This window comes from Pezoporus wallicus, unplaced genomic scaffold (genome assembly GCF_028554395.1).
Source record: "Pezoporus wallicus isolate ANWC-B61680 ecotype Strahan unplaced genomic scaffold, APGP_CSIRO_Pwel_v1 contig_708, whole genome shotgun sequence".
Lineage (NCBI taxonomy): Eukaryota > Metazoa > Chordata > Aves > Psittaciformes > Psittacidae > Pezoporus > Pezoporus wallicus.
This window is the reverse complement of record NW_026642310.1, coordinates 275,594-347,682: the sequence shown is the minus strand read 5'-3', so window position 1 is coordinate 347,682 and position 72,089 is coordinate 275,594. Positions and strand designations below refer to the sequence as shown.

At 39.7% G+C, this 72,089-nt stretch overlaps 2 protein-coding genes across 2 annotated transcripts; both read right to left on the bottom strand.

The window, feature by feature from the left end:
- Window positions 1-19,777: 19,777 nt before the first annotated feature.
- On the bottom strand, window positions 19,778-26,615 carry ISCA1 (iron-sulfur cluster assembly 1). The gene is made up of 4 exons (XM_057428745.1): window positions 26,521-26,615; window positions 24,964-25,017; window positions 23,020-23,125; window positions 19,778-20,203 (listed from the first exon to the last, which is right to left on the bottom strand). Exons 1-4 carry the CDS (start codon window positions 26,608-26,610, stop codon window positions 20,055-20,057), a joined length of 399 nt encoding a protein of 132 aa, XP_057284728.1. The 5' UTR covers window positions 26,611-26,615; the 3' UTR covers window positions 19,778-20,054.
- A 3,439-nt stretch (window positions 26,616-30,054) lies between these two features.
- TUT7 (terminal uridylyl transferase 7) lies at window positions 30,055-65,265 on the bottom strand. Its single transcript, XM_057428732.1, has 29 exons — window positions 65,198-65,265; window positions 62,666-63,189; window positions 56,462-56,637; window positions 55,215-55,331; window positions 54,099-54,276; window positions 53,320-53,408; window positions 51,640-51,691; window positions 49,844-49,913; window positions 48,869-48,995; window positions 48,000-48,119; window positions 46,908-47,039; window positions 46,062-46,242; window positions 44,546-45,678; window positions 44,288-44,438; window positions 43,502-43,588; window positions 42,535-42,635; window positions 42,078-42,135; window positions 41,305-41,408; window positions 40,204-40,293; window positions 40,001-40,114; window positions 39,818-39,895; window positions 39,036-39,213; window positions 38,270-38,317; window positions 38,067-38,158; window positions 37,465-37,580; window positions 36,197-36,522; window positions 32,383-32,459; window positions 32,148-32,211; window positions 30,055-31,101 (listed from the first exon to the last, which is right to left on the bottom strand). Exons 2-29 carry the CDS (start codon window positions 63,156-63,158, stop codon window positions 31,034-31,036), a joined length of 4,620 nt encoding a protein of 1,539 aa, XP_057284715.1. The 5' UTR covers window positions 63,159-63,189; window positions 65,198-65,265; the 3' UTR covers window positions 30,055-31,033.
- Window positions 65,266-72,089: the final 6,824 nt, after the last annotated feature.

Sequence of the window (72,089 nt, the reverse complement as noted above, 5' to 3'; positions counted from 1 at the left end):
GTCTTCAGTTAACTGGTTCTCACACTGTCAAATTTGATTCTCAATCTAATGTCAAGAATTCTCTGGTGCTTACTAAACTCTTTTTCCTAATAGTTTCTGCATAAAGGTTGTAAAAATGATAGTGTGCAATGGAAGAACCTTTTTCAAGATACTCATCCACTTCTCCATGACAATATCTGCTCACCAAAGCTATAGTGAGACCCTGGCTTCTAGACTGTTCTAGGCAAACATAAAAGTCCACATAGAGAAGTAAGTACAGAACTCTGTATATCGCACCTGTCTTCTTCTCTTCACCAGTGACTACAGAGAAGAGATATTGCTTAGCATTATGTTCCATCTTTCCCGCAAATTATTGAAATATTTTGCGGGGACTACTGATACAGACAGAAGCAGTGGTGGAAAGTATAATAATGCTGGCAGTGCTAATCCTATCATTGAGTTTGTATAGGAAACAGCCTATACAAACTTCTCCCTATTTGGGAGCAGCAGTGATGAGATTATTATGCATGGCACAGACGTGAACCTGCTGCTGTTACCTTGGAAAAGGAAGCTGTGCAACAGTTGGGGGTCTGCTACCTTTTGCCAGCTTTTGGCATGCTAAGGCTAACTCCTGAGGTCAGTTCAGCACTCCTTTGCAAAACCTTAGTTCCAGCAATAAACTGCACATAAGCACCTTTCATGAGCTAACTTGCCCTGCAGGACAGAAAAGCACAGCTGCCCCAAAATAGTCCAGGACCTCATTAGATCTGCATGTCATCTAGTGCACTACCCTGAATAGCAATTTGTGGCCACCACTTTTATAAGTGCAGTCAAAGCTGGCCCTGATCCAGTATCTATGGGCCTTCACAGCTTTGAAGGCTCTAAAAATAATGCACTTGAAATAATATACTCAAAGCAAGAATGTGACAGCCCACTGAAGCACAGCTCACCCCATACTTCACCCCATACTCATCCTCTCCTGGTGCCTGAGGAGCAGTAAGCAGGGAGTAATTGTATTGATCTTTTCCCTCACTGTATGGACATGATTTTTAAGAACCTGGGATCAGCTGCAAGTACAAGCAATTACAGACTGGAGAACCAATTCCCAAGGTGGTGCTGCTGCCAGCAGATTTGTGCCTGCCCCAGAATGTTCCAGGGCATTTTGTAATGCAAAATGCAAACACATCCTACTATTTTTGCAATGGCTGCTCAGCAGGGCTCCAAGTGTCCAGACCTACCTTTGGGCATGACCTGTGTGCCACTCACCCTGTCACCATTATTATTCTCCCATCCCAGAAGGAAGGAACTTCTCAATTTCTTTGCTTACACAAAACAACCGTAGCAGGAAAAAAAAAAAATATCCTAAAATCCCCAAACAATACAGAAAACAGTGATTTCCTAGCTAGGTCTGTGACACTTTCCTATGTCTGCTTTCTGAGTGATTGCCATTCCAGGTGGGAAAGAGTGTTCAGGCTGACTTGAGGTGTCTCCATTCAAATTTAATCATCCCCCTTTTCTATACAGAAGGCAATGCCATGAAGCAATTGGGGGAAGAGCCTAGCAGCTGTCCTGTTGTGAATCGCAGTGTGTCTGCTGTGATTTGAGCCACATTTCTGACTCTTGCCATGCTTCAGGCCCTAGCATTTTATTTTATTTTTTTTAATTTTTCAAAACCCTGCAGCCTCTTCCTCTATTGTTTGCAGTCCCTCAAGAAACCACAGACAGGGTCTTGCACCTGTGCTACAAACAATTTATAACTGTCATTTACAAATTCTGTGAATTGTTTACATTTTCATGCTACTCTGGCAATGCACAGGGACATCTGCAATCAAGAGAAACATAATTTACATTTGCTTTGGGGCAGTACATGATTTGCAAGGCATAATGAAAGAGGCTAAAGAGAATAGCTCTTCAATATTATTTCCAGATGTGATACTTTGTGTGACCTTGGGAGAGCAGGCTTTGTGTTTTCCATTCATGTGTGTGCTCCTAAGAGTGGCTCTAATGCTTTTTAGCTGGTGAGTTCAGCAGTTGTCCAGTGTGTGTATGTGCATACAACACAACAGAAATGTTAAACTATAACAACATACAAAACAAGTATATTACCAAGCTGCAACTTAGAAGACAGGAATATTTACTTGTACACGGGGAAAACAAAACAGAACAAAACAAAACCCAACAAAAAAAGCGTATTACCTTGAAAAGGTTTTTGAGACTTCCTTTCGAACTGCCCTGTTCATACTCACAGCTTGACTCACCAAATGCCTGTTTCTGAGTGCCAGAGAAATCCCCACTGAGATTGCTAAGTAGGTGCATGAATTCAGGAGAACACTCTCAGTGTCAAGCATTACTAAAAAAAACCAAAACAATCACACAAGTAAAACTTGTTACCTGTTAGAACAAATTGTTGCATATTCTAATTTGATTAATACTACAGCAGACCTGCACAAAGCAAATAATTATTCCACTGTATAACAGAGGGAAACTTCTGCTGTATCATGCCACCACTGGATGTTACTCTTGACACATAATGATAAAGAAAAATTTCTGTGAGGATTATGAAATTCTGATGAAGTTTGAGCACTTCTTTCCAATGTAAAGAATGTCCCTGGTTCTTAGTGTTTTACATATAATTCACAAAACAGCCTGGAATTCTGTTCCCTCTAAAGTATAATTGTATGGCGAACCTGTACTGTAGATCTGAGAAAAAACAACTCACTGTGACGTTGCCATTCCTAAGTGTGCAAGCTGTTACAGTACTGATCACAGAGCAAACGAAACTGGTGTTGCAGCATTGTTAGATCAGAGACAAAGGCAGCCTTAAAATGACAAGAATACCCTTTTATGTATACTATTTATTGCATGGGAGCCCACACCAGGTTTGTAAGCCAGAGAGCTAAAGAAAACTTGACTTGAGCAACTTATGGGGAAAGAGGGAAGAGAGGGGAGAGTTTTAAAATCAGCTTTAAAGATGTCATTTCTAAACTTGCTGCACAGCAGAATTCAAAGACCCACATTAGACAGCAAGGTTTCCCCTGCAGTGTGTAGGCAGAGAGCGGTGAGCCAGCTCCAGCACCCTGCATGGAATACAACACTTCAGAACTAAACATCCAATGTCACAACCATCATTTTGCTGAGGAAAATTCAAATGAAAAAAGAGGCTTATAAAAAGTGGAAGCAAGGACAGGTGGCCTGGGAAGAATACAGGGATGTTGTCCGGGAAGCTAGGGACCAGGTTAGGAAAGCTAAGGCCCGATTAGAATTAAACTTGGCTAGGGATATTAAGGATAACAGGAAGGGATTCTACAGGTACATAGCAAATAAAAAACAGACTAGGGGGACTGTAGGCCCCGTCAGGAAGCTCTCAGGAGAACTGGCTGCACAGGATTTGGAGAAGGCTGAGGTTCTGAATGACTTCTTTGCCTCGGTCTTCACTGGCAAAGGCTCTGACTGCACCACCCAAGTCTTGGAAGGCAGACGCAGGGACTGTGAGAATGAAGACCTTAGGACCACTGTAGGAGAGGATCTGGTTCGAGACAATCTTAAAAATCTGAATGTGCACAAGTCCATGAGACCTGGTGAGATCCATCCGCGGATCCTGAAGGAGCTGGCGAATGAAGTTGCTAAGCCACTCTCCATCATATTTGAGAAATCATGGCATTCAGGTGAAGTTCCCGACAACTGGGAAAAAGGGAAATATAACCCCCATTTTCAAGAAGGGGAAAAGGGATCACCCGGGGAATTACAGACCAGTCAGTCTCACCACTGTGCCTGGCAAAATCTTGGAGCAGATTCTCCAGGAAGGCATGCTAAGGCACATGAAAAACAACAAGGTGCTTGGTGACAGCCAGCATGGCTTCACTAAGGGGAAATCCTGCCTGACCAATTTGGTGGCCTTCTATGATGGGGCTACAGAACTGATGGACAGGGGTAGAGCAGTTGATGTCATCTACCTGGACCTGTGTAAAGCGTTCGACACTGTCCCACATGACATCCTCGTCTCCAAATTGGAGAGACATCAGTTTGATGGATGGACCACTCGGTGGATAAAGAACTGGCTGGATGGCCGCACGCACAGAGTTGTGGTCAATGACTCAATGTCCAGCTGGAGACCAGTAACGAGTGGTGTCCCTCAGGGATCCATGCTGGGACCGGTCTTGTTCAACATCTTCATTGGTGACATGGACAGTGGGATTGAGTGCGCCCTCAGCAAGTTTGCCGATGACACCAAGCTGTGTGGTTCGGTTGATAAGCTGGAGGGAAGGAATGCCACCCAGAGGGACCTTGACACACTTGTGAGGTGGGCTGATGCCAACCTCATGAAGTTTAACCATGCCAAGTGCAAGGTCCTACACCTGTGTTGAGTCAATCCCAGGCACAGCTACAGGTTGGGCAGAGAAGAGATTCAGATCAGCCCTGCAGAGAAGGACTTGGGGGTGTTGGTTGATGAGAAAATGAACATGAGGTGGGTTCAGTGTGCGCTTGCAGCCCAGAAAGCCAACCGTATCCTGGGTTGCATCAAAAGGAGCGTGACCAGCAGGTTGAAGGAGGTGATCCTTCCCCTCTACTCTGCTCTCGTGAGACCTCACCTGGAGTATTGTGTGCAGTTCTGGTGTCCTCAACATAAAAAGGACAGGGAACTGTTGGAACAGGTCCAGAGAAGGGCCACGAGGATGATCAGGGGACTGGAGTACCTCCTGTATGAAGACAGGCTGACAAAGTTGGGGCTGTTCCGCCTGGAGAAGAGAAGGCTGTGTGGAGACCTCATAGCAGCCTCCCAGTAGGAAGTTTAGATTGGATATAAGGAGGAAGTTCTTTAGTGTGAGGGTGGTGAGGCACTGGAATGGGTTGCCCAGGGATGTTGTGACTGCTCCATCCCTGGCAGTGTTCAAGACCAGGTTGGACAAAGCCTTGGGTGAGATGGTTTAGTGTGAGGTGTCCCTGCCCATGGCAGGGGGTTGGAACTATATGATCTTAAGGTCCTTTCCAACCCTAACTGTTCTATGATTCTATGATTGAAAGTTAGCCTCTCACATCTTTTAATAAAGATAACTACAGATGAGGGGTAATAGCTCCAATTACTCCCTAAAAGGCTCAGCAGATACTGAAAGCTTAGAAAAATAGACTATTTCTCCTACATAGCTTTTGGTTACTCAGTTTCAGCAATGATGTTAGAATAATTTGTATTAAATTCCTCCCTGTCAATACTACTACATCAATAAAACCTTTGATATAAATGCACAGATTAGGGTGCCTTCTGCCTCCTACTTGCTTTCCCTGCATTGACCAAAGGGCTCTTAAGCAACTTTACTTGGTTTAACTTGTCTGTGAATTTTAAACATCGTAAGTAAAGAAAGCCTAAGCTAACCTCTTGGAAATCTGTTTTTCCTGCAAATTACAGGCAGCAGGTTGTTATGATAGTGCTACAACTGAAACACAAGCACTAGTTTTGTTTTGTAGGCACTTGTTCTAAGAATTACCCAAGTTTTAATTTATGTTACATGTTGTACTCCAGCAGTATGAATTTGTCTACACAGAGGTGAGATTCACATTTTGAGTGTGTTTTTATGCGCAGAAGTTATTAGAGGTATAGAGTCTGCTTCATTATTCTGTAGGTCAGTTTGCAAAGGAAGGACACTCTCCAGTGTGACACAACCATCATGCTGTGATGCAGGAGTCTCCAGGAGCTAAAGCACAGTCTTGCCTTTATGCAGTATTAAAACACCTTTTTTTTTTAAGGAATTTTTTTTTTTACAGCAAATTTATATCATTCTCCTCCAGCTAGAGGAGGCAGTGTTTTTCAGAGGCAGAGCTTCCTTTCAGCAGTATATGCCTGGGGAATAAAGCTACGTGTCCTTTCGAACTGAAATTCTAAAGTGGGGACAGCCATTATCAGAAAATGGCCAGGATACTCAGTGAATACTTATCTTTCTTATGTCAGAAGAAACCCATTTCATGCCTTATGGTCCTAATCCAAACTTCACTGAAGCCTGCAGGTTTTCATTAACATTGATGTGTTTCAGACCAGATAATTTGGTAAAGAAAAAAAGAAAAACCCACAAAAAACTCAAACCAAACCAAAAACCAATCCACAAAGTAGTACTTCACTACCTACCTTTCAGCCTCTGTGGGGGGATGCAATTAAAGCTGAGCAAAGTAGAACCTTGCTGAGGTTTTCACTCAGCTCTTTCCCACACCCTTTATACATCTGAAAAAATACAGATTTAGAGTAAATCTGAAATTCTTACATAGTTCTCACCCAATGTGATTTCTGAGAGGATGACTAGTGATGGGTAGCTAAGGCAGCTTCGGCACTCTTTCCTCAAGTATCTTCATAAACACCATCTGGTGCAGCAGGACTGCACCCATGCTTGGTGAAACGGCTGTTTCCATCTGCTGTGTTCAAGAGTTACGTGTGCCTCCAGAGAATAACATATTTGCGTGCTGAAGACAGAAGAAAAGCACAGTTACCAGGCAGCTATCAGCAATGGAAACCTCTGAGTAGCTTGAAGAGAATGGTTGTGGCTCCTCTGGGCACCTGGGAAGAAGGGAGTCTTTTTGGCGAGGCAACACCACTGAACTACCTGATTAGCAGTGACAACCAGGCAAGCAAAAGATATTGCTATCACTTGGAAGCAGGGTTGTGGGTCTGGCAGAGATATCTGCTTTGTAACCAGGACTGAGGGAAACCTGTCATAAAATAGGAGAGTCTGGTGGTCAAAGGGGAGTGGAAGAGCAGGGATGAATACAACTGGGAGATCTGTCCCCAGAGCAAAGCAGACTGAAAGAACAGATTTTCCCATGGCATTTGGAAGCAAAGACTGCTTTGTAACTGACAAGAGTAGACACTGAGAGAAAAGGCAATTAAAAAAAACCCACGGCATTGTTTGGAAAGAGGGTAGAAGACAATGGAGAAAACGGATGTGCAAAAATAAGGAGAATGAGAAATAAAATGATGAAAGAAGGACAGTCTTCAGTTCTTTAGTGTGGGAGGGCACAACCTGTTTAGATAAGTGGCCTGATTAATCTAGAACATGCCTATTCTCAGGATCCCATCTGACCCATGTCTTCAGCAGTTAATTGAACCAATTAGACTGGGAATTACGAAGAACAGAAAAAGACATACTGCCTATTATACAAACAGCAGCTCACTGCACTCCTGCAGAGACAAAGAAATACATGTACTTTGTCTGTCTGAACACTTAGTTTCCCTCCAGCTGCTCTGCATCTGAGGAACAGTAAAGCATTTGGGAGAAAAAGTAATTTTGTTCTGCTGTGTTTGTACAGCATGAGGAGGTCATGCTCTAGGCTCAATTTCAAGCTACTACTACAGTATGAAAAATAATTAAAACCAATGATAACTCTTTAATTACCTACAGCATGTACACTTAGCTTTCCCTGCTGAAATGCAGCGATTCCTATTTAAATTTGTGACGCAGAACAGGATATGCAGGATAAACAGAGAAAATTGTTGAATCCTTAAAAATAAAAGGGAGAACATAGAGTGCTTTCTGAATTGTTCCCTCTAGTGTCTTGAAACGTCTGTAATGTGTTTCTCTCAAAAAATTTCAGAACATCTCTTTTCACAGTGGCTTTATACAATTCCCATTGCAGTCCCCTCAGACTGTGGAAGATCACATATGGTATTTCTGACACTGCCAAAAAAGTATGTGTGATTTTAACAGATATGTAATGCAGCTTCTCTAATGTAAGCAGAGTACACTCTAACAAGGGAGAACCTTCTTATAAGGTTCTCTTATAAGAGATAACCTTATAAGAGGTCTTCTTATAAGACCTCTGCATGCTATAATTTTAGCTGATGTTCAAGGCCCAACTCTTGCAGTGAGGTATTCACATCGATAAACACCTACGTTGGTTGTTCCTGTTATTCAAATAAATAAATAAATAAATAAATGGAAATGGGCCTTATACTGCTCTGCAGAAAGGAGTAGAGAGATCTTTACTGAATACAAAGGGGAAAAACAATTCACATGTCATCATCACTGTTTGGCACTCATACTGCCAGTCTCAGTCACTGTGCCAAGAAATTACTAGATGTCAACATTAACAACTGTGCGTTCTTACACATGTGGGCTGCTGGCAGACCAGAGAAGACAGGCTTGTGCCAATGTTGTCTGTGTTGTATATGCTATTTGAAGTAAAAAAAAAACAGATCTCATTTCATCTCTTTTCATTCCATCACCATGTTAAAGCCTCCTTGGTCATCTAGGCATGGGTTTTGTCACTGTTGGTCTGAGGAACCTCTTGGAAGAGACAGTATGAGAACTAGTTGAAACTAGCTGCCTACACAGCTTTCTGCTTCTTGAGGGGCATAAGGAAGTAAATGCTATGGCAGTCTTCAGGTGTCGACTTACCTACCCAGAAATATTGTAATGGTGAAAAAGATACAGCCTCCACCAAATTGTTCCTTGGAGACTTTAGGTTATATGTAAGAATCCAGAAGCTATAAAAATTGGTTTATTTTTTCCCCCAGTTATGCAGGAAGGCTATTCAGAGCCATTAAATGGTGTTTTCCTTAGATGTGTGTGTGTACACACACACAAACACACATACAGAGTAATATATGAAAAATTGATAAGAAGCCATAAAGTACTTTGAAGTCATGAAGATGGGGAGGAGAGGAGAAATACAGAAAGCGTTGCTTTGGCACAGATTCTCCCCTCTGTTTTTCAAGTGGGATCAAAGATGCTCTGGTGTGCTAGGTTCTCCACAAAGAATGCTTATAATATATGTGAGCCATTAGCTGAAGTAGGTCTGAAAAACAGGCTGTTAATACACTTCGGAGCACATGTAGGGTTAAAAACCAAAGCATCATTCATTTGTGAATCCAGTGCTTTGCTCAAATAAGGAGATAATAGTTTATATGAATCCAACTCCCACCAAAATCCAAGCAAAGTTTCCTAATGAATTAAATGTCAGCAGCAACTAACAAGCTTGCATGAGTTAACTACCTCTGTGCACATGGATTTGAGAGAGTTCCTAATTGCCTGTCATAATTTTCTATATTTTTTTAATCTTTCTTATAGGCTTTTGTCAAAAAATAAGCATTTGGTATAAAAACTTATAGCAACCTGTTGACTTATTTTTGCTTTGGCAAACTTTGATATTGGGCCCGGTGCTGTTTAATACTTTCATAAGTGATCTGGAAGATAGGATCAAGTGTGCCCTGATAAACTTTGCTGATGATACCAAACTGAGTCAGGAAATGGACACTTTGGAAGGGGGGACTGATCTGCAGGAGGATGTGGATAGGCTGGAAGAGTGGGCAAACAAGATCCATATGAAGGTCAACAAGTAAAAGTGGAAGGTCTTGCACCTGGCTAAACACAGTCTAAGAGTGCAGCACAGGCTGGGATCTACTCAGCTGTGGAACAGCTCTGTGCAGAGAGACTGGGGGTCCTGCTGGACAACAAGCTCAAAATGAGGGGACAGTGTACAGCTGCAGCAAAGAAAGCCAACAAGAGCTGAGTTACATCAACAAGGACATTCTCAGCGGAGATAAGGAGGTCATTATCCCACTATACTTGGCTTTTGTTTAGCCGCACCTGCAATACTGTGTTCAGTTTTGGTCCTTGCTATACAAAAATGATGTGGACAGGCCCAGAGAAGGGCTACAAGGATTACCAGGGGACTGGGGAGCCTCCTGTGTGAGGAAGGACTGAGAGAGCTTCTCTCAGCCTTGAGAAAAGAAGGCTTAGGGGAGACTTCATCACCATGTTCCAGTATTTAAAGGGTGGCTACTAAGAAGACGAAGACTCTCTCTTTTATAAGCAGTCATATGGAAAAGACAAAGGGTAACGAGTACAAGTTATTCCTGGGAAGATTTTGACTGGACACAGGATGAAAATATTTCACAGTGAGAACAATCAGAAGTGATGGATTCCCCTGTGTTGGACACTTTTAAGATTTCGCTGGACAGGGTGCAGTGTTCTAGTCTACATCATGCTTTGCCAAGAAAGTTTGGACCAGATGATCCCTGAGGTATTCTATGATTGTATGATCTTTCTCCATGTCCCACATATTCATGCTTCTATTATTTGGAAGTTATTTCATAAAATCACAGAATCATAGAACAGTTAGGGTTGGAAAGGACCTTAAGATCATCAAGTTCCAACCGCCCCCCACCATGGGCAGGGACACCTCACACTAAACCATGTCATCCAAGATAAGATATCCATTTCAGAATATAATACCTGAGATCTTTTACTGAGGAGCTGTCTCTTGAAATCTGGGATTATTTTTTTTCTGTTGTTCCTGGCTTGTCTGTTTATGCTACTCTGAGACGTTCATAAATAATTATCAGTGCAGACAGCTCACCATCAGAAATGTGCAATGTAGAGAGGGAGGAACACTCAAAAGTTGGCTGGAACCTCTCCTCTTTCCTGAAATGTTGTGTCTTGCATAGTAACTCCTCACTGAAATATTTGTCTTGGATCAAAGAAACTGGCATAGGAAGGCAGTATTTTATCAAAACCACATAAGGGAGTACAGGTTTTTGTAGTAGGTCACAAACATCAGCTTTTTTGTGCCCTCCAGCAACAGATATTTTTGACTTTGATTTAGACCGCTGTTTGACATCTTTCGATATAAAACTGTCTGGGGTTCTTGTTCCTGTTCTTGGTGAGTCAGTGTTTCCAGCTTCTCTTTGTGAACAACTGCTACTAATAGTCTGATTAGAAAGAAAGCAGTGTTTGTTACATGCTGCAGCATCCAAACTGTTAGATCTAACTGCTGACTCTGTAGTACAGAAGAGGGAGATGTGTCCTTGCTCTTACAATGATGCATACTTTTGCTATTTGCTTTTAATATTTGTGAAGGATGACAACAGTTCTGATACCTGAAATGAATATAGAAATTTTTCACTTTAATGGCACACGACTGTAAAAATAAATTTTATCGATTATTATGAAGTTTTCTTTTATCAGTATTACTATTATTTAAATTTTTTAAACACAAGAAGTTTTGACTAGAGTCAATGTTTGGTAGCCATTGGTCTTCCTATAATACAAAAAAATCATCTTTGCTGGGAAAATTTTACAATCTACACAAAGTAAAAAAAGTAATCATGGTCTAGGTATGAAGATAAAAGCGAGATGACTGCACAAGAGATCACACAATCATAGAATCGTTAGGGTTGGAAAGATCATATAGTTCCAACCCCCCTGGGCAGGGACACCTCACACTAAACCATCTCACCCAAGGCTTTGTCCAACCTGGTCTTGAACACTGCCAGGGATGGAGCAGTCACAACCTCCCTGGGCAACCCATTCCAGTGCCTCACCACCCTCACACTAAAGAACTTCCTCCTTATATCCAATCTAAACTTCCTACTGGAAGGCTGCTGTGAGGTCTCCACACAGCCTTCTCTTCTCCAGGCGGAACAGCCCCAACTTTCTCAGCCTGTCTTCATACAGGAGGTGCTCCAGTTCGCTGATCATCCTCGTGGCCCTCCTCTGGACTTGTTCCAACAGTTCCATGTCCTTTTTATGTTGAGGACATCAGAACTGCACACAATACTCCAAGTGAGGTCTCCCAGGAGTAGAGCAAAGGGGCAGAATCACCTCCTTTGACCTGCTGGTCACGCAGATGATGAACCATCTTTCCAGCACTTCACAATAATGACTGAATATGTTCCCTTTTGATTGATTTGTATCATTATGCATATACTTTCTAGTATTTATAACAGACTGTAGATGTCAACTGCTCCATGAAAAAAAATCCACGTCATGCCTTGATTTGTCCAAAAATTTGTCCATGCCTTGAATTGTCCAAATCTATTTTAAAAATGTAATTTATCTGGAACAATGCGTAAGGGTATAAAACAGGTCACTAGGAGGGAGAAAGTGAACCTGAGGAAGCTATACAATTGTGTACACCTCTGCTTACCTTATATCCAGCACCCCGTGCCAGCCAATCTCTAACTAGGTGCAAAGACAATGTGCCAAAACACCATAAGGATGCACAATTTGCTGTCCTATAATATTAAGTATTCAAATATCATGCATTTAAAATACTTTTATTTTACTAAAACTCATGAGAAACTGAGCATTTCTATATAGACATTATCAGTATTGCTTAGACTAGAAACTAGTCCAGGGAGAATGTCTGTTGTTAGGTTTGAAGTGGCTCTTTGCTTCATTCAAAGAGTACTCAAGGTTTATAAAAAAAGTCAAGTGAGCTGTTTTCATGAAGATAAATGACTATTTAAGGCCACACAATTGAAGGGACAAAGGAGTAACAGATAGATACCTTCCTCTTACTGATCTTCTGACCAAGTGTACTGATACATACACCAGCATTGAGAAATAAAATCATCTTTCTATTTGTGCCATGAAGGCAAGTCAAGTACTTTTCTTTTTTTTTCAGAATAGGGGAAAACTATAGTGGCTGAAATTCTATGCTCATAAATACCAAACTTGAAATGTTCAACTGCTGTAAATTCTGATATAAATTCTTTTTTCCAGTACAAACATACTGGTGGCTCTTAGCCCAGAATATCCTATATAGTAGAACTCTGACAGTTCTGCTATACATACCAAAGAGGTTTTTGAACAAATAAGAATTTGGCACTGTAGCATTACCTAACCAATTGGTCCTTTAAAAAAAAAAAGGGTAAAAGAAAGCAGATGACACCAAAACCTGTGAATGCTTTTATACTGTTAAAATACCCACTTTCAAACCAAGAGAAAATGACCGCTTCTTCTGCTTTATAATTTCCAGCAGTAAATCTTCCCCATTTCAATCCACTGTGCCTTCACTGTGCTGAAAAAAGAAAAGCAATTTTAACTAGCAATTTAAAGCCATGAAAATGATAGAGAAGCAGGACTGACTGAAAGCAGAAAAGATTAACAGAAAAAAATAGAAGTGCTCATGCAGAAGTCAATACCTTCTTCCCCAGTGTCTGGTCAGTTAACCATTGTGCATCTGTGTTACACATCACAGCCCTTTGACCACTGCAGTTTAAAACATTCTCAAAGATGGCAGGATTTGTCACTTTCCTGCTGAGAGGATTCTCAGACCAAGAGATTTCAGCAGCAAGCTCATCCAAAATACTATATTTTCCTTAGTTAGTGTCATTCTTTTTCCCCCTAGCTTCCCTTTTTCTACGTTGAGAAATTCCCTGCTTGCTTGAAAATGATCATCAGTAAATGGCAGCTCAGGCTGGCACAAGGACATGTACAGCACTTGATGATCTCAGCAGAAATTTCATCTTTATTTGACTAAATATTTAACTACATACTTTTACCCTTGGTGAAAAACTCCGGGTTTTCTGCCTACTTTCACTCTTCTGTCACCTCCTGCCCAAAGAACAAGAATTTCTTGAATTAAAAGTACCATGGTCTGTGGCAGACTTGCTTTATACAGTGAGTGACTATGAGGGAAGCTACTTGAGCTGGCAAAGCCAGAGGTATCAAGCAGAGCAGAAACAAAGCCACAGCCTTTGCTGCACACCAATGCACTTCTGATGTAAAACTCAGTGCTGGTGGGTTCCCACCAGAGAGTTGTTTTCCAGGAAATATTTTTACAATTCGTAACAAACCAAGGATTCCATTTTTAGACGTGTGCACATGCAAAAGCTTCCTTAGTGGAACATATGGGCCTAATTATAATGCAGGGCTGTTTTAACCAGTTTAAGTACAGCCTTGGCAGCATGAATTTCACCAAGATGCAGGATGGCAAACATGTAGATCTAACATGAATAGTTTTCTTTGAAAGCATCAAAACCTGAAGTTCAAAACCATCTTCCTAAGGCTTTTTAAACTGCTTCACAGTTCCACAGTGGGCCATGTCCATCAAATGGGAATGGCAAAGATCCATGTCCTGTGTTTAACAACCTTTGGGCTTAAGGATTACAAGAGCATTTTAAAGTTCTAAATTATATGTAGAAACCAGAGCTTCTTCATGAAAACAATATTCTGGGAGACAGCTTACAATATCCTTGCAGCAGGTATTTCAGGCTCCCTAACACAATGGCAGATGATCTCTGGATCCTCTTGATAGGGAAGTTTAAGTAAGCTTCACTCACTACATGACTACTGCTCACTTTGCTGGGGTTTTCCCACATTTCAGCAAGACCAAACAAGTTTCTTTCTTGGAGCATCTAAGTGCTCAGAGCAACACACTAATGTAAACTCACCCTCAACAGGTCCTTCACTAATCTGCCATAGGAGTAGCAGCCTCAGACAGAGGGTGCAAGTACAGGGGAACTTCCTAAAACCTCTTCAGCAAGATTTGCCAGTGTCTGGTTGAATTTCAGTTTATAGATCAGCTGGTAAAGCCAGAATTTCAGATTATCTCAAGGAGAAGCAATATTATTTCTCATCAAGGTTTCCAAATGGTGGTTTTACAACATCACTTTTTATGCCCAAGTATTGCATTTTCTGATTATTTTGGGAGAGAATCCATTAAATATTCACAAGAAATGAACATTGACTATACGCTTCAGCTACATCTCATTTACAAATGGGAGGGCCACATTCTGCATATGTCTTGTGAAAACGCAGGTTGACAGGAGGGACTGGTCCTGTTCCTTAACACCTACGTGCTTCATAAGAGACCACAACATTCATTAGTATGTTGCCTTTTCTCTTATTGAGAGAGAAAAGCTTTCTTCCATTTAGGCTTTTATGTGGAACAAATGCAAGGAAAAAATATCATTAACAGCAAAGCAATCTAATTTAAACACAGTTTTGCTATGCTTCATACCACTATTTAGTATTTAATCAGGACTACTGTGATTAAGAATGAAAGGTCAATGTGAATGATTCACTGTGAACAAATTGAAGACTAAAACACACAGTTGCAAAAGGAAATGCCTGACTGCAAACCCTCTGTATGAATAGAATTGTGCTACTTAGGTTATTTCAAGTGTTTGGATGCTGTCTTGTTTCATTAGCTAGTAAGGGGAATTTACGCCTGCTGTCTGGACCTAACTTCAGAAAGCTACAGAAGGAATTTGTCACTAAAATCACATGCAATAAAATCATCATGCAAGCAGTAAAAAAGCCCCAATTACACAATCAGTAAAAAAACCCAATAAGTAAGGTGTAGGGGGTAAGAGTATTTCTGTTGATAGAGACTATACTGTTTCATGAGATTCTTTGTCCTGCTGGAACTTCTGTTACCGTAGAGGTTAAAGATAACTGATGGAAACAAATCTGCAATAATTTGGAGCTGGACACAACAATAATGAAGTACACTAGCACACTACTAACAAGGGGAGGATTGGTGAAAAGAGCAATGCTTCAGTAGCAGCAGCTGGTCAGAAGGCTACGCTCTGCTCCTCTGCTTCAATTTGCATCAGGAGCTCTGAGGTGTTTTGGAATTTCGCATTTCTGCAGCCATCGGCATCATTTAGGAGCAGTTAAAAAACACAGAAGTACAAGAAGGACGAAGAGCAGAGCTGAAAGTGTTTAAACCAGTATAAGTAAAAATACTCCGGCATTCAGGATTATTTTTACTTGCTCAGGAGTTTAGAATACGGAGTTTTGAAACGCATAGACTGGAGATTTGCTGCCACCCGGTGGCAGCGGATACCCGCTCGCACCCGAGCATCCCAGGAGGTGAAAGCAGTATTCGGATCCTACCTGACAGCAGGCAGGCATGGCTCACAGTGGGGATCCCGGGCTGCGCCGTGTGAGGAGCTCAGGGGCCACTGCTGCCAGCGACAGCACGCACGGCCCGAAAAACAGCCCGCTGAAAGGGACCGTAAAGGCGAGGACGAAGATCTTGCTTATACTCAGCCATTTACCTTACCTTGCTGTCTCCCAAAGCAAAATGCCAGTGCTGCGTGTCAAAACAGCCATTCAAATGCTGCTGAAACCCAAATGCATATCGAAGTGTGCTGAGCACTTCTGCTTTTGCTCACTATGTTGAATCAGTATATCTCAGTACAGGAAAGATACAGACCTGCTGGAGAGGTTCCAGAGGAGGGCCGTGGAAATCAGGGGGCTGAAGCACTTCTCCTGCGGAGTTAGCCTGAGAAAGTTTGGGTTGTTCAACCTAGAGAAAAGTAATTGGGGAGACCTTATAGTGACCTTTCAGTGCTTAAAAGGGGCCTATAAGATGGGAAAAGGCTTCTTAGCAGGGGCTGTTGCAGTAGGAGGAGGGGTGATGGTTTTAAACTAAAGAGATGAGATTCAGGCTGGGTGTGAGGAAAACATTCGTAACAGTGAAGGTGGTAAAACACTGGCACAGGTTGCCCAGAGAGGTAGTGGATGTGCCATCCATGGAGACATTCAAGGCCAGGCTAAATGTGGTTCTGGGCAACCTGAACTATTTGAAGATGTCCCTGCTCATTGCATGGCAGGAGGACTAGATGACTTTTGACGTTCCCTTCCAACCCAAACTATTCTATGATGTCATATACACTAAAAATGGCAATAAAGACCGAAGTTGGCTGAACTGCTCACTATCTGGCAGATCACTTTGTAGAAAAAATGCTGTACTGGTCATGACAAAAGTAATTTTTCAAGTACTCTTTTGAGGGCTCATTTTGGGATGAACACAGAAGTGCACACTCTGCCCCATCTAGCAACGATGGAACTCTTCTGTCAGAAAAGACTGCAGCATTGTAGTGTCATAAACATTTTATCTAATAAATGGCCATGCAGCTAGTGTAAGCACAATAGTGGCATACCTGAAGAATTTTTCCACTAGTGAAGGTGTTGATTTAGCTAAATGAGAAGAAAATAATTATCAGATTTTAACTGTAAAAGAAACCCTAAAACCCAAACAAACCAATAAATCCAAAATAAAACAAAGAAAAAAAAACCCCAGAACTTCTAAAAGTATGCTTCCTTAACATTAAATTTCACAGTCTTATTACTTGCATCTAATTTTTTATTTTGGAGTTCAAATTCATTTTGTCCCATCAGGGTGACTTGCATATTGATCTGTTTAATGTTTTTCTAAACATTTGTTCTTAAGCCTTTCCAAGTGAGCTATAAAAAGTGGTGGATCAGGAATGCTGACTTGCTTGTGCAAGTGTTTCCACAAAGTTCCATAAGAACTCCCACAGAAAGGTAACGTTGCTCTTCCAGGCTCCTGGCTGCATGAAGGGTTTGGTTCTCTCTCCCCAGCATCATGAATGTGCAACTGTATCACAATCTCTAGCATTCTTCCAAAATGTATTACTTCTTCCCCTAGCGTTCAAAAACTTCACCTAACAGAAAAAGGAAATTTCTCAGCTTCAGAGGTGGAAAGACTTGCACCTAGGAGAAAACCCCAAACGTGTTATAAACCTAATACACTATGGCATATTAGCGCCATTATACAGCATCACAGTGGACTGGCCACGAATGCTCTTTGACTCTCACTCTCAAATTGCCTAGCCAATTAAAAACCTTTGTGCCAACAGTTACTTGGGACCAAAATCATCCTCCTGGCTTTAAACATACCACAGTGACTTACTGACAAGTAGAAACCTTCACAGTAAGCATCTTGCCTGTCAGAATTTCTACCAAGCAGAGTGTGCCACAGAATTTAATAGAAGTTTGACCATTAGCAGCCTACCTTTCTGGTACGTATAAATACCTTTCTGTGCACAGCTGGGGGTTTTGCATGTTTCTATGCTATTCCAAACCTGTTAATATTCTGAAATACTTGATATTCCTGAGGAATATGAAGTCAGGTTTGTAACCCCAGCATACAAACCTACTCTCTCCCTCTAGTGCTTGTTACTGTAAATAGAATCATTCAAGATAGGAATATTTCATGGTTACCAGCAGGCAATATTTATTATTACAACTGAGAACTCTACATACAGTATTGCACAAAATTATAACAGACCAATCATCAAAACCATGTTCCTATGCAACTGAAAATAGGACTTTAACAGAAGTTGAACACATTGTGCGTTAGGTGTCTTAGTAAAGTGACAATTTAGAGGATTATTTCACTGGAGTACGAAAGTGCAAACTTTCAGTCAAGGCATATACACAAAACGTGAAAAGATTGCTATACATGCCACAGGTCTTAAAAAATCCCCAAGCCAATCCCCGGTACTCCAAAACACACCAAAACAAGTTAAATGACTAAGGAGCAGCATGCACAGCAAGCCCTACCAGTGCTACCACATTTCAAGTCTTATACCCTAGCAAGAGGCAGAGGAACACGATCTGAAGAAATGCCCTTTGCTTGGAGTTTTAGACATATTAATGCAGCTGTACCACATTAACTGCATTTTTTGTTTGGCAAGACAAAGACCTGTGGCACTAAAAATGCACGTAGACAGTGTACTACCAGTAATTCCTGAATTGCTATATAAAGTAACCGTGTACAGCAGCTGACTGTTGAAGGAAATAGCATTTTTACATCAAAAGGTGACAGAGCATACAACCAAAATTCAAGTATTTAATATTGAACTGTAATTGTGGGAATTTTGACCTTCTGTTCTTGTGCACTACATAAAAATGAAAAAATAATTCTTGATCTGTTTTATTCTTCCTTCTACACCTTTTCGCAGGTGGCTGTAATCCTGAGTCTTCAACATGTTACTATTCCAATGTGATTGCAAGGTATGTGGGTGCAACTGTGCAGATCAATGTTACCTCTGGATTCTCCATATGCAGCCTTAAAGCTTTCCCTCCACTCCCACCTCAATCACCACCCTGTCTTTGACTGCAAGATCCCAGTCCTTGTTGTCCCCTACTTTTGATTTGCACCCTTTTCACTAGCTGTTCCCATCAGCTGCCCAGGAAGACATTATCTTCTCTTCAGCACAACTGAGCAGTTCAGCTGCACAGTGTCATCTTCAGACAACCAGGGAAACATGGAAATAAAAGGATGGAAGAGTACTTCTATGGAATCAGCTTTTGGGAGGGCCTGGAGAGACATATATATTTCTGCCTTAGCACCAGTGCATAAGTGCTGAAGACTTTGTAGGCTTGAAGAACACTGGTGTAAAAAACATAAATTCTGATTAGGAGAAAGTCTGAATTCCAAAGAAACAATGGCTTCCTATAAACATACTATTTTAATTACTGCTTAGATTCATTTAATAATTACAAAATACTAGTTTTTTTTTTTTTTAAATTATAAATGCCTTTTCCCCTGTCACCAAGTTAACTTTAAGAGAGTTAAACAGAAGCTATGATAAGCTTTAGAGAAAAAACCTTGTACCTGCACAGTTGCAAGAGTTCGAACTGTAACAAAATTAGTAGCAGACATAACTACAAAAAAGTAATGAGAAGTGTAAGAGCCCTCTCAAAAAAAAAAATCTTCAGGCAGCTTTACCAACTTTTCAATTTAAGTCAAGAAGGACAAATGACAGAAACATGAGAAACCATGCTCATGTGTATCTGCTTTAGTACTCCACTGTCCAAATGTATTTCGTGTTCTGCAAAATTACTTTCTAAGTACAGCAGAGACGGTGCCTTCAACAAGGAAAGAAACAGAATTAAAACTGGGTTAGTCCATTCTGAAGTATTTCTACAAGCAGTTCTATAGTAACCTACCACTATACTAATACATGAACACTTTCTTGGACCTCCCCAGATTTATAGAAAAATAAACCACCAGAAAACCATGTAAAAAGATTAAAGCATCAAAAAACTACAAAACCAAAGCAAGCATACACATAATCATAGCGAACGCTGAAGCTGAGGTCTTCATATATAAATTTTTATGAACAAGCTCATATAAGTGATTGGGGGTTTTATTTTGGTGGTGGTTTTTTTCCTCCCCACATCAAAGCAGAACACATAGGTAATATTCTTTCAAATAGGTTTTGGATGGGGAAGTCTGAGTAGAGTGAACAAAGAAAATAACAAACGAAAAGAACAGATAGATTTTATTTCCTTGGCATGTGGAAGTACAGAGATGTTACTATAGCACTTACTGTTCTTACCTTTTGAATCCCAAATCATCACAAATTAAAGAATAACTACATCAGTGGTGGAATCTAACAAACAATTTACTTTTTCAAAAGGGTTTATTTTTCTTAATGGTATCCACACTTCACGCAGCCTACAAACCTGAAGAAAATGCATTTGCTTCTGAAAGTCGTAGCAGTGTTTCGGGGTGTTCAAAGTCAAAGAAGTAGTCCTGAGATTTCAGATGTTAAAGCTTTCTCCACAGCCACATGTTCCTTTGATGTTTGGATTATTGAAGACAAATTCACTGGATAGTTTGTCTTCTACATAGTCCATTTCAGTTCCTAGAAGTGTCAGCTGTGCCTTCTTCTCAATAAACACTCTAACCCCTGGAGAACATCAAAGAAAAAAAGAAAATATTTACGCACAGCAAAATCATCACTCACTTTGGAACTCTCTTTAAACCAGTGATAAAAAAAATGGAAGCTAAATATGAAGGCTATCAGTATAAGATAGTTTCCCTGGCCTAACATGGGACACTTTCATCATTGTTTTTACTGTACTATACAAGTCCAGCAACAGTTTAGAAGTATTATTTATGTGTCACATATTTATTTTTTGAGGGGAGATTTAAAAATATGACACCTAGGGAAAGACACTGTAGAACTTGAGAACGGATCTTAGCTTCAATACTTAATTCCCATACATTACAGCCAGCAACCCATTTCCTACCATTCTTAAAGTCTGTTCATCTAACAAGATGCACAAAGACCTTGAAAACCTGAATGTTTCACTCTCAAAATTATTATCTGCTCTGCCAGAAATATTACCTCTACATTAACTATTAGCAATACTGAATCTTATAATGAGGCAAATGTATGAACAAGATTCAAATATACCACAACCTTTAAAATTAAAAACTAGCAGTTCATCTTGGTAAGTAGAAAGAGCTTTCTTTCCTGAAGTATACAAAGCCTGTATCTCTCTGGAATAAAGTTACTGAACTTTAAAGCTGCAAATATGACACAAAGGTGCAAGTGGACTGCTTTAGCTATCCACAGACTATGAAATGATAAAAATAAACATGTAGAATAGTACCAGTACACAGCAACAACACCTCATTAAGGTACAGGAAAGATTGCTGGAAAGCTGCTTCATCACAGCAGACACTGAGACAAAACATATTATTATCACAACTCAAGCCTCAAGATTCAACCGAGTTGAATCTATACTTTTTTGGGGGTCAGTTTGGACAGTAACTGATAGTGAAGGCTAAACCTAATCAAAGAGTTTATGGACCTGATTCCTGAAACTTTCACTTACTACCTAAAAGCAGGCAAACCTGTTCTGGGATTCAAAGCCACCGAGCAGAAACCTGTATAAAAGAGCCTTTACTGGAAGTCTGTCTAGAAGCAAGTGAAGCAAAACAGAAATGACACAAGCACACATGAACTGCTGGTTTTGGAATGTAAGGTCTCTGACCTGACTGAGGGAAACTGCTTTCCAGTTTCCTTAAGATCCAAATCAGGAAATGCTTTCTGAAAAATGTGTTTTCAGGCCTGTAAAGCTAGAACAGCTTTGAATCAAGCAGGACAGGTTAACTCCAGAAGCCAGCTGAATATGAAATCAAGAGACAACTGCAGAATCAGGTGGCAGTCCCTACCTCACATTCTCATGCTCATATTCTGTTTCAATTTAACCATTTACTGAAGTTCTAACTAATTCTCTGTTTAAGAGAATAAAAACTGTATGTGTTGGTCACAGGTTTTCTAAAGACAGCTGGAAGGTGGCCTCTGACCAGCAGCACAGCTTCTGTAAGAAAACAACAGTGATAGCCTCTTAATCTCTGACTTTGCCCCCAAATTAAAAATATTTCTGAACATAATGTAGTTCAGTAATGCCTAAAAGAACCAAAAACCACCTCCACAAAAGGAATTCTATGAACCTTTAGAAAACGAACAGAAACCAAAACAAACTCTATTATCAATCTGTATTTTGACAAAAAGACCACTGACATAAACTTTTATGAAAACTGAAAAAACATACGGCACTGTGCTGGTTTTGACTGGGACAAATTTTCTGCAGAATATCTAGTATGGGGCTAAGTTTTGGATTTGTGCTGGAAAAAGTCTGACAATTCAGGGATGTTTTAGTTACTGCTGAGCAGATGCTTACACAGCATCAAGGCCTTTTCTGCTTTTCATCCAACCCCACCAGCAAGCAGGCTGGGGGTGCACAAGGAGCTGGGAGGGGACACAGCCAGAACAGCTCATCCCAATTGAACCAAGGGATATCCCATACCATATGACATCATGCTCAGCAATAAAAGCTGTGGGAAGCAGAATGAAGACAGAACATTTGCAGTGATGGTGTTTGTTTTCCCAAGTCACCATCATGTGAGATGGAGCCCTGCTGTCCTGGAGATGCTTGAAAACATGCCTGCTGATGGGACATGGTGAATTAATACCTTGTTTTGCTTCATTTGCATGTGTGGCTTTTGCTTTACCTATTAAACTGTCTTTATATCAAGCCATGAGTTTTCTCACTTTTACCATTCTGAAAAAGTCAGTGGGAGAGTGAGTGAGCAGCTGTGAGGGGCTTCACTGCTGGCTGGGGTTAAACCACAATAGGAACTTTAACAACAGACCTATCATGCGATGCTTACTGTAATTATGAGGCAGAAAGCATAAATATCAGCGTAGGAAAACAATTTTTAAAGTATTCTTCAGTAAAAATTGTAAAACCCGTTGTTACAAAGCAATGCAAAAGTCAAAAGCACAAAGAAATTAAAACCAAATCAAGCATCAGGGAAGAATAAGACTAGTTAGAGAAAGTAGTTGGGAAAATCCCTTGCAAATAAAATCTTTACTTTCCCAAGCCTTGGTTTAGGTATGCTGATCAAATATTTCATGATATATGCATTGTTCTGTATTATTCTCTAAATATCTGCTATTAGCCACCTCTGAAGACATGAACGAGGGACTAAACTATCCAGGTGGAGTAGCCTCTGATGCAGAAAAGCTCCGACGCAAAGCTGCTTATTTTAACTAACTGGTTACTCCAAACCAGAAACTAAGGTGACAACAATTCCCATACAGAGGGACCTCTTACTGTAACTCGTTATTTCAAGTTCTAGCCTGTACCTTGGCAAACCTGCAAAGGCTTATTCTTCACCACCACCACAGAAGTTTGTTCAGAAACTCACCATCTTGAACTACCTCTTCATCAGAATCTCCTTTTGATTTCGTATATTCTAATGTGTAGGAAAGCCCATTGCATCCTCTTGTACGAACACCTACTTTCACACCCACCTAAAAACACCATAACCAAACAACAGAACATGAGTTTTTCTTAAACTTACTCTCGGACACCAAGATAAAAAGTATGCAGAACAACAAAACAATAACATTTATTATGTTGTTGTTTATGTTATGTTTATTATGAAGCTGTGGATGCCCCATCCCTGGCAGTGCTCAACGCCAGATTGGATGGGGCCTGGAGCAACCTGATCTAGTGGAAGGCACCCTTGCCCATGGGAGGGGGTTGGAACTGGACGATCTTTAAGGTCCTTTCCAACTCCAACGATTCTATGATTATCCTCCACTGCCTCAAACCAGAAGTGAATAACTTTCAGATTAACAGGTAACATTTTTTTTTCCTTTTACAAAGTTGACTGCCAAGGTGAAAGCAAACATCAGATGTTTGCTACTGTGGCTCAAGCCCTAAACTATGTTAAGGTTTAGAAGTAATAAGCTGTTAGAACTCTTATAGGTGCCTGGTCTAAAGAAACTTGCATTTCAATGACAGGAATTTTTGTGACTTAAAATTAATAGAATACTTAAATGCCAGTTCTGTACTGACAGCAATAGGAGGCCAAGACAAGGGCAGTTACTGAATTTGCACAGAATTCTTGTAATAACACCATCAGAAAACTTACTTCAAACACAAGTTGTGAAAAGCATACTTTGATTTCTTCATTACTTCTATTGTGAGTCTCACTTAAACAGCAATGCCCCCTTAAATCAATTATTTTTACTGCCTTGCTGTTTTAAATCAACCTGATAAGCCAACCTAGTCAATGTTTGTAATATTCACAGTATCCAACAACTCTGACAAAAAGCACACTGTATAAGAAAATATTTTAAAGAAACAGAACTATTTGTGCACAACAATCTTTCAGAAGTATCTACACACCAATGCTTCATAACTGAACAGGAAAATTATACTGCCTATCTCCATAATCAATCTTGTGATAAAAATATATCGAAACATAGCACATGTCATCAAGTGGGATCTCAGACAAACATGTTTTATCTTTTCAGACTAAATACCTTTCTCTACAAGAACTGCTACAAATAATGGAATGGAAAATGTAAACAACACTTATAGCAAGGGGATGACTGACCGCCTAAGCTGTAGGCTTAAGGCATCCTTAAGCTGGTTTGAAACATTAACAAAGAGTCCACTCAGTTGCAGATGTGCAGGAAGCAGAAGAAACAATGGAAACTTATAAGAGAAATACTCTCCTTGAAATAATATTTACTGTAAAGAAGAAAATCTAATGCTTGTTTTTTATAATGGTTAGACAGCAAGACTCTTGTGTTTTTCCCCAAAAGGAAAAGATGACAAGCTCAGTTACTTAGAGAAATGCTGATTACTAAAACAGAAAGTTTCCTTTCTGGCAATTTTCCCAAGAATTAGATTTTTCCAATGTGCATAAGTCTAACTTTATTTTACTTCAACATGAGAATTCCTATAAGAACTTAATTAACAACATCTTACTATCAACAGCTGAAGATCTCTTTCCATACCAGAACTCACCACTATGCCATATTAAAAGGCTTCATTAAAATATATATCAAAAACATTTTAAGCTTAAGTTTTTTCAACTTTTTCCACCTCAAAAGTAGCTGTAAAGCGAAATGTTATTACCATCAGTTATTTTCTGCATTTCATTTGACAAAGAAATGAAGCTTGATACATCAAAGAAGCACATATATTCCCCTAAAAAACAACAAAAAAAAACCAAAGCCATTATCTCTAATAAACACATTGGTGCTTATTTCAAACTTCTAAGTTAGCAACAAATGTTTCATGAGTTGTGCTGATCCTTTAGCACCATCTACAGGTTTGCACTGTTTATACTTACATGTTCAGGTTTATCTTTCAGAAGCTGCTTTATCTTTTGAACAGCTGATGGGGTCTGAAAAACAAAACCAGGCATTAATTTGAAAGGGATTTTTGTTTATTTGGAGTTAGTGCTTGCACATATTAAGTGTGCAACATACTTAGCTGCACTATAAAAATTCCTATTCCAACCCTTAAGTGTACTTAAGTTTTCTTAGTTCGCATTTCTTTCCTGTGTGTGAAGCCCACCTCCAGCATCAGCCACCTGTCAGTATTGACTTGCCTGAGTTCTACTCAAAACTGGACTCTTATCTGAAGATACACATTCTGCTGCGAAACAGATGATTGCTGAATCTAACCCATACAGAAAACAATGCCTCTTACTCCCCTTCATATCCACACTGACAGCAAACAGGCAGCTCAAGAACTGCCATCCTTTTAGAGTGTCTGGTTGGGTATTTTCCCCTCCAGAATCACTACCACAATGCAATTAAGTAGTTCTTAACACACAGACATCATACAAAAATCAATTACGCACAGAAGTGCTTATGGCCTACTTCTCTCACCCCTCTAACCTAAAGGGGAACTGGGATTTTACAGAGGGTAAATTCACTGTTCATGCAGAATTGCTTGTTGCATAAATGTAAGAACACATTAAACACACAGAAATTTCCATTACATGCTTTTAGGTTTCTAAGACAGTGAGAAAAGGAAAGCCGTTAGCAATGTTTAGCTCTTACCACAACCAAAGAAAACCACAAGCAGACTTACAGGTGAAACCCTTTTCTAAATACCGCTATTAATCTTCATTTGTAGAATGAAGTAAACTCACTACATAACAGAAAATCAACCTGCTCTGACAAACGACTGAACTCTATGCACTTTGCCCCTGTTCCTGCAGGGAACTGACTGTATTTTCCTCTGCAATAATTCCTCTCAAAAGCACAGCTTCCAAAACACCGCCGCTAGTAGCAAACGCATTTCCTCGACTGACAAAAGGATAGAAAGCCTCACTGTGAACAACTCGTCAGCGGCTCTAGGTAATGCTTAACGTTTATTTAAGGAAGAAATGCAATTCTTCGAGTGACTGTGCAAAAAGGACCCCGCGTGAAGGGGCCCGCACCGCTGTCCCTGCTGCCTGCCCTTCGCGGCGCTGCCCTCTGCAAAGCTGCCTGCACAGGAGCAGGGACGCGGAGCCCGCTGCCGGCGGCATCAGCCAGGAGTAGCGGCTCCCCCACCGCAACTCACGGAGTGGGGTGTGGCTGTCAGAGACCCCGCAGCCTCCCCGCAGCCCTCTCCTACCGAGCCCAGCGCAGAGCCGACACAGCACGGAATAACGGGGCTGGCCCATGACCGCGACGCTGCCGTGGCCGAGTCCCGTGCTCGTCCCGCCCCGCTGTCACCGGCAGCCAAGGGCTGGCCACGCGCCACCAGCCGCAGGACGGGCGGCAGGCCGGGGAATTAGGAAGGCGGCGGCGCGGCCCGGCCCGGCCCTGCCCGTGGCGCAGCTCCTGCAGCCTTGAAGGCAGCACAGGAGCACGGGCCGCCGGGAGCCCTCCCGCAGCGGCGCGGCACTGACCAGGGTGAGAGCGGCGCGCGTAGCCTGGATCTTCCGCTTGCTAACAGCGCGCACCGTGGCCCGCACCACCGACGAGGCCATCACCCTCATCCGCTGCCCTCTGCCATGGGCACCACCGACGTCACAATGTGACGCCACGGCGCACGCCGTGTTTACGACGCCCGTCCCGATTGGTCAACGGGCTGTGATCGGCAGCGCCGGGCGGGGCGGAGGCTGCGCCGCAGCCTGAGGCGCGGGCCAGGCCTGCCCGCCTGTTTGGCCGAGATAAGCGCGGTCTCGGCCAGGGCAGCTGCGGTAGGAGGCTTTTACCTAGCTCTATCTGCCGACACCAGCGCTGACGGCAAGGTGGCAACTGTTGAGGGGGAGCACGGAGTCCCCGTCCACCAGAGGCACGAGCGGGAACACTAGTGTGTAGCGGCAATCACGCACACAAGCACTGCAGTACAGCAGGAGTTTTGCAAGGGCAAGCCCGCCCGGTGTCAGTGACTGGGGGTCCGTAACGGAGGGCGCACCATGAGGGGCCGGGTGCGGGCTGCTTGGCCCGGCTGCTCCACTCGACACCCTCCTGCTGCCGCGGGACCACGGCGCGGGGCCGTACGGCTGCCCCGAACTGCTCCCGCAGGCCGGGGGTGGAGGGGAGGGGGGAAGAAGGGGACTGCCTGCGGGCACCCGCAGAGAAACCCGGCAAGGTCAATCCCATCACTTTGAACTGAATGACGGCTAGGCCAGAGGGAAAGCAGAGCGCCGTTGTTCATTATCTCTGCCTGACAACAGTGCTTTAAACTTACATTCACGAAGTCCAAGCACAAGCAACAAGTCTGCATCATAGAATCACAGAACGGTTAAGGTCAGAAAGGACCTTAAGATCACCTGGTTCCAACCCCCCTGACATAGGCAGGGACAGCTCCTACCAAAGTATGTTGCTCAAAGCCACCTCTAAGCTGGCCTTGAATACTGCCAAGGATGGGGCAGCCACAGCTTCTCTGGGCAACCGGTGCCAGTGCCCCACCACCCTCACAGTAAAGAACTTCTCCTGTTTAAGTTTTAACCCATTACTCCTTGTCCTATCACTACAGTCCCTAATGAAGAGTCCCTCCCCAGCATTCTTATAGGCCCCCTTCAGATACTGGAAGGCTGCTATGAAGTCTCCACACAGCCTTCTCTTCTCCAGGCTGAAGAGCCCCAACTTTCTCAGCCTATCTTTATATGGGAGGTGCTCCAGTCCCCTGATCATCACAACACCTGCTTTGGGTACCTGGGGTTAGCTGTTTTGAAGAGCATGGTAGTAAACATGCAGATGTTTTTTACATACATATGCCACTGTTTAATAAGGCACAGAATTTCTCCCTCACAGAAAAAGATAGCAAGTGTATAAAGAAGTTGTATATTCTTCACCTACACAAAACATGTCTTCCACACACCATTACATACAACTTGGGCAAACATCCTCAACTAAAGCGCAACCACTGAGAAGTATGGGGCTTAAATGCCCCAGCACCCTGAACCTGAAGTAAGCAATATATATGCTTGGAGGGGGGAGGCTTGTATACGAATGCAACTGATACCTTCTTCATCAGTCATGGTCTACCATGCAGGCACAAAGACCTTTACCCTCCTGTACTTCTTTAGGATGCTTCCAATCATCACTCCTTAGTCACCTGTCTGTAGATTGAATCTCGGCACTAAAGACTGAGCATGGGCTTGGAACAGCAGCCTTGTTCTAAGGTGTTTTTCATGTTCAGTACATTACCAAAGTAACTTAAAAGCAAAATTCAGTATTAAAATCTATATACTTCAAGTAAATAACAAGAAAATTTTTTGATAACTTTTATCAGTATAGGAAAAATTTTAAAATAGTTTCTTTGCTAGTACCCATTCTAAGCAACTGTTTCAGGCCCCAAAAGGTTACCAGCAACTTCACTTTTTACATGGCTTCTGCAGTTCTTATAAAAATGTGATAAAGTTTATAAATCAATGGGTATTTAAATACATTTACATAAAATTTTGAATGGATGAAAACCTGTTTTTATTCATAGCTATGAAACAAATTCCACCAGAACAATTAAATTAGGGGAGATGACATGTTAATCATTCTCTGTTTTTCAACACTGATAACTAACTATTCACAGGAAATTTTCCAACTTTGGAAATAGTGTCTGAAATTCCTGTGAAATAAGGCAGCAGCAATTTTTATTTTTTAATTTTTTTTTTAAATAAAAACCCAGCAGCACAAATAAAATACAGCAGCAGTGCAACCAGCTCAGTGTTCCCCCATGTCATTACAGGGACCGAGAATACAGGTGGTTCAGAACAGGTCTTTTAATTTATTAGGATTTATTGCTACTTTTTATTAGGATGAATTTAGTTGTAAACTATTATTTTAGTTAATTGCTATTACTTCCAATACTGTTCTTTTTCTAGAAGCTTTTTATTAATGCTGTGTGTCGAGTTTTCCTTTGTATGTGGGAAGTTGCTCTCTTGAGGAAATACTCCCATAAGGCAAACACGATCTTGGATATCAAAAATTGTTGTGAAGAACATACTTTTCTTCAGTGTTAGCTTTCAATTCATTCCCTGAATTTTACAACTTAATGTAGTAGGTATGTATGCCTCCTCAACTATGTTTCTTCTGAGTCACATATCATTCTGTAAATTTTGGCTCTGCTCTTTTACTACTCCTTAAGCAAACAAAGGATTTATTGCTTACTGGCTTAATGCTTGTAATATATATCCCATTTTAGGGCTATGAGATTTGTGGCAAAAGAGAATGTGTAGTTGCAGCAGCTTCAAAGTGAGAAGATGGGTGGAAGCAGAGTGAGTTTTCACTCTGATGCAAGTGTAGACATTTCATTGCTAAACTACAAGTATCACAAATGGAAAGGGTAAGTATGTATAAATCTGTTTGTTCCTGTCTCCCGCTTAAAATAACTTCTGTTCTTGGGATTATGACATTGTCCCTTAGAAGCTTACATACTGCATTCCCATCAGCAAAACTGAAAGTAAGTCTGAACAGAGGGCTGAATAAGGCATACATAATCATGTCAGTCTGCTCTGGTTATTTTTTGGTGGTTGGTTGGTTTGTTTTTTTTTTGTTTGTTTTGTTTTTGTTTTGTGGTTTTGTTTGTGTGTGTTTTTCTTTTGTTTGGGGCGTTATGAATTAAAATCTACAAGAATTTTCTTATTTTTGAGGGAAAACTGACTTTATTTCATATGAAATATGCAAAAGATGACAGTTGGAAGTATTTTCTGGGTTTTTTGCTAGCTAATATTTTGCTTGAAAATATGTTGAAGAAGTATACAAAAACTATTTGAGAAAGCTGCACATCTAGAAGTTTACAGATAGCTGGCTACAGATGCATTAAAAACAAAAGAGAAGTTAGAGTCCCAGTTCCCTAAGACCACTTTAGGTCAATTCTAGTTTCAACTTTAATAAAAACAGATGAATATGGAAAAAAAGAAACATGACATTTCTAAACTCACATAATTCTAGTAAGTTGTCATTAATTCTATGTTTAAGTCAGGAATACTAAAAAATACAACCTAAGAAGAAATACAGAAACTTAAGTCTGATTTTAATTTTTTTTTTTTAATTTATTTCAAAGTCATAAATAACAGTGGTTTCAATTTCACAATGTAACTAATTCTTTCCTGAACAAGAAAAGACAGTACGTTGCCAGCTCTGGAAGCACTTCAAGTAAAGCTCAAGTTCATACTCCTAATTAAGTTTGTGGCTAGCATAAGGATCTTCTTCACATTTTATGAAAATGGACGTGTTTTCCCCTGTTGCCAAATATAATGCCTCTATTCTTTAAAGCATTTTTATCTGTATCCTCAAGGGCTTGAAAAAGATTCTTAGCAGCATCAAACAGGACTGACCTGCTTCTTAGTTTTTCTTGTTGTACACAGCAGCTAATGAACTCCTATAAGAATCATGGAACAGAACCCCCCCCAAGAAATCTTAATGGCAATGCTTGTCCAGAGATTGTTTTATGTTATGTTTACTAACTTCTATGTTTTCAGTTCTCCATAGGGAAAAAAAAACCCACAACCCAACAAACCAAAAATGTAGCAGTCTACAAACATTTAGAACACTTTTAAACAAGGATTCAGTATACAATCAACATTAATAAATATTATTTGCTGCTTCAAAAAATCAATTTTTGAATATAATGTATTTGGCTTGCACACAATTTTAAAATGTGCATTTTAAAATCATCAGATGAAACGACAAAACCTTGAAAACAGTCCATTTTTAGTACCTGCCCTTTTTTATATGATTTACAAAAAAAAGAAATAAAAAAAATTATGGCTTTCTATTTAAATACTCCAACAACCTATTTCAGAGCAGGGGTCAGTATTGCTTGTATTAGCAATCTAAAATAAACCACCCATATTTCATTAAAATTAAGTTGAAGGTTGTCTGTTCTGCTGTCCTGCGAGTCCAGATGCTTTAGACAAAATTTTTTAGATGAATGAAGGGTCTGCACTGCAATTTAACAGTGCTTAATATCCCTCATGATTCTTGTTGGGTCCTCTTCTGTGAGGCTTTTCCCTGAGTCATGTATTTGTTGGAAAGGCTGCCTAAGATTGGGAGTTTAATGAAAAAAAGAAGAAAAAGTCAGACAAGATGTAAACAACTGAAACAATCAGGAGAAAATTATTGTTAAGTCAAACTATAACGAAAGCACACACGGTTCAACTTTAGATCATTACATGCTGGAAGACAGTATGAAATATTGAAGTACTAGAATACAAAAGTGAAAACTAACATTTTTTCAACTAAATATCTAGCCAAATGACAATCACTTTGTGTTTAAAAATCCCCAAACCTGGATTTGAAAAAGCCTTGCACTGAAAACAGAAAACACTTTATCTTCCAACAAAACTGAGAATTTGATTTGAGATAATTAATTGCAGTTTATTTTTCCATAGTTTGCAAAGACTACGTGGGTTCCCCCCTTCAGATGTCCCGAAGATATTTATATATTTTATTAAAAAAACTTTTAAAATCTTCATTATACCTTAGTAAGTTTGTGAAATTACTGTAAAGAAGCTGCATCTGTAACCATGCATCTAAGATAAAACATCTCCAGAGAGAGTACATAAAGGCCTTTATACTGTCATCTGAATGCTACTTAAAAGTGCAATTTTAACTTCCCTGTGTTTTTTCAGCTCAGACCAAAGATATGCTTTGGTAATCTCTCAGGTTAGTTGATCATATGGAATTCTAGACAATTACTCTGAAGAAGCCTTAAAGTGCTCCACATGTTGTCCCTGAAGAAACACAGAACTCCATGTATGCCAGAACAGTAGAGAGGTGAGAGACTGATAAAACCCCACCATACCCTTCTGCAAAACAGATTTATGAGAGTTGAAAAAGAACAAATAAAATGCATAGAACTGACATGCCTAAATTTTGTTTCCAAAACAAAACTGAAAAAGTGCTCACTTTTCCAGTTAAAAAAAAAGACCAAAAGAGTGCCTTCACAGAATTACCTAGCAACTTGAGTAGACTGCTGCTGTGTTAGGCCATCTAGGCAGAGTTCCCAGAAGGACCGATAGAGAAAGCAAGTTGAAGATACATGCTTTTACACAGAATTTCTGAATTGAAATGAAGATACACAAACCTGACTGGGGACTCAAAAATACTTTTCCTTTTTGTTTCTTTTTTTCTTCATATATAAGCACTCCCTGTAAACAACAGATACACATTGATGAACCAAGAAAATTATGTCATTCCACAGCTAAGAAAAAAAAAGGTTCTCATTGAAAGCTTAAGTAAAGCTAGTTTTAATTACTTTATATGGACTTTAGAACATTTAAAGAGAAAAAGATCAAAGAGAAAGGACAATTAGTGTTTACCTGATTTAATCTACGAGCATGTTTGGAAGCACTGGGTAACAAAGGGGATCCATACAATGCTTCTGGTTTTGGAACAACTGAAAAAGTCATAAGAAAGATTTGCTAATTTAAAACTAGTTTCTATTTCAGGTATTTTAAGATACAAAAATACCATGATATTTACAATCTACCTGCATAGACAGTAGAATGTAGGATATTGCTATTTTTCTTATTTCTGTAAAATGGAAAACTGGCACAATGAGATGAGGTGCTGTAGCAGTTATTTTTCTCCTTCCTAGTAGCTGGTGCAGTGCTGTGTTTTGGCTTTAGTCTGAGAACAAAGCTGGTACACATGGATGTTTTTAGCTGTTGCTCAGTAATGCTTACCCCAATCAAGCACTTTTAAGTCTCATGCTCTGCCAGTAAAAAGGGGCACAAGAATCTGGGAGGGAGCAGAGACAGGACACCTGACCCAAACTAGCCAAAGGGGTATTCCATACCACAGCACATCATGCCCAGTATATAAACTGGGGGGAGTTACCCAGAAGGCTAGATTGTTGCTTGGGTCAGGCTGGGTATTGGTCAGCAGGTGGTGAGCAATTGTACTGTGCATCAGTTGTCCTTTTTGGGTTGTTTTTTTTTAATTCACTTACAAGTTTTATATTCTCTCCCCTTGTTATTTCCCTTATCATTATTATAACTTGTGGTAGCAGTAGTAGTTTTGTATTATACTTTATTTACTGGACTGTTCTTATCTCAGCCTGTGGGGTTTACATTCTTTCGATTCTCTTCCCCATCCTGCTGGGAGTGAGCAGGGAGGAAGGGAAGAATGCGGGGGACTGAGTGAGTGGTTGCGTGGTGCAAAGTTACCAGCTGGGCATAACCACGACAGTCCTTTCTGGCACCCAGCGTGGAGCCCAAAGGGTTGAGATAACAATAGACCTCACCAGAGTGTGTCTAAACATATTTGTGATAAACAGTCTTTCAGATTAATAGTCACTCCTTGTAGTGTTGATTTATTTGGTGTTGGAGTTGATCTCAGAGTGCCAGCATATAACACCTTACTTGCAGCCAGCATTTGCTGTTTTAGCATTTATTGGCTTTGGGTCTGGGCTAAGGTTCTTGTTTCATTGTACTTTATGGTAATGGCTTCTCATACAATAGAATCATCAATCATGAAACTGATCTGGTATGCATTCTCAGCATGGTTATCAGCTCTATATTTTGGGAGGTGTGTAATGGGAATCGTTAACAATTGCACCTCTTTTTTGCCTGCCTCAGAGGGCCAGTGTATGAAGGAATTGACCTCTCTCCTGCCCTGAAAGACTGTTATGACAGATGAAGCCCAACATCATGGACTGAATGAATTCAGTGAACTTCATAGGGATGGTCCATGGACTAAGGAATGATACCTGTCTCTTTGTGTGTATATATATATATATATATATATATATATATATATATATATATATCTTAAGAGACAAAAAGCGATGGTATATTGAAAAATGTGGGATGTGAGCATAATGTGAATGGTATGGAATAAGGGGTCAATACTGTCCTGGGTTCAGCTGTAACAGTTATTTTTCTCCTTCCTAGTAGCTGGTGCAGTGCTGTGTTTTGGCTTTGGACTAAGAACAAGGCTGATAATACACCGATGGTTTTAGTTGTTGCTCAGTAATACTTACACTGATCAGGCACTTTTCAGTCTCATGCTCTGCCAGTGAGCAGGGGCACAAGAAGCTGGGAGGGAGCAGAGACAGGACACTGACCCAAAGGTGTATTCCATACCACAGGACGTCACGCCCAGTATATAAAGTGAGGGGAGTCACCTAGAAGGCCCAGATCACTGCTCAGGTCAGACTGGGTATCTGTAGTCAGCTGGCGAGCAATTGTATTGTGCATCACTTGTGTTTATTGTTTTTTTTTTCCTTCCTCTTTTTAGTTTTATATTCTCTTTGTTATTTCCCGTATTATTAGTGGTAGTAGTAGTTGTTTTATTATTAGTGGTGGTAGTAGTAGTATTGTTTTATACTTTAGTTACCGACTGTTTTTATCTCAACCCATGGGGTTTACATTCTTTTGATTCTCCTCCCCATCCTGCTCAGAGTAGGGGGGAATAAAGGGGGAGGATCAAGCAGCTGCATGATGCTGAGTTATGGGCTGGGCTTCAACCAGATGCATATATAGTTATGTATCTAAGTTAGGAACCTACAATAAATTAAGCTCTGTACCCTTCTCCACAAGCAGAGGGACACAGGGAACTTAGAAAATGAACAAAGATAATTGAACAGGTAATTGAATTGTCCATAGTCTTACAAAATGGAACACAGCAAAAAAAAAATAATCTCTTAGGTCTACTTGTTCATAGTGCTCTATTCAACCAGAGAGAATACTCTGGGCACAAAGCACACAAAAAAAAAGACAAAGCCCAACCTACAGCAATTTTCTTCATACTCAAGTATAGTAATTTGCAAAATACAGATAACAGACAAAATCCACCTACTCCGTAATTAATGAGCTTAGACTTATGTAGCGTACAGCCTTAGCATAGTTCTCATATGATGTTATGAGATACAACCATGTCACTAACTACAAAACAGTAAGGCATATGCCCCTTCACCTTAGCAAATTTAGCATCATGGAAAATGGAATGGTAGAAAGAAAAGCTCAACAAGACAAGGTCAAGGATAAAGACACTCAGAAGTTAAATTTAGACTTGACATACAGCTTCAAAAGGTCAAAAGCTGTATAAAACATGGCATCAATTTTTAAGCACCTTTTCTGTCCAGCCAACACTTCTAGTGACCTATCAAACTATGAACACTTCTAAGTATATTGGCACCATTTTCCTCCTACTTACAGTACTTTGTTAGCACAGTCTTATGCTCTCTTGCACCAATTACATCTGATTAAGAAAAGTCTCCTGATCTAAGCAAGACAGAACATTGTTGCTGGTACAGGTTTGAAACTATGTTTATACAAAGGATTCCTGTTTGTTACTTTCAGAGGTCAAGTCATGACTAATCTGTAATTCATCATATTATAAACAAATTAATCCAGCATAAATTTAAATGTTCCTAGGTTTACCTACAGGGAAATAATAATACTACCTTTCTTTGGAAGCTAACTAGAAATACCATTCACTGCCTTAAGGAGTCTCAGTTTATCTTAGAATGATATTCTTTACAACACAGATGATATGAGATCTGTATTATCTGAAGGATGATTTAGATGTTGCTAAGCAAGTATTTAGTTATTTTGTTCAGATCTGTCAGGATCTGTATTTCGGGGCATTTTTGTAGTTATATTTTTTAGTTTTTAAAGTCAAAGTTGCAAACTGACTCTATGAAAAATAAGACAGATTGCTGTATCCCTCCTACTGCTGAGTTGGCAGGAACATTATTTCATTCACAATATTCTAACTTGTGTGATTTCACGGTTTACAGAATAATTCTGGTTTAGGTGATGTGAAGAGTTACAAGGTGAGCTTTTGTTGCAATTATGATGTACTGAAAGAGAAGCTGTAATTTGAAATGTCAGCAAACTCCTACACAGTGAGGACAATGGAAGCAATGTCAACATATTAGACATTCGTATCTTTTATACTGCAAGCACCTTACCTGCTATGAGGAACTATGTTAAATCTATTGGGATATGGCAAAGTTCTGAAAGGCAGATGAGGGAGAAAACTAGCTAATGTAAGTACATTTAAAAAAAAAAAAAAGTTAGCATTTATGTAATGCCATTCAAAGCAAAACCCTTATGTGTCAGCCAACCAAAAATATCAAAAACCATAAGCTCTGTTTAGACTGCTCAGCTTGATCTAGTTTCATACCTGCAGCTCCTTTAAACTGTGGGCATTCCTTTTTAATATGACCTTCTCTTCCACAGATAAAACACCGTTTTTCTCTTAAGTCTCTATCTTCCAGGTGCTTCCACTTCTCTGCTGATTGCCTTGGAGTCTTTTCTCTTCCAATTTCCAGTATTTCCCTTCCTAGTTTCCTCTTCTGAGGTGTACAGACATGCAACTTTCCCTCCTTGATTGAGCTCTCCTTTTCTGTTGTTTTAATCTGAGTTTCTTTGTCCTCATTGCTTCTTTTCTCCTTGCTTTCTGTGTACCTCTGTTTTTTTGTATCTTCATAACCACGCCGCCGTCTTAGTCTGCAGGAGCAGAAAAATGCTGTAGAGTTCATAAGGCTTACATATATACATGGAGAAAAAACCCCAATATCCAACAAATCAAGTGCTGTCGACAGATAAAAGACATATTTCATGTATTTCTTGAGTGGGTTAAATAAAGTGAATTAATGCACTTGTCCCTTTGACCGTTTTACTGAATAATGCTACACTGATGTAAAATGTATTTAATAATCTAACTTTACAATTATATTACAATACAGCCCTGAATTCTAAAATATCTCAAAAAATACGAACACAACAGAAAATCTGTGTGAAAAAGACAGGATTACAGGTTGTTGGGGTTTTTTGTCTACTTGTACAATTCAATCAGAACTCCCTTCTCAAACTGTGTATTTTTACAGTATCTCTAAAAGTCTCTTCTACTGGGAGAAGCTTCTAATATTCTATGTGATTTTGCATAGGGCGTAGTTGCTTGTGTACAATGAACTGGGGTTTCACTCCAGAATGCAAGATTAAAAATCCATTGCATCTGATACAGAAGTTTAGACATTGAGTAGGTTTTCATACCACCACCTCCAGCATTCTTTATTTTAAAATTACCATCAACTACTGTACTTGCATTAGCTAAAGTTGAATAAATTCCCAAAATAACAGTCTCAAAATATAAGTTCACAATTCTCTATTGTGCAGCAAAAAGATGATTACATCTGATCCAATATAAGTAGCTTTTTACCCACTTATATAAGATTGCAGGTTATTTTTAAATACAGCTGTTAACATAAACAGACCCTAAGCAAAGGGTAGATGTTTCCATTCAACTTACAACTGAGCACAAAGGCTTTCAAGATTTCATACTCTTGAAGCTTTATTTGCTGATTTTCAATATTTTATAGATACAACCGTAATCTTTCTTCTAAACAAACCCAACAAAAACTTCCACACACATGCCAAAACTATACTCACTTTCTCCTCATGGGACAATCTCTCATGAAATGGCCAATTTTACCACAGGTTCTGCAGCATCTATCATTTGGTGCCAGTTCTCCTTCTGTTAGTACCTCAGGATCAAAAAAGTACTCCTAAGGAAGAAATAACATATTTTAAATGAAAATCCATACACCTAGGAATCAAAACAGATAGGCAAGTGCTAAACCAGCAGAAAGTTACAGAGAAGAGTAAGTGTGGTGGGTGTAGCTGAATTCCTCAAAGATCCAGTGAGCTGAACTGACTGCTGGCCTCTTTTCTTTACAGGCAGCCTGCTGACCACTAGGTCTGCAAGCTCTCTTTTAAAACTTGCAGTTTTAAGAAACTGTAAGCTGGTTTTGATAGGGATTAAAATATGTAAGCCTCTACAACAAACCTTTGTATTGATTAGTATTCTGCATGCCAACACATTTTACATGCAAACAACACAAAACCAGTACTGAGTAGTAACTCCCATAAAGATTTTTAGTGGACAGTTAAAATTTAAGAGAGAAGAGCTTAAAGAGAGTGTAACATTACTCCTGCAATTGCTAAATTATACACTCAAGAGCATGCACCTACTGATCTTAGAAGCAACTTACCATTTTTGATGGATATTCTTTAGGAAACACTTTTATAGGGGTACCAAATAACCTTCTGCCATTGATAAAAGCCTTCATTATAAAATTTGTCACTATGAAGAAAACAAAGCAAAACAAACCAGGAAAACATCAAACAAACCAGTAAAGTATGATCTAAGACAAGATCTTCACTCTATAAAAAAATTTGTTAACAGGAGACTTACTTTTTCTTGACAGTCCAGCTCCAAGATTGTGGTTCAAATCAAAGGGGTCTGTACAAAAAGCATTACAGGCATTAATTAAGTCCAGGCCTAGACCAACAACATATACATACACATTAACAGCCCAAGGCAGCTATTTCCAATGTAGAATTAAGAACTGAAATTGAACTGTTTGTAAATTTGCTGAAACTAAATTAACCCCATGGACAAAGGGATCACAGTCATCTAGCTCCAAACTGACTGAAGTATGGTAAAAGTTATTCTGAGAGTTGAATGTGCAGGGAAGAGAGTAAAAATTCTTTCCATGAAAGTCATAGAGACCAGAAAGTTGTTTAGGGATCATTTCTAAAATAAGTCACTGTATTTTCTTGATAAGAGACCATGGTATTACTTAACAGTGTAATAAAACATACTTTTAAATTCCTCGTGTAAATATGGACTCAGCTAAACTTGGTATTTGAGAGAAAACCTCAACTACAATACAGGTAATTTCTTTTCCAAAGGATTTGGTTTAATCCGTTTCTCTTTCAGTTGCTGTCATCATGAAAAGTATCATATCTGCTTTGCACGTTCTTTTCAGTAGGGAAAAAAAAAATCCTAAGTAATTTTTATCACTAGTGAAACTCAATGGAAATTTTGCAATGATTTCTAAACATCAGCAAATAACAAATTATAATCTAGTAATACAAAAATAATTAAGGCTTGTGGAGAAAATTTTTCACGTGGGCATTAAAGAAATGCCACATATTCATGTACTTCATATTTTTACCTTCAATTACAATGTATTTGGAGGTCCACTGCTTTTTGAAGGTTGTAAGCAGATTTTTACTCCGAATGCAGATAACATGTTCTTTAAAATCAAATTCTTCTGTGTAGAAACGGAGAAGCCCCAGCCACAGTTGCCCAACAGATTCAGTGTTTTTGCCATAGTCTGGCCAAACAACTGACTGAAAATACAAAAATATTTTTACTTCCAGTACTTACATTAAGCAGAATAATTTTCATAACTTGGAAGCTCAAACAATGGAAGTCTTATTTTATAAAGAAACACAACTGAGTTACAGCAGAGTACTTACTTTCATAATTGGTATTAATAATCCAATATCAATTTTTAAATGGTAAATTTTTTAAAAGTAACAACAAAAGTGGAGAATTAATATAACTTCTGATACTAGGTCTTGCCTGTTATAGAAAGAATTTATTAATGCATTTTATGTGCCTATTTAACATAAAATTATTCAATGAGATTAAGCAGTTATGACTAAATATGCAGCTGGTATTTGTAGGAATTATCTTCACCCAGTAGTGTGATGCACACAGTAATTAATCATCATTAGCATCTTAAAATACTTTTATTATTTTTTGCAGATTCCATAGATTCCCCCCAGATGAATTACAACCAACCATATTCTTAAAGATTTACAGCTTGGTATTGGGATTTTCAAAGCAGTAACTACTCCACTTCCATTTCTATATTCAACCACCACATCTGAGGACTGTATTTCTTAAAAGGAATTCTTTTTCATTTGCAAATTAACCTGATTTACTCACCAACTCATCTATCTTATCAAAGAAATAAACATTCCAGCCATCAACTAAAATTTCAGGCTTCTTTGGTTCTTTGTAGATCTGAAAGCATAACATTAAACTCATTAGAAGAGCCCTACAGGTTCAGCATTAACATTCTTCTGGTCAATACTGTGTACAGGTAGTGATTTCTTTGAGATACTGTACCTCTTGAAGAACGGGGATGACAGGTGGATTTCTCTGTTGAAGAAAATAAAGCACCATAAGAGTATACGCATAGGAAGAAAGGCTACCTCGAGATGCATCTCCAATGTCACATATCTAGAAAAAGAAACACCATTTGTATCTTTCATTGTTATAATCTCTTGCTGCAGGAACTACTGCTTCTAGAATGTCTGAAATATACTTACTTTTGTAAAGACTTTCATTGTGTAGCATAGATACTTTACTCTCGGATCAATGGCTGCATATGATGACAGGAGTCTTGTGTTATGCAAGGCCTATAAAGAGAAGAAGGTCATGCACAAAATACAAGAGCTGTGAGAAAATTAAGTAGTAAGCTGAAACACAAAACCCAAGAACTCTAAGTTGCGTGCTCAAGAAACGCACATGCGAAGCCCTGCATAGTAGAATGTATATTGAGAAAGGGAGCACTCGATGAGGTTATGACCTGCTCTCTTAAAAAGCTGATCAACATACTTTATCTGCACACAAAGCAGTATCCACAGAACAGTGCTTCAGAATGGGAAGCATTAATCTACCACTTCATTTTCAAAGTGTTTGGTAGAAGGTAGGCTCTTGAAGTAAACAATTTCAGCCCAGAAAAGTGAAAGCTAATCAACTGACCCATATGGATGCATAACGTCAAGAAGAAAACTCTGTGGTTGAGGTATCATTCTCAAGACTTCCCTTGAGCCCATATAAAAGTTTAATACTGGGCTCTAAATCTTACTTTCCTATAATATTTCAAGGAACTGGCTTTTGAAGTTCAGAGGTACTGAAAAAAGAAACAAACCCCCCAAAAACACTCTCCACCCAAAACTAGTTTTTATAGTATTTTCCCAAAGAACTTGTGGCTTTTAATAAATTCTAACATGTTCCAGTTCAGGCAAGCTAGGTTCAAAATCATTATTCCAGGTCTCAAGGAAAAGCAAGAGTGAGCCATGATGAGAACTGGAGCGTTAGAACACTGAAGTTATATTATTTTGTCTCTCATTTACAGAGAGACTTAAACACCTAAACCACTAGTTCCTGCTATTACTGAAGAATGAATATATTTTCTTAGGGAAGTGGCAACTGTAAAGATGCAATTGTGCACTGACTCCACTCAACGATCAAATAAAAAAATAAAAGGTTGTTTGAATATCTAAAAGTGCAAAAGTTGTTTGAATATCTAAAAGTATAACTGGAAACAGTTGATAATTGAACCTCAACGAAACAGTCACTTCAATCTTAAGATGACGACCCACACTTTTCTGTTAGAAAATAAATGAAAACGGCAATAATCTTACCAGAGTATTATATAAACTGATGTCTACTTCAAGACCACTTCTGACATGGAAAAATTTGACAATTGGGACTTTAGCAGTTGTTATAGGCAAGACACTTCTTAAACCTAGAATGAAATGTTTAATTACTGAATGACTGCAATACAAGTAACTCCAAACTGTAGTAAAAAGGCTACAAAATAAAATCTTAGTTGGTACCAAAACTGTATTTCAGTTATATTTTAATGTTGATTTAGGCATTTGTCAAACACGACTAACTTGCTAAATATATACAAATATACATTTAGCTCCCCAATAAAACAAAGATCAATCTCAGTGTTATAGAAAAATAAGCTTAAGAGATCACTGATAGTTCACTTCAATTACATTAAATTCATGTGAAATACACTAAAACAAGCACTATAAATTGTAATTTCTTCTAGAAAAAAACAGAATCCTCATTGCAAACTTGTATCAGCCTACCTTTTACTATTAACTTACTGTGCACTAAGAATGTAGGTTATAAAGCCTGAAGCTTTATGTTTATGCATGTAGGTTATAAATACACTGCATGTCCAGTTCAGATGCAGTCCTATAAGATTATAACCTCATAGACTTACATATGCAAAAAAAAAATAAATTTGAGTGTTCACAACGTATAACCTCACTCGTTCTAACGATACACTCTTCAGTATAGTTTTATCTTGATTTTAATCTATAGTGCCCCAGAATGTTGTCACTACAGCAACTGAAGTCACATAAATAGAACCACTTATTTTAATTTTCAAGAAAGTTACCTGACTGTTTCTTGAGAACTTTTGCTAAATCTTCAATGATTCTGATGCAATCAAGTCCCTAAGACATTAAGAAAAAAAGTTCACGGTTGTATCTGCTACATTTAGGAAAAACTTTTATTACTTGCCATTAAGATTAAAGCTGTATAACAGAGTTTCATATTATAAACAATTATCTGAAGACCAGAAATAGTTTCAGAATAGCACCTGCAAAATCAACAATATACAGCATCTTAACAAGCTTTTAAAGTTTATATTTTGCCTAGACCAACAGCAAAACCCCCTAAATTATCTTTGGGGCACTAATTTGTGCTTTCTTCCAATCTGAGAAGCTTCTATAAAATAATAACTTTGTTACACTATATATACACACAATATACCCATAAAATTTTGCATGTTTTAAAATAAAACAAACAAACAAACCAAAAAATCCCCAAACCCAAGCCACTTTTTAAACTACCTCAGCAGTTTCCAGCCCATCAATTGTCATACAGATATCAAGGTCACTTTCTTTGAAGCCAAAGCCATTTTTTGATGAGCCAAACAAATTCAGCTTGGTTCCTGCAAGAGATATAATGGGTTATAACCCCATATTGACACAGAACCTCAAGTTGTATGTAATTTCAATCCACTGCATGTCTTTTAATACAGGCATAAAAACATTACTATCTGTGATACATCAAAACTTATTCTCTCATTAACTTTGCTGATGTGGAAAATATCTCTACTTTCATTGGTTCAAATGAGCAGCCTGACAAATCCAGAAACAAGTCAGGTTTTCCAATAATAAAATCATCAGCATGTGGCAACCAGCTGATATCTGATTAAAAAAAAAAAATAGTAAGACTGCTCTCTACAGAGATTTTTAGGGTAAAGGATATATCTAACCACATACCAAGCTCCAGCCAAAAATATCTGTTGCTAATTTTAAAAGACTATGAACCAAAGTCTGGGTGTTATACAAACACTGGTAAGGACTCCAGAAACAAAGCAAAACAAATTCAAATAGCTAGGTACTGCAAATACAGTACCTGTATTTTAAAATATTCCAAAATGAGTAAGTTTCAGTAGGAATGATTACAAAAAGCTTGTTGTTTTTAAGAGCAAATAGAACAAGAAGAAGTCTGGCTAATGAATATAGCTAAAATAATTACAGGCTGTTCCACTACTGTGTTGATAGTTTTCTCCTTAACTTGTCATTGCTCCTTCCTACTAATGTGTTGTATATATGACTAAGTAAGAAAACAACTTAAACCAAAGCCTTAAAAAATATAAATTAATGTAATTAATTATAGCAATGCTGAGCAACAATATAGGTTGAGTGTTCAAACCTGAAATGCTTATTATATTGATAAGATGTTTTCTTGGAAAACACGCAAGTACAGGCACACCAAAGTATAAATAACAAGCTAAAACTGACTAATTACCTGGGAAATCATGTCTAATGACGTTTTCCAAGTTTTGTCTTATATGTTCCCGAGCCTGATCCTCCAAAATACTTGGAGAAAAATCACCTTAAAAAAAAATAAATAAAAAATTTAGGCAAACTGATCTGTAGAGAGTCAAAAGCAAAGATTCAAATGAAAAAAATTGAGGGGTTTTCAGCAAGGTAGGGGGGAAAGAAAAAGCAAGAGAAGATTCACGTGTGAAGGAAAGCAAGCAAGGATGAAGTAGAAGAAAAATACCTGTTCAAAGAAAAACATTAATTAGACAAGTAACACATTTTGTCTGGTCAGAAATGGTGAAAGGAGGAAAGCTGGGTCACTCTGAAAAGAACAAAAGTGGAGAATTGTTATAAAACAGTATTTTGACTCATTTTTTTCTAGAACACTGAAGTCATTGCTTACTAAGAACCACAAGTTAAGGAACAGTTAATTCAGATAGACCTGTAAAAGCATCAGTCAAAAAACTCACCCAAAATTAAACTCAATATAATTCCCAAGATGTTTAAATGAGTAATCAAGACAGCCACAGTGGGGAAGATAAACCTAAACATTTTGTAGATAATGATAAACATCTAAATACAAATTACTATTCTCTAGATATGAACTACTCACCAGTCCCATTAAAGCCCTTACAAATCTGAGAATAGTATTTAAGAGTTGGATGCAGTGTGGCAAATAAACTGTCTCCTTTTACAACACCATTAGCATGATTATGTCATTATTTTTTGCACTATTGCTACCGCACAATATTTATCGGAAAAAACTTACGGTAACATTGGACACAAACTTGATCTAGAATAACTGAGAATTTGGGTGTCAGTTCTGGCAGGAGGTCAAGCTCAATTTTCTTCAAGTCTTCTGGACAATCCCTCTTTAAATGACCTTCCCGTTTGCACAGGCTACATACAACTGTAGGAGACTACATGAACAGAAAGTGAGACTGGTTTTACTTCACTGAATTTGACCAACACTTTAATATAACTGATAACAGAACGCAAGCAGTATGTTCTGATTCAGTTTCCTTACCTTGCCCTTTGTAAAAGCTGTTTTACTGAATTCATAAAAAAGTTCATATTCTAAACCCTGTTCTATTGCTGTGTTCTCTTCAAAAAGGCTTCCCTTCTCAGTAAGATCCTCTTGACTCAAATTGCTTCTCAGAAGTCCATCCACATGTTCTTCAGTGTGTTTGTTCTCACATTTATTGGGGAGGGAAAAATCATCTTCTTCTTCCTCTGACAGTGCATCGTCATTGCCAGATCCAAAGTATGCATTATCTTGTTCATCTCCAGCTCTTGTAATACCACACTCTCTCTGGTTTAGAAGACCAGATTCTTCCTCCTCTTCCTCCTCATCATCCGAATCAATCATTTGGGATATTTGACTCCATGCTAAATATGTGAATTCCTTCAAGGATTCATGCAGTTCATCAGAACCTTCAGTGCTCTCTTCATCAACATCTATCTTGTCTTCCATTATATCACTGCACTCTAAGGCAAACTCATCAATATCTGCAAATGCAGCATTTTGAAAACCTTCTAAGTCTGAAGTACCACATGTCTCTATATCATGTTCATTTAGTGTAACAGGGGGATCTCCACTATCACTATCTTCATCTATTTCTCGCTCAGTAGTCAAGATACTATTCCACCTTTTTTGTTGTTCATGTTCTTCCTCTTCCTCCTCTTCATTTCCACTGTCTGTCTTCTCACAACTTGGTTTAAAATCCTCATTATTTCCAGAAATAAATTCCTCAACTATACAGTCTGAATCTTCATAGGCAATTCCCAAATGATTTATATCATCAGCTAGTTCTTCTTCTGTGATACTTCCTGAGCCATCACAAAGTTTTGAAGCATCAGTTCTATGTGTCTGGGGCATATCTGTAGTCGCTATTATGCAGTCTTCCACTACTGGTGTGCTTGTTCTACTGTCCAAGTTTTGCAAATCAGCATTTTGATGCCTTATAGCATCTTTTCCACAGTGCAGCATTTGGGATTTCTCTTCATGGGCATTTAGAATGGACTTTTTGCTTGATTTTGCACTTTTTTTCTGAGGCAAGGCAAAATACTTGTAAGTTGCTCTCAGGCAGTGAAGAATATACTCATAAACTAGCTGACTGTTCAGAGTTCTTGCCACATTCCTTTTGACTGAATACGGGTCTAATAGAAAGAAGAAGTGAGCCAGCAGTGCAAGAGTCAACTTTATAAAAAAAGAATAAACTTACATCCTTATAAAATTTGAATATACTAACATTAGTTACCCTAAAACACCGTGTAAGGACATAAGATCTATGAATTGTGCTGCAGGCAATTTTTAAGTCCACTTAATTACATTTGATAATGTTGAAAAAAAAAACCCAAGAGAAATATTAAATGGATTTTTTTCCCCAAAACAATATTCTCCTATAATACTGGGAAGCACAGTCCAATATTGAAAAATTTTAACCTATTACCCACAGTGTCAACAGTCAAGACAGTACCCTAGAAAATTAAAATAACAGTTCTTGGAGTTTTATGAGATATATATATATATATACATATACCTTCTACAGCAATGCGCTTTTTAGGCCAGTCCCTTGATTCACGAGACACTGCTTCTTTGAGTCGTATGCTAATAACAAAATCAGCCATATTGAACTCCAAGGCATAGAAACGAAGCAGTTCTAGCCAGAGCTGACCAGCAGGTGCTGAACACTGCTGTCCTGAATCAAACACTAAGGGAACCTGTAAATTATAGAAGAAAACTTAAAAAATATTTAATGCACAGGTGTTTGGTTGTTACACTTCCTTGTATTTCAGCTGTAATGTAATATTACAAAACTCATAGTTACTTCTATACTTCTGCAACTGCAAAAAACCCTGCAATTAAAAAAATGAGATAGTAAAAACCCAGATTATAAAACTTCAAAACGAAAGACTGCAACAATGGCTATGAATAGCAAATGGCTATGAATAACAAACGGTTATTAACAGCAATAATTAATAACAATTGCTTATTTGTTTATGCCATAATTCATAAATTTCCAAGGAAATACCACATCCAATCTAATTAGACAGAATGGATTATACAGCCTATTTTTTACCAAAGCCTAAACTGCAGAGTTAACTATCATAACATGAAATAATACAGTGATGTTGTTTCTTTCAAAGTTATAATTTGTAAGAACAGTTCAAAGCTAACAGGAAATATTTTTCATATGCTTAAACTAATTCTGAGACAAAATTGCCATAACTCTATAAACTCTAGCACCAAGAGTTAAGCATAGTAAACCTTGTATCAAGCAGTCATGCAATCTCTTAGTTCAGCTCATGGTTTTGCAACGTAAACATGAAACTAACTAGAAGATGGTTCTTTTTTTGACAACATAAGCAAATTAAATAGTTCAGACCTTGCCCCTTCTAGGGGAAGTTTCTTGTAGCAAATCAGAATCATCAGCGGGATTATGTTCCCAAACTACCGCATCATTTTCAACTTCTTTCAGATGAAAATTAGTTAATTTGTTTAATGAGAATCCTCCAATCTAAAGGAAACACAAAACGAAACATACTAATCATTACATGAACTTCAAATCTTATCTCCCCATGGTAGTATGACAAACTAAAACAGAACAAAGTTTAAAAGTAGCCTGTAGTATGTGCCAACCTGCTTCTCTCTTCTCCCTATACAAAAGGCTCTCAAAAGTTCAGTGCTTTTGGAAGGGTATCCATGTGTCATAGAAACTTGCATTTGCATGTTACACAAGCATGAATATCCATTTTTTAATTATATGAACATATACTGCGTGACATTTCTCCTTCACTGCAGAGTGTGGAGAGGCTTTGGGAATGAGCCAGCCATGTACTGAAGGAAAACGTTAACTACAAGGCCAATGTAATTGTAACATGCACACTAAATACAGTAGGTGACTACAAGAACAAAAGTGGATGTCATGAATATAATACTTGGACCATGTCCTGGTGAACTGGATTCTGGATTTGTGTCCGTAACACAACTCTCGATACTAAGATGCACTTCAGCTTCTACACCCAAGAAATACATGCTCTAAACCCCTAGTCTGATCCCTTGGGCAGGTGTCGTACCAGTGTGCTCCCCAGCTGTGGTCTACATTTTGAAGAATTAGGTGTCAAAAGACACTGTTTTGGGATGTAGCTATGTAAATTCAAAGTTCTCAAGAGTCTGGAAGAAAGGCTGAAGAAATGAGGAAGCAGACTGTTATGAAATGCATTCAATGCCCAGCTCTCTTTATTTACTAAAGGGGCAACCAAGCACTTAGTTCAGCAACTAGGATTGTGAACTGCATCCTTACAGGCAAGCACACAAATGCTATGTGCAGTCTGGCTGAATTAACATCTTTCTGAAATCCTGAAGAACTGGCTCACTTATGGCTTGTTCAGAACAGCAAAAACCTGACAGGTTACAATAAAACACCACAAGTGATTTGTCCTCACACTCATACTATTCAGTGTATTAATACACATACCCATGATCCCAAATACACAGGCAGAAAAGGCTGTTTCCTCTGTTGTAAAAAGAAAATAACCATCAAAGCAAACACATATGGTGACAAGCCTCCCTCTTCAGGACGATCAACACAGCACAACTGTGAAAATAAATTGTGCAGTCATTAAGGTTTCAAGTGATACTATGAAAAAATACTCTTTTCATTAACTGTTCAGAAGTCTGCCACGTTAAATACCAACAGAAACTCAGACATCTTTAAGCTCTACTGAGATGGACTTTGTTCTCAAGGCCTGAGTATTTACTGGTGTCTTGTTATTGCCACAGTATTTTCTTTTCAAGAGCCACAGGATGCAGACTGGCAAAACAGACAGCATACAGCACATACGCAAACATTTTACATAGATATAGTACAAGCCAAAAGCGTTTCTTAAATACTGTTCTTTTTCTTAAATCATATGTTAGTTGCAAGCACACAAAGTTTTGAAAGAATTTATTTTAATTCACAATAAAGTTTTTACCTACCTATGGAAAAAACAGCTTTTTCCTATCATTTTTTCCCACGATGGATTAAGTTTATGGGAAACTTGTAATTCCATTTCATATAAATTTCATTCCATGTACATTCCCATGAATTATTTGGTACCAGAGCAGGATACTTACATTCTGCATGCTACTGGCTGAAGCTTAAAATTCCACTTTGAAATTCAGTGGAATCATACAATACACAGATGACATTTACATAAAACTTCAAATTTATAAAAAGTTTAGAATCCCTTTTCAAACTCTTTTTTGAAAGACAGTTTCAACACCTGTTTTCTAAACTACACCAACAGTCTTATGAGCATAATATCAATGTTCATTCAGTATTTATTTACAAATTACTCTTACCTTTGCCCAGTACCTGAAGACAATCACTAAAGTTACTACAGTAGGTTCCAGTTTCCCAAGTGCAGCCAAATGGTTTGTTGTCAGACAAGCATTCTCATTCCCTGCACTCACTTTACAAATAAGGCCACTAAAACCCAAAAAGAAACAAAAGATCCTGGATGTTTCGTAAGAACAGGCACAGGTCAGGTAACATCTCACAAAACAGTTCAGCAGGAGGCTGTAAGGTAAGACTTAACAGCCTCTCAAAGACACCTTTTCTAAATTAAACCAGCATGGAAAATCAGATTGTTTTATTGCATTATAATTTTCTGTAAAAATGTTTTCAAATACAATTCAAATTTAAGTATTTGTTTCTAATGACTAAGTCACTGAACTAAATAAAATTACAGTACTAATTTCATTCATGAATCAAAAACATCTTCCCATTCCACACCCATCAGAAAACAGTTTCTATGCTGATTCTACAGCAAAAGAAATATTTTCAAACACTGAAAAATTGAGGTAGCAGCAAATAACTGGTAATACTTCTGTATCAGTAGCTGTTGAAAGAATATTTAATGAATCCTAAATGATATGCATTAAATGGGCAAAATAAAAATCTTTCACTTGTTCTCAAAATACTAGTGAGGCCAAGCAAGCTGATCTTGCCCTTACAGTAACCCATAATTTAACATGGTATCTGCATCAACTACATGGAAGGAAAGTTTGTTTGAGCAGTTATCCCAAATGGAAGAAGGGTAAGGGTACATGCTGGAAGCCATAATGGTGGAAAGGGTTGGGAAATACAGCTGAGGACAGAACAACCCTTACCCTCTTATTATAGGCTAGGAATGACTTGCCCATGAGTGTTAGTTTGTGTTTCAAGATCCATGGAACTGTAATAATTTAGTATAGAAACGTCATTTTTCAGATGTTGGTATATATATATTTTACATTGCTATATACTATTAGAACACACAAAGTGACAACTGAGACCTTTGTTTTTCTCTGCACACCACCACTGGTATTCTAGCATGGAAATCTGCATCAACTTCCGTAAAACATTCTAGGTGGAAGAAAGAAATAGAAGAAGCAATGTTAAACATGATGTTGACAAAAAAAATGTATTGAACTGGATGCAACTAGAGGGGTACAGCTAGAACCTCAACTTTTTAATAAAATGACTGATTTTGAGACAAATAACTCAGTGCCTCCAATAAACTAATCCTGTCATGCTTTTAAAGCAAGTTTTTATATCTGAAAAGTATGGTCTAGACTGTATGATAAGCACTGTTAAGAAAATAAGAAAAAAAAGGAACTTTTCATATACACAGTAGGTATAGTTAAGTAGGTATATTGTGGTTAAGTGCTGGCTTGAATGAGCCAGGCATACACAGGCCAATGACATCTGTGAAACAATGTTAATGTGAAAGATGAGAGCATTATGTCAGTACTAGACAGAAAGAAAATATCCAAGTTTATTTCCCCTGGTAATCTAGACATATTCTATGTACGTACAGAACAGGCTTACTGACATGATGTGATTTCTTCTTGCTATGCTTTTTTTAATTTCTTTTTTCTTATTCTTTATATGGCTTCCAAATGCAATTCAGCTACATTTTTATCTTAACACTAAAAAAGTTCAGATGCCACTGTAGTCCTTTCTCCATGTGGAGTTTATCGGTCACAACTGGGCTTATTTTTTTGATGCACCACTATTCCATTGGGCCAGGTAGAGCGGAAACTATGAAACAATTTTAGATAACTGGCTCAGAAATTCTGGAATGACAAGGTTTTCCTAATGTTACCTAGCCAACTGGACACCTAGCTTATCTGAAAAACATCTTGCTATTGCCACTAGGGTACCTCAAACGCCTAATGCTCTGTCCCTGTATTTTCTGACTCACAGAAAAAGACTTTGCACAAGATGTTAATCCAGGTATTGCTTGTTTTCCAAACACATTAGAGATCCTAACTTTCTATGGGATCTGGGTCTTCATTCCTCCAGTCTGGTTCGATTATAATCCCGTTCTCAGAGACTATAATGGTTATCTGACCAGAGAAGAAGACGCACATACAATGGGGGTGGGGATGGCAATGAGAATAACCTAGCTTAGTAAATATATTCATGTTTAATATACATGTTTGGAACCACACGGTCTGATTTCCCAACTGTGGGCATGAAGCAAGGGAAGAAAGTAGTAAAGCTACTTTTCACAATTTGCATTTAAAAAGCCTATTTCTTTCCCACCCTTTTTTTTTTAACCTGCATTATGCTTGAACTGGTTTGCATTTTTTTTTTAAGATCTTAAATTTCACTTGCCTGTATTAGTGCACTTGTTACCTGAAAAACATATGTATCTGTATGCAGTCATTTATACATGGTCTCACTGCACTAACAAGCATGTGCACATTATAGGAAAAAAGACCACAACCTGAAAGGTTAGAAGAGTTTAGGCTACTTTCTGTTCTATGCATGGCTAACTGAGAAGTCTAGGAAATGAAAGGCAACACTGTCTACTGTAAGTTTGATGACATGTTTACTCATAACGTAGAAGAAAACCTCCCACTAGGAGTTTCTCATATCAACACAAGTAATGCGACTTCAATACTCATAAAAGTGAATACTAAAGTAAGTTCTGACAATATATTATTTCCTGCAGTATTTTTCTGTCTCACATCTTTCTAAAAAACATTCAGAATAGTACACGGTTTACCTATTCAGGGCGGAATTCAACAATACTAAGCAGTAATACTTTAACAGAAATGAAAAATCAGCAGTTTTTTCTTACCACTGTTCTGAAGACTTTCTTGCACAAGTAAGAGAACATCTGGTTGTGTCATCTGTCAATAAAAATAATAAAGCTGTTTTCATAGCTGTCAAAAAGGTGATTTTCCACAACTCAAAAAAAAAATAAAACACCAGCCCTAGGCCACTTCTGTTTTCCTTCCACAGAGAGCAGCAAGAAGAGAACTATAAAACAGCACCTGAGAAAAAACTTCTTAGTCTTTGGTTATTGCTAAATTCTATCGAAGGAACACAGTTTTGCTTTTTTTGAATAAAACTAAAAAAATCCTGAAGTAATTGCAAGTAAAGCTTTATTTCTGACAAAGACCTAGCTGTGGAAAAAGGCCACCAACAGAAATACTATTCCAGTATGCTTAAATATGACTGCCTTCTGACACAGTGGATCTACAACATGTCAAAGATTGGAATCATCAGCCTTTTGAATCATTTTGAATAAGCCTTTTTGAATTATACACACTTTATGAACTTCTTCCTACATTTCCATCTTTTTTTCCTTGAGGAAATACTAAATTTTAACTATAAGACTGCCAAATGAATTACATCAGGAATAAGTTTAAGTATGGAAACAAAATCTTTTCACAGTCTCTAATTTCTTTTCAGTGTTCAGGCACAAAGACGTATACAAAACAACTAGCATGACAAATCAAGACTTTAAATTACTTCACATATAAATGACGTAAGACGGTTTCATAGCTTGAAAATATCCCAGAAATCAGTAAGTCTGATACTCATGTATCAGTACAGAAACAAGATCATGGAAGTGCCATTCATTTATTCCAGCTATAAGAGAATGTAAATAATGATCTGTCCCACAGGATTGCTAGGAGTATAGATGGGTCCCAGGTTCAGCAGTAGTAGTAATTTTTTTCCTTCTTAGTAGCTGGTGCAGTGCTGTGTTTTTGACTTTCAGCCTGGGAACAACACTGATAACACCAGTATTTTTAGTTGTTGCTAAGTAATGATTACTCCGATCAAGGACTTTTTGAGTCTTATGTTCTGCCAGAGAAGAGGAGAAGCCAGGAGGAAGCAGAGACAGGGCACCTGACCCAAACTAGCCAAAGGGGTATTCCATACCACAGCATGTCATGCCCACTAAATATAAACTGGGGACAGTTTACCAGAAGGGCCAGACTGCTGCTCAGGTTGGGCTGGGTATCAGTTGTTGGGTGGTGAGCAGTTGTATTCTCTCCCCTTGTTATTTCCCTTATCATTATTATTATTGGTGGCAGCAGTAGCGGTTTTGTGTTATATCTTAGTTACTGGATTGCTCTGATCTCAGCCCATGGGAGCTACTTTCTTTTGATTCTCCTCCCCATCCCTCTTGGAGCGGGGGGGGTGCGGGGGAGTAAGAAGTGGGGGGAGTGAGTGAGCAGCTGCATGGTTCTGAGTTACTGGGTGGGCTTAAACCATGCCAAGACATTTCAATTTTTGAGAAGGAAGATTTGATATAACACAAAGCTGTATTAACCTGCCTGACCATTACTAGCGTACAAAGCAAGGAATGTTATTTTAAGACATTTTAATGTGATAGCTCTCTTGTACCTCTATGCATTTTCATAAAAAGTGCTACAACCACACCATAATTTATATTTAAGCTATAAACTCATAAAGGTGCAAACATTTAAAACCACTTAGGCATGCTTAATAAAATGGTCTTACTTACATTGACAGGAAACTGGATATCTATGTTTATGTCTGAAGTTTTGAAACCAAATCTGCTATAGGAGGACCCATACAATCTTAATGAGCACTCTGAAACAAGAAGAATTATACTGCATTTAAGCTATACCTAATTCTAAGTCTGTAACTATTGTACAGCACTGTCAGTAGATTTTAAGCGTTACTTATTGCTACTCCTTATTGCTCTAGACTTGATGAAAACTCTTTCTTATTGAAGTATACCAATGAAATATACACCAAGAATATACACAACTAGTCTACAAGAAGAATTATAGAACAGCAAAACAGAAGAGTCAGTTGGTACCATGTTTTTATTGTACTTCAATCACTACTAACAAAATATTGCTGTGACCTACTTTAAAATGAGGACTTATATGAATAGGGATGAAAAACTACAAATTAAATTCCAAAGCTGAGGGTGAAGGCAAAGTCCAGGTCCCAAGTTTACTCAGTTTACTCTTTTTACCATTAGCATTAAGCAATAATTAAGCAGATTTTAATTTTGATAACTACAGGAAATTAAGAGTCTTCCAACAGCACAGAGCTGTGTTAGTAAATCCTGCCTTCCATGCTGTTGCTAGCAAAGAGTTACCATGAAGGTCAAATGTCTCCCATGTCCTGTTCATCTTCACTTTCTACTACAGGTCTGTTTGGGTCATGAGAACCATGGTTATTTCTTTTTCAGTCATCTCCTCCCCCCCCCCATTTTAATACTATATTATAGTTGCCATATCTAGCACTTAAACAAATTGCAAATAATACCTGGCAATTTTTGACGCAGTAAGTTTTCCATCACTGTTTTAATGTTGAGCCTTTCTTCTAGATCTTCGTTACTTAAGCCAAACTCCTGCACTACATTTTCAATGGCAACACCAATAGCTTTTATCTGGGAAGGTGTTGGAGGAGGCAGAGCACTCAGCAGCTGTTCTTCCTGTTTCTCCTTTAAAGATAGTAACACTGGTGTTTTAATGATTTTCTTGAGACTCTTAGTATGCTAGAATGAATGCCTGCAACTCCTCACAAGTAACACCACTGTATGTTTTCCAGATAGTGGAGGTAATTGGAAGCAAGAATATAGAATATCAAGAGAGAAACTGTGACAAGTATAAAAAAATCAGATATTCCAGAAGGCTTCAGTAATGTGCAGAGTTACATATACACATATTTGGAACATTAAGAAAAGTCACCAATTCTTTCACCATCTATGAACTGGGGAAAGAGTAAGACTTAAAGAGGAAGAAATTGAAAACCTGAAGACTACAAATATTTTTATCCACTTAAAGCTGAGAAAGAAGGAAGAGATGTTTAAATAGAAAAAAAAAATAAAACATTCAATTCCTGAATTAAGATCTTCACTATGACATACAGGTTATAATTTCTAATTCTGTCATACCAATTGTATTTACTTATTGCTACTCCTTATTGCTCTGGACTTGATGAAAACTCTTTCTTGTTGAAATATACCAATGAAATATACACCAATAATACACACCAAGAAGAATACATACAACTAGTCTATGAGAAGAATTACAGAACAGCAAAACAGAAGAGTCAGTTGGTACCATATTTTTATTATACTTCAATCACTAGTAACAAAATATTGCTGCATCATACTTTAAAATGAAGACTTATTTGAATAGGTATAAAAAACTACAAATTAAATTCCAAAGCTGAGGATGAAGGCAAAGTCCAGGTCCCAAGTTTACTCAGTTTACTCTTTTTACCATTAAGTAATAATTTTAAAGAAGATTCAAACATAGCAAAAGAAAAAAAATCACTGCGGAATGATTTTAGAAGCAGTGCAGTCTCATTGTAACTAGCAGGGTGAGGACAGTTTCATAAAAGTGCATTTTGAACTTTTTCTTGTCTTTAACTCACCTTTAGGCTTTTCTTGTGTCTTTTTTCTCTAATATGCTTATGAGCAAAAGCCACCGACTCAATCAAAACATCACACAAATTGCAGGTATATTTTGCTGATGGGTAGCTTCGAGATTGCTAAAATAAAGACAGTAAAAAAAAAACCAAAATACAGAAAGACATTACTTTCATTTCATTGAATACCCTTGCTAAATTGAATGACTAACTCTGAAATCCAGAAATACTCACTTTAGCCTTCCTAATTCCATCTTTACAGTCAAAAAGGTCATGTATCAAATATAACATCTGAAGAATGGTGGACCTTTGTCACTCAAGATCAACACGTCTTTCACAGCAGAAAATACCCAATGCTCATGGAATATAAAAATTGAATGTCCTGGGTTCAGCTGTAGCAGTCATTTTTCTCCTTCCTAGTACCTAGTACTGTGTTTTTGACTTTAGCCTGAGAACAACGCTGACAACACCGATGTTTTGAGTTGCTGTTAAGTAAAGCGTACGCCCATCACGGACTTTTAGTCTCATGCTCTGCCAGTAAAAAGGGGCACAAGAAGCTGGGAGGAAGCAGAGACAGGACACCTGACCCAAAGCAGCCAAAGGGGTATTCCATACCACAGCACGTCATGCCCAGTATATAAACTGGGGGGAGTCACCCAGAAGGCCCAGACTGCTGCTCGGGCTGGGCATCGGTCGGCAGGTGGTGAGCAATTATATTCTCTCCCCTTGTTATTTTCCTTATCATTATTATTATTATTATTGGTGGTAGCAGTAGTGGTTTTGTGTTATACCTTAGTTACTGGACTGTTCTTATCTCAACCTGTGGGAGCTACATTCCTTCCATTCTCTTCTCCATCCCTCTGGGAGCAGGGAGGGAGAAGTGGAGGGGGTGAGTGAACAGCTGCATGGTTCTGAGTTACCAGCTGGGCTTAAACTATGACACTGAATAAACACACAATAAAACTTTTCTGGTCCACTACCCCAGCATCTAGTGATATAATGTTAATTCATGAACTAAAGGAGCAGCTATTTTTTTGTGCTTAAATTGCAGTCAAGTGAAGATTACAGTAAAAAAATACCCAAAGCATAATCTACTTTTTCTTAAGAATTCACTAACAGCACCTGTTTTATATGTTACATCAATTCTATAACTAGACTTTCTAGCTACAACCAGAGAAATTGCTCAAAGTGTACCCCTTATGTAGTTCTTATAGACAAAAAAAAGAGGTCTACACAAGTAAAGACAATGGCACCTTCTTCAGTCTATAAATGCAGTCTCGCTTCAATCGTTCTTCAGCTTGCTGCAATCCTAGAAGTTCTTTTTCTGACAGCACAGATTCATCTATGACTGGACCATCCTCTTCGTCTTGATCATACTCAGCTTTTCTATTTCTTCTCAATCTCCTTGGTTTCCTAAGCTTCTTCATTTCTTATAAAGAGTTATGAGAGCAAATACGTCAAATAACTTCAGAGTACCACACAGCATTTTTTTTTCTTTAATTTACCATTCTACTCATGTGCAAGTCAAAGTTAAGATACAAATCATCTACCCTGCATGGTTGCATAATCTGCCATGTGCAAGTGTGATAACAGCAAAAGTATATTGTGTCATAACATACATTAACTTTGTTCGAAAGTACTATAGAACACTGATTTGTCCCATTGAAGTCACTGACCTTATTTAAACAGCTTTGTAAAAACTGGCTAAAAACATACAAGTAAATGCATTTGATTTCACTGCATAGGTGAGACAAACACTGTAAGTCACTATATTGAAAAAAAACAGAAAATACCCAAAGATTTCAGGATGCCTGATCAGGCTGAGGTAGATGAACAAACTAGAAAGTGAACTGATCCATAGAACACTACGAGTATCAGAGAATTAGTAAGCGTAGGCCAATCTGAATGATTTGTATGAGCTAACAGCATTTCCATGGCTTAGGTGACATAGAACAATTTATTATCACCAGCAATAAAGCTTGTCAATGTGACTTGCCTTTCAATTAAACCGGCATATGAATCAGTATTGCCTTTACCTTATTAAACAGACAAGTGAAAAACAAAACAAAAAACCAAAACAAACCACAAAACCCCCAAATCAACCTCTACTGGCTACAGAAATCAGTAAATAAAGAACTTGCTAAGAATCTGCACACATAACTTAATATAGCTATAAAAGTGGTAGAATAAACATGCTTAGAAAGCTTGTTACCTTTACAGCAAAGTTCTGGCACAAATTAACGTAAATACAACTTCTACTTTTAAGCAAACTTTGTAATCATTTTGATTTTGAATTGCTACTGGTCCAAAGAATACCTGCAAAAATAATCCCAAGTATGAATAGACACAGGCCACATCTTCACACATTACTTAGATCACATCTTACTGCTCACTTGAACAGCTATACAGGATGTCCAGATGCATGCAATTCCTAAGTTTCCTGCTTTTGAGAAAGTTCATTTAACTTCTTAGACTACAAACCCCCTACCATAGTATTAGGTTTTAATTTACAATAACTGAAAGGTAACACAACTGCTCTAGCAAACACATTTAAAAGGTTTCTATGCTGGGACCACAGTTTTCTGCCTCTAATAGGTGGCAAAAGGGAAACAATTTGGTTGTGTATTTTCAACCAGTTGTTTGACTCAGTTCAGAAAGCAGCAGGCATGTGCTAGTGTTGTAAACCAGACCAGACCAAGAATGGCAATATAATTTCTTTCAGCAGCAGCACAAGTTTATGCTGGAATAAACAGAAATACAGCTGTGAGGGTTGCAGGAACAGTATTCCAAAAGAAGTTCAAGAAGCAGAAACAGAAATCCAAGTTTCTAAACTTTACCCATCCCTTCCATTTTTCACATTGACTCTCCTGCTCAAACTCCAAAGACCTGCCACAGTTGTTTGGCTTCAATTTTACTGAGCAGCCCCGACAGAACTTAAGACAAAAAAGTTTATGAAATTAATGTCTTTGCAGGAAAGTGTGTCACAACTAACTACTTATCAATTATTTTAGTAACCATGAAGTAACTTAAAAACAAACTTCCAAAGTAAACAAACACTTCTAGTATTTGGTAGTTATGGTAGTGACAATCTGATTACAGGTTAATGACTAAAATACCGAAGACAAGTTAAAGTTAAAGCTTCTGCAGAAAAAAGCAGTGCCTCAGAGATCTGGTGAACTTCCTTATAAGCTGCAGTAAAAAGGCATAAAGGGAAGAGACAACTGCATAGAAGAGTTCAAGTAAAAGGAAATGCTGAGAGACACATTTTTAGGAATTGTTTGCTACTTGATATAGAATTAGAGCTTTTGAAGAGACCTCAAGAGGTGAGCTATGCCATGCCAGTGCTTCTCAGCTGAATGAAATGAACCTTGTCAATCCTCAGCAATGCTCACCTAGCCTGTTCTTAAAGGCCCTCAGGTACATGCTCCTGAGCTGCCCAGACATCCTCTCCAGTACTTCCCCTACCTTTTATCCCAAGAAACATTCCCTTTATTCCCCTCATTAATTTATTTATTTCCCTCATCTGAACCTTTCCTGCTCAATTTTAGGCCCATTGCTTTGTGTTCCATGTACTGCAAAGACACAAGGCAGGTTACCTCATCAGCTTTTTAATACCTTTTTCTAGACAGTTGAGGGCTGTTATCATGCCTCCCTAAGCTTCCTTTTTGCAGAGAGAAGGGTGATTGTTTACAATTTCTGTAGTTTCCATCCTCTATGTGACCTGGCATTATTTTTGCTCTTCTCTGGTAAATTCAGTTGCAGTACTCTGTCCAGCTTTGCATCCTCATTGAATGAGTAAAATGGAAACAGTCCGAAGACTTACAGCAACAGGAGTACTTCAGGCTGTGAGTCTGTTTACACACCTCATAGTGCCATGACACTGACTACTAGAAAGCATTTTCTGATTCACTACAGTTTCAGATTCTTCTCTGAAAAAAGAAAACTACTTTAAAATAACTTTTCCTCCTTTATTTGTACAGTTGACATCCCTGCTTAAGCAATGGCATTTTCACATGTATTCTGTATTTCATCCTGTATGTAGGTCATTTTGCCAATTGTGCAAAGTTATTTTAATTGACCTTCCTGCTTTTCTGCATTCTGTTCCTACCAGCTCCACAGCATACCGAAATTTAAAACCACACAATTAATAAGCATGCTGTCTTCATTCATCACCAGACTAATGTAATAAACATTGAACAGCACAGGATTCTCATATATGCTTGTGCCATTTTGACAAAATCTTTGGTAAGTATTCGGTATATATCAAATTACAGCTCTGCAAGTCTCTTGTACTAATTTCATCTGGAGACTTTTCCTCTACTTACAGAACTGTCACATAGTGTCTAAGATGCTACTGTATCAGTAACAGCAGTATCTACTAACTGCTTCTCCCACATCCACAGGGGACTGACCACTATTTTAAAGAAATAAAGGAAACTAGAAGGAGCTGGCATACTTTCTTCTTGACAAACCCATGTTTACTGCTACACATCCCTTTGTTCGTAGAATCACAGAATGGTCAGGGTTGGAAAGGACCTTAAGATCATCTAGCTCCAACCCACCTGCCATGGGCAGGGACACCTCACACTAAACCACGTCACCCAAGGCTTTGTCCAGCCTGGCCTTGAACACTGCCAGGGATGAAGCAGTCACAACTTCCCTGGGCAACCCATTCCAGTGCCTCACCACCCTTACAGGAAAGGACTTCCCCTGCTTAAGTTCTAGCCCATTACCCCTTGTCCTATCACTACAGTCCCTAATGAAGAGTCCCTCCCCAGCATCCCTATAGGCCCCCTTCACATACTGGAAGGCTGCTATGAGGTCTCCACGCAGCCTTCTCTTCTCCAGGCTGAACAGACCCAACTTCCTCAGCCTGTCTTCACAGGCAAAGTGCTACAGTCCCTGATCATCCTCGTGGACCTCTTCTGGACTTGTTCCAACAGTTCCATGTCCTTTTTACATTGAGGACACCAGAACTGGACACAATACTCCAAGTGAGGTCTCACGAGAGCAGAGTAGAGGGGCAGGATCACCTCCTTCGACCTGCTGGTCACGCTCCTTTTGATGCAGCCCAGGATACGGTTGGCTTTCTGCGCTTTGAGCCCACACTGAAGCTGGCTCATGTTAAATTTCTCACTGACCAATACCCCCAAGTCCTTCTCCGCAGGGCTGCTCTGAATCTCTTCTTTGCCCAACCTGTAGCTGTGTCTGCGATTGCTCTGCCCCAGGTGTAGGACCTTGCACTTGGCATGGTTAAACTTCATGAGGTTGGCATCAGCCCACCTCACAAGCGTGTCAAGGTCCCTCTGGGTGGCATTCCTTCCCTCCAGGGTATCAACCGAACCACACAGCTTGGTGTCATCAGCAAACTTGTTGAGGGCACACTCAATCCTACCGTACATGTCACCGACAAAGATGCTGAACAACACTGATCCCAACGCTGATCCCTGAGGGACACCACTCATTACTCGTCTCCAACTAGACATTGAGCCATTGACCAAACTCTTTGCATGTGGCCATCCAGCCAGTTCTTTATCCACTGAGTGGTCCACCTATCAAATTGATGTCTCCCCAATTTAGAGACAAGGATGTCATGCGGGAGACAGTGTTGAACGCTTTGCACAAGTCCAGACAGATGATGTCAACTCTACCCCATCCATCAATTCCATAGCTCCATCACAGAAGGCCATGTTAGGTTACGTTATTTGTTCCGGAATGGATTTCCAAGATTAAAGCTGCATACTTTAAAATCCCAATTTTAAGAGATGTTTGCCCTTTCCTGTAGGCCAGTAGCTCACTTCTGAGTAAGTTCTCCAATCATAATTGAGTGGTTCCAAAAATCTACTTCAGCGAGTTCCTGAAGTTTCACAGAAAAAGGTCATTCAACCCAGCAATTTCAAGGACAAACTTGTGTAAACATTCTACTTTGCTTTCTTCTCATCTGAAGTTAAGTGCGCAACTTGATTCTAACAATAAGAGACACTGCTCACAGTTCTATCTTTTAGTGGCAGCTGATACCATGGGAAAGGACATTTAATTCCTGGACTTCCCAGTAACAACCATCAGTAGCATTCCTCCTCAGCAGGGTGGGGGCAGACCAATACTGTCTTTGGCCCCCTTCTTAACTAGAACAAGACTTAACAGGCAGCTACGTCCAAGTAGCAGCACCTCATCTACGCTTTAATCATTATTTAATTATATTCTCTTCTTTCAAGCTTCCTCTGTCCACTTACAGTTCCTTTTAGTACTCTCACTCAATGAAGATATTTTGATATTGATCACTTTATCCTCCCTTAGCCTTCCCTTCCTTGTATTTCAGTACTCAGAGCTTATACTCTCAACTATTAGTATCAACTGCCCATAGAGAAGTTCAGTATGCATGGAGAATTAGTTTTGTGTTATTTTTGTATTACTATTGCTATGCAGTATTGTCTTATATCTTTGTTAACATATGTTGTTACAGACCTCATCAGTAGCTCTAAAATCTCACCCTGTTGTCCTGGTTTCAGCTGGGATAGTTATTTTTATTCCTAGTAGCTGGTGCAGTGCTGGATTTTGGCTTTAGTGTGAGAAAAAGGCTGGTAACACACCAATGTTTTAGCTGTTGCTTAGTAGCTCTTATCCTTATCAAGGACTTTTCAGTCTCTCATGTTCTGCCACTGAAGTGGTACACAAGATGCGGGGAAGGAGCAAAGACAGGACCCAAACTAGCCAGAGGTATTCCATACCACAGCATGCCATGTCCAATATTTAAACTGGGGGGAGTCACCCAGAAGGGCAGATCATTGCTCAGGTCAGGCTATCCATCAGTGGGTGGTGAGCAATTGTATTGTGCATCACCTTTTGCTGATTTGTTTGGTTTTGTTTTATTTTTCTCTTTTTGTTTGCTTTTCTCTTTCTTTTTTTGTAATTTCCTATTTCGTTATTATTAGTAGCATTAGTATTACATTATACCTTATTTTAATTATTAAAACCTGTTCTCATCTCAACTGACAGGCTTTACCTTTTTTCTGATTCTCCTCCCCATCCCACTGGGGGAGGAGGAGGGGTGAGTTAGAAGCTCTGTGGCAATTAAGTCTCTGGGCTCGGATTAAACCACAATGCTTGTATCACCTGAACTTAAAGATCCCTTATCAACCTTAACAGATTCAATCACATCATACCTGGAAAACTGCAAACAGGGGCACTGCACAGATGTGGCAATCTACCTACTACCAATCATAAGCTTACAACACAATTTATAGAATAATTTCTGTATCATTCACTGTAACAATTTAAACAATCGTTTAAAGTGCTGCAGTATAGTACAGTCCATAGTTTGCAACATTTGACAGAGAAAAAAATATTTTTTTTTGCTTTAACAGTGAATCTTGAAATTTTACTTTTCAGTAACAGACACAGCAAGCTACTTTACCGGACAGCTGTACAAAATACCCCTGAAACCAAACACTGATTACCAGAGCTTCCTTTCTGCATGTCTGACACATCTTCACTCATGAAGTCTTCCTGAAGTTGTCTTCCATTTCTGTTTCCAGCACCTTCAAACTCATGAAGAGAGTCCCTTCTTGTCCTGCTATGCACAGGAATCTGGGCAACAGATCGGTGTTCTCTCCAGCTGTCATAAGTACCATGATGATCAGATACCCACTTCTTTATTTGGTCTCTTTGGGTATCATTTAACTTTGACTTCTGACTGTGTACTGCATTTTTAATTGCATTTGGGCTACTGAAAACACTACGTGGCCCTCGTCTGGGAATGCCTCTGTAGTGACCCGGTGTTCCCTGTTTTTTTTGCAGGCCGGTATATATTTTCTTCATATGGCCATTTCCGCATTCGTCCATAAAGTCATGGTACTCTTTCTGTAATGAACTTCCTTTTAATTCTTCCTGATGTAAAATTTCCTGTTCCTGATTTTGTTTGACAAAGAAAGGTTTTGCAGCATCTCCCATGGTTATTGCTGTTCAACTTAGTAATTCACACCTAGAAATAAAACAGTTAAAAGTTGTATTTCAAAATGAATCAAGTGATAAACACTGGTTAGTATTTTTATGGAAAAGTAAACAGTCAAAGCCCTAGCTCTGTAACACCATAAGCAAAGCAAGTCTTTGAGGAAAACAAAATTTTCTCCAATGAAAGGCAGTTCTAAATTCTGCTAAGTTCCTTCTCTGGAAATGTCAAATGTCTATGGCTGGTTTACTAAATACAGAGACAGCTAATGGCTTTTTTGGGCATAAAGGTCTAGATGCCATTAGCACAGATGACTGTTTTCAAAAGTCCATGTGACAGCCTCAGCTCAGCATAGGAAAGGTTTGAAAGAATGACCAAAGGAACTCTGTAGAATGTTGAATATGTAAGAACATAAAAGGCAGTAACAAGGGTGGCCTCAAAACCATTCTACATCATCTGAGTATTCCCCTCTCCCCACACTAGACACTGTTCGCCTTGTTAAGAATGAAAATTGTTATCAGAGGAGGTAGGCTGGTACTCAAGTTCTACATGTCTGTCAGGCAGATGTGACACAGTGAATGAGAAACAAGGCTACACTCCTAGTATACTCTGCACATTTTACCCAGACTACCATTCTTAAGTCTCACATCACTCAGTATTAAGCATTCATATTTTGTATTTTAGTATTCTCTAAAACACCTGGGTTACTGATTTGCTCCTCCTCCCCTCCCAACAGTTGGCCACATCCATGTTCTTTTTTGTAAAACATTTCCAGGCAGCTATAACTCCATGTTTGCATAAACCCTTTGTGGATTGTGAAAGGGGGAGTTACCTGGAAAAGACATAGGCACACACATAAGCAGGAGTGGTCACATCAACAGTGAGTATTGTATGATTTAAATATAGCCACATGCAACCAAACAAAAAAGGTTTGCTCTTTCAAAAGACATGCATATGATTATGGACACAGAAAAGGCTGAAGGGCACTTACAAGAAGTGCTGAAACAGCAGGAAATGTCTTGTTGCCTTTAGTATAGGAGTAGGGTACCCGATTTTCTTAAACATTTTCTAAGTTTCGCAGACCCCAAAGGCACCCTTAAGCATCTCCGTGTCTACTTTCTGTAGGCTTGAGGCTTTCAGTGTCCAACCCCCTTAAGCAGCAGAGGTTTTTTTTCTCTCAAGCGAGTGACAAAACAAATAGGATTCCTAGCCTAATAACCTGAATTCACAGCATGTTATGTACAACTGCAGAGATGCAGCTATTCCAGGTAGGCTCTGAAAGAAAAGTTTCAGCTACACAAAGTGGATTTGCTTCCTATTTTAGGAGAGAAACTGCTGTCACACCTGAATTTCAGAGTGACCTGAAACCAGCCTGTTTTAGAGTCATTCCCAGAAGCAAAGCCCACACCCAGCCACCAACCGGGATGACGACACACTGCTGGCCCTGGAAGGGAGCAAAGAGTCCTAAGTCCATGCCTGCCTCTGACTCCTAACTACGAACACAGAAGCTGGCCAGGAGCTGGGCGGGGGCTACACTGGGGTGGACTGCCCCAAAGAGTTACAGCCACGCCGCTATGGGACCGCACGGCCCCACGCGGGGCCATACGCAGGAGGCACCACCAGCCAAGTTGTCAACGGGCCCCTGACGGTGGTGCACAACACCGGCCTCCGTCACCACAACGCAGGACACACGTTCCGTGGCCCGGGGCTCCCCTACTCGCACGCCGCGGCTCCCAGCCGCATCCCTCCCGTCCTCCCCGCGGCTGACGAAGGCCCCCAGCCTTCTCCTGCCCTCCTTACTCCGTGCAACTCAAGGCTCAGGGAAAAGCCTAGAGGCGGCGAGGGGCCGACTGGAGCAGGACAGCGGCGGCGCCTGTGGCGCAGCAGCCTCCCCCTCCCCGGGCCAGCCCTGCCCGGCACCGCCGCCTCAACCCGGCAGCCCGCGAGGCGAGGGGCCGCGGCCCAGGAGGGGAGGGCAGGAACGGGCCGCGGCCGAGCCAGGCGTCGCCCGGCCGCCACCCACCAAAGAAGGGACACTCACCGGCCGCCGACAGCCCAGCCGCTACCGCCCCTCTGCCATTGTGCCCCGGCGGAAACGATACCGGTTCCCCCGTGCGACCCAGCCGCCCCGGTCTTCCGGCAGTGCGGCCCCGGCCCGTCCCCCACGGGGGCGTGTCGTGACGCTAGAGGCGGGTCCGAGGGCTCGGCGTGAAGGTTACTTTCGAGCAGCTGCAGGCCTGCGGAGGCCTGTGGGTAGCTGAGAGGGCCTCAGTGGTGGGCCGTGGCCTAGTCGTTACAGGTGAAGTCGTTTGCTCGCCAGTTGGGGACCTGAAGGCACCACTACCCCGCTGTATGCCAACCCCAACCCCATCTATCCCGCATCGCAAAAAAATAACCAGTAGCTAATGCTCAGAGCTAATTATCACGGGAACCAGAAACACAAATTACAGGAAGTGGGAAAACCCGAGGCAGGTGGGGAAGTGGACGCATACATGTGAAAGAAAAGCTCCTGGTTTCCTTATCACTAAATGACCTTTCTTACCGAATTAGGTGACCTGTCTGTTTTGTAAAGGTTGCTTGCACTTGCTTAGCCATTTCTTCCTCTTTCTGAGTGCCTTCTTCATCACCCCCTTACTGACTAGTTAAGGAGGGTTGCTTCCAAATTATTTTCTGCTTTCATATTTATGGAAAAAAAGGTGCTCTTAACCTACCTCATCAGATGGACCTCATGGAAATTCTCCTTCCCGTGCTAATCCAGACTTCCTTAGCAAAATGTGTACAAGTATACAGATTCTGAAGGGATATACGTAGCAGAGACTTTCCAAAATTACTTATGGTACCTTTCAAAGACAGGACATGATAGCTTTATAGCCTAGTGCTTTGCATCAGTGCTAGGCTATAGCTTGCAATAGTCAAGTTCACACCTTTTGCCTTTTCCTGTATGAGCCCTTCAAAATAAGAACGAACTCTGGGCAAGACATTCTCGGGAGAGGTCCTGGTATGGGAGGATAGCTTAACGTACAAAACCACTGTTGTGAGCAGATGTGGCTGGAGGAGCCAAACACGGAAACATTTCTGAGCCTTGTCTTGCTTCCTGCTTCCATAAAGTTGTTTGAGTGGCTGCAGGCTCAGCATGTTTCAAGTCATAGTGACTGCAGTGAGTCAAACAGTGTCTAGTCTTATGTCTTAGGGTCTGGTGTCACTAGTACACGAATGCAAGACTCTCTCAAGTTCCTGTCATTTTTTTTTAACTAGAATTCCTGTTGTCTTTATGAAACTCAAAGATTCTGTTTTATGATGAATAAATGATGAATAATTTACGCTTACTAGCATTTTCTATGATCAGACTAATTCAAGAGAAAGTAAGCTAAAAAGGTTGTATGTCCTTAATACACATGATACTTGGAAGACACCAACATTTCCTAGCTGAGATTTTGTTCTAAATAGGTAGCATCAAGATATAATTAGTCAGCTTTTGTGAGAAAAAGTAAACTTAGAATATTGAATACAAATATACTGAAATGGGAGAGTGACTTAGCAAATTCTGCAAAATTTACCTGCAATTAAAGAAAACAAGAGGGAGAGATTGAAAAATGTTAAAAGAGTACAACTCACTAACATAAGATGAGCTAGATACATATAAGTGATAAGACTGAACACAGAGAATACATCACAGTACTGGGCATCACAGAATAATTTATTTTGTTTTTTAAGAGATGTAATCGCTGGCATTTCTGTGAGCTGATCTTGAATCTGACACAGACTTTTTGCTCCAGCTTACAGCAATTAATTGGATTTCCAGTTTCTCTGTAATTACATTTACTTAGCTCTAACAAGTATTTGGTATGTCTTTTAAATAGTTTTTGTTTTGTGTTGTGCAACGGATACTCTTTTCCTTTATGAAAACTTGCCTACCAAGACAAAAAAAATAAATAAAGGAGAGATTGAGGTTTTCTGTGGATTTTTTTTTGAGACCAGGCTAATTTGGGATCAGAAACCTGCCAGACTGGTACCAATGGGGATGGGATTGCCCAGGCATAGATTGGCAGGAAGCAGAGGTGGAGTGCCTGTTTTGATTGTGACTCAGACATCTTCTGGAGCCTCACCCCATAACTGCTGTCTTTGTCACCTCAGCATGTCATTAGTGTAACACTCTCCAGCTTGAAAAGCTACTAAGAAGTACTGAAAATGTTGCTGCTTGTCTACAGCTGTGGAAGATTGCATCACTTGCAGATAACTCAGGAAACCTGTCCGCCAAATATTTATGGTGAAATTTTCCTGAAGACAGTGTAGTTGATCCACTTATAGCTGAAAAGATCTTGCCCAGTGTTGTGTGCCCTCCCATGCTTCTTGTGCACCCTGAGTCTACTCACTGGTGGGGTGAGGAGCAGAAAAGCCCTTGACTCTGTGTAAGCATGGCTCAGCAATAATGAAAACATTCTTGTGTTGTATATGCCTTTTTCAGCACAAATCCAGAACATAGCCCCATATGAGCTATTGTGAAGAAATTTAGTTCTATCCCAGCCAAAGCTGGCACATTTACATATGTTATTCCACACGGTTTACATGATGTTCAGGTCCTACCTTCTCCTCTTTAACCACTCTGTTCCCTGTTCTCTGTTCATAAAATCTTTGTGAAATGTCCATAAATATCCACAGAATGTTAATTGACTTCATTTGGTCTAGGACTTTGGGCTTCACCTGTTATTGTATTCAGTCAGGCAGGAGAGGTGGTGTGTTGTGCAGAGTTACTGGGCACTAGAACTAGCGTAAGTTAGGTCACTGCTGCACTAGCACTGATTCATGTGAGGTTCATCCTTTTTTCGTTCAGGTGGTTTAAAAAAGGACATGGAACTGTCGGAACAAGTCCAGAGGAGGTCCACAAGGATGATCAGGGGACTGGAGCACCTCCTGTATGAAGATAGCCTGAGAAAGTTGGGGCTGTTCCGCCTGGAGAAGGCTGCGTGGAGACCTCAGAGCAGCCTTCCAGTATCTGAAGGGGAGCTATAGGGATGCTGGGGATGGACTCTTTGTTAGGGACTGTAGTGATAGGACAAGGGGTAACAGGTTAAAACTTAAATAGGGGAAGTTTAGATTGGATATAAGGAAGAAATTCTTTCCTGTAAGAGTGGTGAGGCACTGGAATGGGTTGTCCAGGGAAGTTGTGAATGCTCCAGTCCCTGGCAGTGTTCAGGGCCAGGCTGGACAGAGCCTTGGGTGGCCTGGTTTAGTGTGAGGTGTCCCTGCCCATGGCAGGTGGGTTGGAGCTAGATGATCTTAAGGTCCTTTCCAACCCTAACTATTCTATGATTCTATGTTACTCAATTCACAGTTTACAACATTTTGAAGATACATCCATTACGTTCTCCAGTCCTGGTTCCTTTGGAGTAGGGCATAGCATTGCAATAAATTCCTCCTCTTGCCTCTATTTTGCCTAGTAGTGAGAGTTCCTGCTGTAATACAGCATCATGTAACACTGCTGTCATACAACTTAAATCACAGATTATTTTTATCCAGGTTTAAATCACACTGGACTTCCCCATTCTTCTGCATTACCTACCTAAAGTGCACTCAGGTCCTTGAGCAATAACAAGCCCATGAATAGGTCTACCCTTTCCTGAAGAAGGAGTAACCCACACTTTTTTTCCACCCAGTTCCTTTTATGTACTATGGGGATGTACTACTGGGATCTTATCTCCGCCCACAGTGCACAGGGTTTTGATTGGGCAGGGTCAGGTCAACTGGCAGATCCTCTAGTGTTAACTAGCCAAGTGGCTTTGGTTAAGTGTGTATCCCAGTGTTTGAAAGTCCCACCACCCATTGCTCTCAGTGTAGTTTTTAACAGCTCATTGTACCATTCCATTTTCCCAGAGGCTGGTGCCTGGTAGGGGATGAGATATACCCAGTCAGTGCCATGTTATTTGGTGCAAGTGTCTGTAAGGCTGTTCTGGAAATGAGTCCCATTGTCTGACTCAATTCTTTCTGGGGAGCCGTGCTGCCATAAGACTTGTTTCTCAAGGCCCATGATAGTGTTTCGGTCAGTGGTGTGGGGCACAGTGTACATTCCCAGCTAACTGGTGATTGCTTCTACCATTTTAAGCACAGTGCTTGCTATGGTGGGTTCATGGTAATGTGATGAATAATCTATCTGCCAGGCTTCCCCATATTGATATTTCAGCCACTGTCCCCTATACCAAAATGGCTTTGAACACTTGGCTTGTTTGCTTATGGCCTACCTTTCACATTCATGGATAATCTGTGCAATAGTCAAGTTCACACCTCGATCATGAGGCCATTTATATGTTGCATCTCTTCCTAGATGTCCTGATGTGTCACAAGCCCATTGAGCTATACATAACTCACCCTTTGTTCCCAGCCCAGATCCAGCTGATCCACTTCAGTTCTAGCAGCCTGGTCCACTTGCTCATTGTTTCAGTGTTCTTCAGTGGCCTGACTCTTATGTATGTCAGCATCTACGCGACATACTTTTACAACCATTTTCTCCACCCAAGCAGCAATACCTTGTTACAGTTCAACAGCCCAGATGGGTTTATCTCTGCTTTGTGAGTTGGTCTGCTTCCACAGCTGCAACCACCGCCGCTGGCTGTTTGCCACCATCTGTGAATCAGTATACAGATAAACCATTGGCCATTTTTCTTGTTTAGCAGTATCTAAAGGCAGCTTGTTAGTTTTCATTTCCACAAGCTGACTTGATTCACCTTTTCCTTCAGCAATAGCTGTGACTTTTTGTGTAGGACTCCACACAGCAGCTTTCCACCTTTGATGTTCTCCCACGATATGACAGGATCCATCTGTAAACAGCGCATATTGTTTAATGTTTTCTGGTGATTTGTTATACAGTGGGACCTCCAGCACAAGTCACCTCTTCTGGTGCCGCTCCAAAATTGGGCCCTCTGTCCACCCCACAATCGATTCAACTCCCAGACAGTCAAGGTTTCCCACTCAAGTCCATTGCATTATCAGCGTGACACACTCCAAGTTTTGACTTCAGTTGTGTGACGTATAGAGGGGACCCGCCCTTTGAATATCCAGCTGAGCACAGACAATTAAGGTGCCAAAAAGACCTGAGGTTCAGCACCAGCTACTTCTGAAGTGGATCAAGTTCTTTCACATGCTGCTAGTATTTCTTTTTCAGTGTTACGGCCTTCAGATCCTCTAGATCCCCAGCTCCAAAACGCTAGAGGTCAACCTTGAGTCTCTCCAGGCGCTTTCTGCCAGGGCTCCGGGTGGGGCCGTTGTCCCTGGGTGAGGTATAAAGCATGTTTTTCGCATCTTGTCCTGTCCAGACCAGCACAAATGCTACTGCACAAGCTATCTCCCATTTAATTTGTTCAAAGGATTGTTCCTGCTCAAGGCCCCATTCATAGTTGTTCTGGGTAGCTCAGTAGAGACTGTTTTATGGCCAGACTGTAACCATGAATACACATTCTCCAAAACCCCACAATACGTAAGAAAGCTTGTGTTTCTTTCTTGTTAGTTGGTGGAGACGTTGCTGTTATGTTATTGATCACAGCCACTGGGAGGTGCCAATGCCCATCTTGCTATTTTATTCATAAATAAATGGATCTCCTATGAAGGTCCTTTGATCTTACTTTGCTCTATAGCAAAATCAGCTTTCAAAAGAATCTGGATTATTTTTCTCCCCTTCTTAAACATTGCCTTTGCTGTGTTGCCCCACACAATGATATCATCAGTATACTGCGGATTTTTCTGGAGCTTCGCCTTGTTCTGGTGCAGTTTGTATCAATCCATGGTAAATGGTAGGGCTGTGTTTCTACCCCTGGCGCAGTCAATTCCAGGTGTGTTGGACACCTCATCACGTGAAAGCATACTGTGACCTGCATTCTGCCAACGGGATCAAGAAACACTTTGTTTTAACGATATCAATGGTTGCATACTATTTTTGACTCCATATTGAAGTTCTAATGTGTCTGTTAACTCAGTGGTGGTGTGACTTTGTTCAGGTCACAATAGTCCACTGTTAACTTCCACTCTCCTTTAGATTTTTGCACTGGCTGTGTGGGACTATTAAAGGATGAGTGGGTCTTGCTGATCACTCTCTGTCTCTCCCAGTTGCTGGATCTGCTTGTAGATGGGAATCATGGATTCTTGGTTGGTGTGATATTGCCGCCAGTGTACTGTCATGGTAGCAATTGGCACCTGCTGTTCTTTAATCTACAGCAACTCCACAACAGAAGGATTTTCTGAGAGACTGGGAATGTTAGACAGCTGTTTAATTTTCTCTGTGCTCAAGGCAGCTATACCAAGAGCTCACCAGCACCCTTTTGCGTCCTTGAAGTACCCTCTCCTGAGGAAGTCTATGCCAAGGACACATAGAGCCTCTGCACTAGCCACAATAGAATGCTTCTGCTACTCATTTCCAGTTAGGCTTACCTTAGCCTCCAACATAGACTGTTCTTGGGATCTTCCCATCACTCCAGAAATACAGATGGATTCTGTCCCTTTGTAATCTGATGACAGTAGAGTACTCTGGGCACTGCTGTTCACAGCCCTCCCATGCGGCTGATGTAGACCATCAAACCCATACAGTTCAGTAAACCCAGTTGTACCTTTCCTTCACCTGGCCAAAGGCAGGACCCTTCTATTCCCGGTCAGAGTCTTTGTTACTTGAGTTTTGTAACTCCAAAACAGAAGTCCCTTCATCAGGGTCCAAAGTGTGATCAGCTGTTCTACTCTGCCCAACTGGAGCAGTAATTTTACTGAATTAATGCCTTTTGGCTATTGTTTTTCTGTGCAATTCCTGTACATGAGCTTCTAGTCTCCTGCTGGGTTCACCATCCCACTTCCTTGTGTCCTCCCCATCCCACTTCGTTGTGTCCTCCCCCTGGTCTTGCAGAAAGAACCACAGCGTTGCATGTGGGGACCCTCTCCCTTGAACAGAAAAACGCTGA

Excerpts from the sequence above, each read along its gene's own strand:
- TUT7 (XM_057428732.1), bottom strand. The coding sequence starts at position 63,158 with ATGGGAGATGCTGCAAAACCTTTCTTTGTCAAACAAAATCAGGAACAG. Across the intron at positions 47,040-47,999 it reads CTGTGTATTTGGGATCATGG|ATTGGAGGATTCTCATTAAA; the intron begins GTATGTGTATTA and ends TGTTTCCTTTAG. Across the intron at positions 32,460-36,196 it reads ACAGTTTAAAGGAGCTGCAG|TTGTTCCAAAACCAGAAGCA; the intron begins GTATGAAACTAG and ends TGACTTTTTCAG.
- ISCA1 (XM_057428745.1), bottom strand. The coding sequence starts at position 26,610 with ATGAGGGTGATGGCCTCGTCGGTGGTGCGGGCCACGGTGCGCGCTGTT. Across the intron at positions 23,126-24,963 it reads TGAAAGATAAACCTGAACAT|GTGGGTGTGAAAGTAGGTGT; the intron begins GTAAGTATAAAC and ends TGGTGTTTTTAG. Across the intron at positions 20,204-23,019 it reads TGAAGAGGTAGTTCAAGATG|GGGTTAGAGTGTTTATTGAG; the intron begins GTGAGTTTCTGA and ends GATGTTCTCCAG.